The 72,089-nt window shown below is 41.1% G+C and overlaps 1 protein-coding gene across 1 annotated transcript; it reads left to right on the top strand.

The window, feature by feature from the left end:
* Positions 1-24,734: 24,734 nt before the first annotated feature.
* LOC126086297 (cytochrome P450 2B11-like) lies at positions 24,735-62,827 on the top strand. Its single transcript, XM_049902449.1, is given in 10 exon segments — positions 24,735-24,834; positions 24,837-24,904; positions 37,726-37,888; positions 38,030-38,179; positions 39,361-39,521; positions 50,829-51,005; positions 51,445-51,583; positions 52,753-52,940; positions 53,115-53,256; positions 62,646-62,827. Coding segments are annotated over 10 exon segments (1,470 nt in total).
* The last annotated feature ends 9,262 nt before the right edge of the window (positions 62,828-72,089 follow it).

Genomic DNA, 72,089 nt, shown 5'->3' with positions numbered 1-72,089 from the left:
GCATTGCACTCAGCATTTTACTTTGATTACCTTATTTAACACTCACATTGTCTTCTGAGGCAGATATCCCCATTCTCCAGATGAGGAAACAGGCTCAGAGGGAGGTGGTTATAATCTTGTTTGAGAATGGGTCATCTTTGTAACGTTAATGATACAGGCTTAATGTAGGGTGTACATTGAGCCAATCTCTTTTGAGATATAAAAGAGATTAAGTTCAACAATGCCTGTCAAACATCTAGGCAGTACTGACACATAGCAAGCTCTGTGATGAGAGCATTCTTGTTGTAGTTATGACCGTTGTTGTTAAACGTGTTAATGCTAGTGTTAGGAAGGTTTATTGTGTAAGGGTTTTGGAGTTAAGAACCCCTGGGGTCACATCTATCTCCGCCACATTATAACCACAGGAATAGATGTTAAAATTTAAAACAGAGGAGGCAGAGCCAACATGGCACTATAGACAGAAGCACCATGCCATCCTTCTACAGCAAGGACCCAAAAACTAAATAAAATAGATACAACGTCAATCCCGGAGCCCTACGAGTCAAATGAAGGGATAAAGAACTCAACCAAGCACCAAATGGAATAAGAAACTGACAGAGAACAGAGAATGAGGAGAACTCTGGAACGGAGGTCCCCTAACAGCTAACGTGGCATGTATTAGCCATCTTGGACCCCTCAGCCATCAAGAACAGCAGACATGGGGTACAGGAAGGCAACTTCACGGAGCTTCCAACAGGAAACAGAACACCCGGTAACCAGGGATACACACTTTCCTACCCCTACCCTTCTTTCCTCTGCCCAGCCTCTGCTGCTTTCCTGCAGGCTGTGGTCACTTGGCCAGAGAAACATTGGCTTCTTGCCACTTGGATTTGCTCTGACCCCACTGGCTGGCTCCTTCAATGGCATTTTGTTGTTGTTTTGGCTTCTTTTTGTTTCTTCTCTCTCTCTCCTCCTTCGTTTCATTTCTCCCACCCAGGTGGTGCCATGTGCCATCTCTACTCCTTCTTGGCAGACTGTGCCATACCCTCAGCTGGGGAGCTGCTTCCCTGGTCTGCACCACCACACCGGTGGGCTCCCTTGGGACTTTTTTTTTCTTGGCTTCTTGTCTCTATCTTCCTTGTTTTCCTTTCTCCCAACCACCTGGCCACTTGTGCCATCTGTGTCACTTTTTGACAGGCTGTGCCATGCTGCTTAGCTGGGGAGCCACCAGCACATGCCTTCACCAGTTTGCAGTGCCACACTAGTAGGCTCCCTTGGGACATTTCTTTTTTCTCTTGGTTTCTTGTCTCTCTCTACCTTCTTTCTTTTCCTTTCTTCCATCCACCAAGCTGCATGTGCCATCTCAGCCCCTTCTTGACAGACTGTGCCATGCCACCTGGATAGAAAGCTGCCAGAGCAGAGATTCCTGGGGTCCATGCCACTCCACTGGCAGGCTCCCTCAGCACAATTTTTTTTCTTTTTTTGGCTTCTGTTTCTCTTCTTTCCCATACCCACTTAGCTCTACACATCACATCCTATCCCTTCCCTCCTGCCTACCTGCACCATGCACTGAGCACTGCACACTGAGTGGCATAGGTGCAGACCATTGGACCCCACCCTGCACTGTCCCCGGCCCCACCCTGTCAACCCCAGTACATGGCACAAATGACCCATCCCCACCACTCCCCTTTCACTGGACCTGCCCTGCTGCACCATAGCTGAACAACTGGCCCGGCTCACCTAGACAAGGTGGTGAGAAGTGCCCACAGAGGAGCAAACAACAAAGAATGCCCAGTCCACCTGCCCAGATATAAACAAACAAAACAAAAAAGCAGACAAAACAAACAAATCTACAATCAATAAATGAAGAAAATAATTCCTGAATGTCCCAAAGACAGCAGATAATATCGAAACATATTTAAAAAAAAAAAAAAAAAAAAACAGGAAATGAAGGCTCCAGAAAGTGTCCAAAATAAAATACCAGATGACCTGCTGGTAGAAGAAAAGGCACTGAAACTACTTGATAGGGAATTCAAAACTCATATTCCAGGTTCTCCATGAGATGGAGGAAAATGCAGACCAAAAAAAAGAAAAATACAGAAAAACCATGGAAAAGACAGACAAAACAGTGGAATAATTCAGGAAAACAATACAGGAACAAAATGTCAAAATAAATTCATAAGTAGAAATCATACAGAAACAGCAATTAGAAATCCAAAAGATAACAAGATTTCAGAAATGGACAGTGCCATAGATTTTTAGAGCAAATTTGAACCAATGGAAGACAGGATCAGAAACATTGAAGACAAATACTTGGATAGCATTTTGTTTGAGGAAAAATCAGAGAAAAGAATGAGGAAAACTTGAGAATGACGTGGGATACAATCAAAAGCAAAAACTTGCGTGTGATTGGTGTTCCAGAACAGGGGGAAAACATAGAAAACACAGAGAGGATCACTGAAGATTTGCTGACAGAAAACTTCCCTAATCATGAAAGATAAAAAGCCAACCAACCAAGAAGCTCAATGAACCCCACATAGGATAGATCCCAAAAGCAAATCATGATACAATTCATAATGACACTCACTAAAACCAAAGACAAAGAATCCTAAGAGCAGCTCAAGAAAAATCACATACAAAGGGGAAACAATAAGACTAAGCTCTGATTACTCAGCAGAAACCATGCAGGTAAGAAGGCAATAGGATGACATATATAAAACCTTGAAAGAAAAAAATTGCCAACTGAGAATGATATATCCTGCAAAACTCTTGCTAAAATATGATGACAAAGTTAGGGCATTTCTAGATGAACAGAAATTAAGGGACTATGTAAAAACCAAGCCAAACTTACAAGAATCAATAAAGGGAGTCTTTTGGCTAGATGACCAAAAACAGACAATAGCCTGAGTCTAGGACACAAGACTGCATCACCCAAATACCAACCTAGATAATGAACTATCAAGGATAAAACAAAACCAAAAAATTTACAACAGGGAACCAGAGAGGTCAATCTATAATTGACAATAACATCAGAAAAATAAAAGAGGGAATAAACAGTGTAGGTATAGAACTTTCAAATGGAGAGGATTCAAAGTGATATCAAGTAATAAAAGACTGGTTCAAACACAGGAACACAGGGGTAAATTTCAAGGTAACCACAAAAAAAGTCAACAAATCTACATCAAAATAAGGAAGAAAAACATAAAGCCTCAGTAAATAAAAATCCACAATTAAAAAAAAAAAAACCCACAAACAAAAGAAATTCAGCACAGAGGAGTGAGAGGAACAAAGAAAAAAAAAAAGCATACAAAATTACAGCAGTAAACTCACGCCTATCAATAATCTTACTGAAAGTAAACTGCTCAAATATACCCATAAAGAGACAGAGTGACAGAATAGATAAAAAAACAGGACCCATCAATATGCTGTCTATAAGAGACACACCTTAGAAACAAAGACAGAAATATATTAAAAATCAAAGGATGGAAAAAAATATATATCAAGCAAACAGCAACTGAAAAAGAGTAGGAGTAGCAATAGTCATCTCAGATAAAATAGACTTTAAAACAAAATCCACCATAAAAGACAAAAGGACATTATATAATGATTAAAGGGACAATCCACCATGAAGACATAGCCATAATAAACATCTACGCACCTAATGATAGGGCTGCAAAATACATTAAAAAAAAAAAAAACTCTGACAGAACTAAGAAGAGAAATGGAGAGTTCTACAATACTAGTAGGAGACTTCAGTACACCACTCTCGGTAAAGTACAGAATATCTAGAAAGATACGGAAGATCTAAAGGCCACGATCAACCAACTTGAACTCACGGACATATACAGGACATGCCCAACAGCAACAAAGTACAATTTCTTTTCCGATGCACACGTAACATTTTCCAAAATAGACCTCATCTTAGGTCACAAACCAAAAACCAAACCCAGTGCCGTTGAGTCAATTCCGACTCATAGTGACCCTATAGGACAGGGTAGAACTACCCCATAGAGTTTGCAAGGAGCACCTGGCAGATTCAAACTGCTGACCCTTTGGTTAGCAGCCATAGCACTTAACCACTACACCACCAGGGTTTCCAAGCAACCCTCAAAAAAATCCAAATCATTGAGATAATACAAAGTATCTTCTCTGATCACAATGCCATAAATGTAGAAATTAGTAACAAGAAGAGGAAGGAAAAAATCAATTACATGAAAACAGAATACGCCCTGCTTAAAAACCACTTGGTAATAGAAGAAACCAAAAATGGAATTTAAAAATTCCTAGACTCATACAACAACAGATACATGGACCAATGGAACAGAGTTGAGAATCCAAACATAAATCCATCCACATATGAGCAGTTGATATTTGACAAAGGCCTCAAAACAGTTAAATGGGGGAAAGACAGTTTTTTTAACAAATGGTGCTGGCATAACTGGATATCCATCTGCAAAAAAAATGAAACAAGACCCATACCTCACTCCATGCACAAAAACTAACTCAAAATGGATCAAAGACCTAAATATAAAATCTAAAATGATAAACATTATGGAAGAAAAAATAGGGACAACATTAGGAGCCCTAATACATGGCATAAACAGTATACAAAACATTATAAAGAATGTAGAAGAAAAGCTCCTAAAAATCAAACACCTATGCTCATCCAAAGACTTCACCAAAAGAGTAAAAAGACTACCTACAGACTGGGAAAAAGTTTTTAGCTATGACACTTCTGATCAGCGTCTGATCTCTAAAATCTACATGATACTGCAAAAACTCAACTACAAAAAGACAAATAACTCAATTAAAAAATGGGCAAAAGATATGAATAGACACTTCACTAAAGAAGACATTCAGGTAGCTAAAAGATATATGAGGAAATGTTCACGATCATCAGCCATTAGAGAAATGCAGATCAAAACTACAATGAGATTTCATCTCACTCCAACAAGGCTGGCATTAATCCAAAAAACACAAAATAATAAATGTTGGAGAGGCTGTGGAGAGATTGGAACACTTCTACACTGCTGGTGGGAATGTAAAATGGCACAACCACTTTGGAAATTGATTTGGCACTTCCTTAAAAAGCTGGAAATAGAACTACCATACAATCCGGCAATCCCACTCCTTGGAATACATGCTAGAGAAATAAGAGCCTTTACACAAGCAGATATATGCACACCCATGCTTATTGCAGCACTGTTTACAATAGCGAAAAGATGGTAGCAACCAAGGTGCCCATCAACGGATGAATGGATAAATAAATTATGGCATATTCACACAATGGAATACTATGCATCGATAAAGATCAGTGAGGAATCTGGGAACCATTTCATAACATGGAGGAAACTGGAAGGCATTATGCTGAGTGAAATTAGTCAGTCACAAAAGGACAAATATTGTATAAGACCACTATTATAAGAACTTGAGAAATAGTTTAAACTGAGAAGGAAACATTCTTTTGTGGTTACGAGGCGGGGAGGAAGGGAGGGTGGGAAAGGGGTATTCACTAATTATATAGTAGATAAGAACTACCTTAGGTGAAGGGAAAGACAGCACACAATACAGGGGAGGTCAGCACAACTGGACTAAACCAAAAGCAAAGAAGTTTCCTGAATAAACCAAATGCTTTGAAAGCCAGCATAGCAGGGGCAGGGGTCTGGGGACCATGGTTTCAGGGGACATCTAAGTCAATTGGCATAATAAAATCTATTAACAAAACATTCTGCATCCCACTTTTGAAGAGTGGCGTCTGGGGTCTTAAACGCTAGCAAGCAGCCATCTAAGATGCATCAATTGGTCTCGACCCACCTGGATTGAAGAAGAATGAAGAACACCAAGGACACAAGGTGATTACGAGCCCAAGAGACAGAAAGGGCCACATCAACCAGTAACTACATCATCCTGAGACCAGAAGAACTAGATGTTGCCTGGCTACAACAAGTGACTGCCCTGAAAGGGAACACAACAGAGAACCCCTGAGGGAGCAGTGGGATGCAGACCCCAAATTCTCATCAAAAGACCAGACTTAATGGCCTGACTGAGACTAGAAGGACCCCAGTGGTCATGGCCCCCAGACCTTCTGTTGCCCCAGGACAGGAACCGTTCCCAAAGCCAACTCTTCAAACATGGATTGCACTGGACAATGGGTTGGAGAGGGATGCTGGTGAGGAGTGAGCTTTTTGGATCAGGTGGACACTTGAGACTAGGTTGGCATCTCCTGCCTGGAGAGCAGATGAGAGGGTGGAGGGGGTTAGATGCTGGCGAAACGGACACGAAAAGAGAGAGTGGAGGGAGAGAGGGGGCGGACTTATTAGGGAGAGAGTAATTGGGAGTGTGTAGCAAGGTGTATACGAGTTTTTGTGTGAGAGACTGACTTGATTTGTAAACTTTCACTTAAAGCACAATAAAAATTATTAAAAAAAAATTCCTAGAATCAAAAGAGAATGAAAACACATCATACTAAAATCTTTGAGGCACAGCAAAGGCAGTGCTCACAGGCCAATTTATAGCAATAGATGCACACATCAAAAAAGAAGAAAGGGACAAAATCAAAACATCAGCTACACAACTCGAACAAATAGGAAGAGAACAGCAGAAGAAGCTTACAGACACCAGAAGGACGGAAATAATAAAGATCAGAGCAGAAATAGATGAAATAGAGAACAGGAAAACAATAGAATGAATCAACAAAACCAAAAGTTCGTTCTCTGAAAGGATCAACAAAATCGACAAACTGCTGGCCAAACCAACAAAAGAAAAACTGGAGAGGATGCAAGTAACCCAAATAAGAAGTGAAATGGGGACATTACAACAGACCCAACTGAAATAAAAAGGATCATAACAGAGTATTATGAAAAACTATACTCCAAAAAATCCAAAAACCTAGAGGAAATAGACAAATTTCTAGAAACACACTACCTACTCAAACTAACACAAACTGAAGTTGAAAACGTGAACAGACCCATAACAAGAGAAGAGATTGAAAAGGTAATTTAAAAACTCCCAACAACAAAAAAATCCTGGCCCAGATGACTTCACTGGAGAATTCTTCTAAACATTCAGAGAAGTGCTTACTCTAGTACTACTCAAACTGGAAAAGGAATGGATGCTTGCGAATTCATTCTATGAAGCCAGCATAACCCCAATAACAAAACCAGGCAAAGACACTACAAAAAAAATGAAATTACCGACCAATATCTCTCATGAATATAGATGCAAAAATTCTCAACAAAATTTTAGCCAACAGAATTTAGCATCAAATCAAAAAAATAACATACCATGACCAAGTGGAATTCCTACCAGCTATGCAAGGATAGTTTAACATTAGAAAATCAATCAACATAATCCACCACATAAATAAAGTAAAATAAAATAAAAGAGTCACATGATCATCTCAATTGATGCAGAGAAGGCATTCAACAAAGCCCAACCCTCATTCCTGATTAAAAAAAAAAAAAAAGACTCAATAAAATAAGTATAGAAGGACAATTCCTGAACATAATAAAGGGTATATATACAAAACCAACAGCCAACATCATTCTTAATGGAGAAAGGCTGAAAACATTGCCCTTGAGAACAGAAACAAGGATGCCCTTTATCACCACTCCTATTTCACATTGTGCTGGAATTCCTAGCTAGCACAATAAGGCAAGAAAAAGAAATAAATGGCGTCCAAGTTGGTAAGAAAGATGTAGAAACAGTCCCTATTTGCCCATGATATGATACTATACATAGAAAACCCAAAAGATTCCAGAAGATTCAACACAGTAGCAGGATACAAGATAAAGGTAAAAAAATCAGTTGGATTCCTATACGCCAATAAAGAGAACGATGAATAGGAAATCAGGAAAACAGTACCATTTATAATAGCCCCTAAAAATATAAAATACTCAGGAATAAACCTAACCGGGGATGTAAAATACCTGTACAAAGAAAACTACAAAACACTACTGCAAGAAACCAAAAAAGACTTACTTACATAAATGGAAAAACATAACAAGTTAATGGAGAGGTAGACCCAACATTGTGTAAAATGCCAATCTACAAATACAATGCAATCCACATCCAAATACCAACAGCATTCTTTAAAGAGATGGAAAAACTAACCATTAACTTTATACAGAAAGGGAAGGGGCCCAGATAAGTAAAGCACTTGAAGAAGAAGAATAAAGAAGGAGGGCTCACACTACCTGAACTCAGAACCTACGATACACCTATGGTAGTCAAAACAGTCTGGTACTGGTACAACAGTAGACATGTTGACCAATAGACAGACTAAGAACTCTGATGTAAATCCATCCACCTACAGGCATCTGATCTTCACAAAGGCCAAAAGTCCCTCAAATGGGTAAAAGACAGTCTTCTTAACAAATGGTGCTGGCAAAACTGGATGTCCATCTATAAAAAAAAAATGGAACAGGACCCATACCTCATACCATACACAAAAACTAATTCAAAATGGATTAAAGTCCTAAATATAAAACCAAAAACCATAAAGATCATAGAAGAAAAAGTAGAGTCAAGCTGGAGGCCCCCATACACGGTATAAACAGGATACAAACCATAACCAACAGTGAACAGACACCAGAAGATAAGCTAAATAACTGGGATATTCTAAAAATTAAACATGCTCATCAAAAGACTTCACCAAAAGAATAAAAAGAGAACCTACAGGCTGGAATAAAATTTTGGGCTATGACATATGGGATAAAGTTCTAATATCTAAAATCTACAGGAAAATCCAACACCACTACAACAAAAAAGACAAATAATCTAATTTAAAAATGGGTAAATGATATGAACAGACACTTCGCACAGAAGACATTCAGGTGGCTGACAGACACATAAGGAAATGCTCCCAAACTCTAGCCATTAAAAAAAAAACAAAAAACAGCCGTTAGAGAAAAGCAAATCAAAACCACAATGAGATGCCATCTTACTCCAACATTACTGGCACTAATCAAAAGACAGAAAATGACAAATGTTAGAGAGGCTGTGAGGAGATTGGAACTCTTATGCATTGCTGGTGGGAATGCACAATGGTACAGCCATTTTGGAAAATGATATGGTGCTTCCTTAAAAAGCTAGAAATAGAAATACCATCTGACATCGCCCATGATATCCCTGGTTTCATGCCCTCTTCTGATTCCGGCTTGAATTTCTAGCAGTTCCTTGTTGATGTACTGCTGCAACTGCTTTCGAATGATCCTCAGCTAAATTTTACTTGCATGTGATATTAATGATATTGCTGTATAATTTCTGCATTCTGTTGGATCACCTTTCTCGGGAATAGGCATAAATATGGATCTCTTCCAGTCAGGTGGCCAGGAACCTGTCTTCCATATTTGTTGGCATAGACAAGTGAGCACTTCCAGCACTGCATCTGTTTCTTGAAACATCTATATTGGTATACCACCAATTCCAGGAGCCTTGTTTTTTGTTAATGCCTTCAGTGCATCTTGGACTTCTTCCTTCACTACCATCAGTTCATTATATGCTACCTCCTGAAATGGTTGAACGTCAACCAATTCTTTTTGGTATAGTGACTCTGTATTCCTTTCATCTTCTTTTGATGCTTCCTGCTTTGTTTAATATTTTTCCTGTAGAATCATTCAGTATTGCACTCAAGGCTTGAATTTTCTCTTCAGCTCTTTCAGCTTGGGAAATGCCAAGTGTGTTCTTTCCTTTCGGTTTTCTATCTCCAGGTCTTTGCACATGTCATTATAATATTTTACTTTGTCTCCTGGAGCTGTCCTTTGAAATTGTCTGTTCAGCTCTTTTACTTCATCATTTCTTCCATTTGCTTTAGTTACTAGATGTTCAAAAACAAGTTTCAAAATCTCTTCTGACATCCATTCTGGTCTTCTTTCTTTCCTGTCTTTTTAATGACCTTTTACTTTCTTCATGGTTGATGTCCTTGATGTCATTCCACAACTTGTCTGATCTCCAGACGTTAGTATTCAATGCATCAAATCTATTCTTGAGATGGCCTCTAAATTCAGGTGGGATATACTCAAGATCATACTTTGGCTGTCATGGACTTGTTCTAATTTTCATCAACTTCAACTTGAACTTGCATATGAGCAATGGATGGTCTGCTCTGCAGTTAACCCCTGGCCCTCTGACTGATGATATTGAGATTTTCCATCATTTCTTTCCATGGATGTCAATGTGATTCCTGTGTTTTTCATCCGGTGAGGTACACATGTATAGTCGCTGTTTATGTTGTTGAAAAAAGGTATATGCAACAAAGAAGTCATTAGTCTTGCAAAATTTTTTCATGCAATCTCCACCATCATTTCTATCACCAAGGACATGTTTTCTAATTACTGATTCTTCTTTGTTTCCAACTTTCACATTCCAATCACTGGTAATTATCAATGTATCTTTTTTTTATTGTTGTACTTTAGATGAAGGTTTACAGACAGACTAGTTTCTCATTAAACAATTAGTACTCATGTTGTTTTGTGACACTGGTTAACAACCCCGACATGCCAACACTCTCCCTTCTCAATCTTGGCTTCCCAATCACCAGCTTTCTTGTTCCCTCCTGCCTTCTCGTCCTTGTTGCTGGGCTGATGTGTCCCTTTAGTCTCATTTTGTCTTATAAGCCTGTCTGATCTTTGGATTAAGGGTGACCTCAAGAATGACTTCATTACTGAGCTAAAAGGGTGTCCAGGGGCTATACTCTTGGGGTTTTTCCCGTCTCTGTCAGACCAGTATGTCTGGTCTTTTTTTGTGAGTTAGAATTTTGTTCTACATTTTTCTCCAGCTCTGTCTAGGATGCTCTATCGTGATCCCTGTCAAAGCAGTCAGTGGTGTTGGCGAGCATCATCTATTTGTGCTGGACTCAATCTTCTGGAGGCTTTGGTAGTTGTGGTCCATTAGTTCTTTGGACTAATCTTCCCCTTGTATCTTTGGTTTTCTTCATTCTCCCTTGCTCCCGAAGGGGTGAGACCAGTGGAGTATCTTAGATGGCCCCTCACAAGCTTTTAAGACCCCCAACGCTACTCACCAAAGTAGAATATAGAACATTTTCTTTCTACACTATCATGCCAGTTGAACTGGATGTTCCCTGAGACCATGGTACCCACAGCCCTCAGCCCAGTAATTCAGTCCCTCAGGGAGTTTGGATGTGTCTATGGAGCTTCCATAACCTTGCCTTTGACAAGTTGTCCTGGCTTACCCTTCACCAAAGTTACCACTTTTCTATTGTCTAGTTAGTGGTTTTCCCTCTTTACCCCTCCCCACCCTCATAGCCATCAAAGATTGTTTCATTTTGTGTGTAGACCTTTTTGAGTTTTTATAATAGTGGTCTCATACAATATTTGTCCTTTTGTGATTGACTTATTTCACTCAGGATAATGCCCTCCAGATTCACCGATGTTGTGAGATGCTTCACAGATTCATCATTGTTCTTTATTGTTGCATAGTACTCCATCATGTGTACATACCATAGTTTGTTTATTCATTCATCTGTTAATGGGCATCTAGGCTGTTTCCATCTTTTTGGTATTGTGAACAATGCTGCAATGAACATGGGTGTGCATATGTCTCTTCACGTGGCAACTCTTATTTCTCTAGGATATGTTCCTAGGCGTGGGATTTCTGGGTTATATGGTATTTCTAATTCTACCTTTCTGTGGGAGTGCCATAGCATTTTCCAAAATGATTGTACCATTGTGCATTCCCACCAGCAGTGCATAAGAGTTCCAATCTCCCCACAGACTCTCCAACATTTGTTATTCTCTGGTTTTTTGATTTGTGCCAGTAATGCCAAGGTGAGATGGTATCTCACTGTGGTTTGGATTTGCATTTCTCTAATTTTAATGACTAGTGATCATGAGTATTTCCTCATGTATCTGTTATTTGCTTGAATATTTTCTTTGGTGAAGTGTCTGTTCATTTCCTTTGCCCATTTTTAAATTGGATTATTTTTCTTTTTTTTTGTAGAGGTGTTGGGTTTTCCTATAGATTTTAGAGCTTAGAACTTTGCCTGATTGGTCATAGCCCAAAAATTTTCCCAGTCTGTAGGTTTCCTTTTTACTCTTTTGGTAAAGTCTTTTGATGAGCATAAGTATTCAGTTTTTAGAAGATCCCAGTAACCTACCTTATCTTCTGGAGTAGCAATGCATCTCGATTGCATGTTTGATCAATTTCAGACTGCAGAAATTGGTTTTAAAAAAAAAAACCTTCAATTTCTTCAACTTTGGCCTTATTGGTTGGTGTATAAATTTGAATAATAGTCATATTCACTGTTCTTCCTTGTAGGTGTATGAATATTATCCTATCACTGGCAGCATTGTACTTTAGGGCAGATCTTGAACTATTCTTTTTGACCATGAATGCAATACCATTCCACTTCAAGTTGTAATTGCTGGCTTAGTAGACCATATGATTGTTGTATTCAAAATGGCCAATACCAGTCCATTTCAACTCACTAATGCCTAGGATATTAATGTTTATGCATTCCATTTCATTTTTGATGATTTCCAATTTTCCTAGATTCACGCTTTGTACATTCCATGTTCCAATTATTGATAGAAGATTACAGCCATTTTTTTCTCATTTTGAGTCATGCCACATCAGGAAATGAAGGTCCCTAAAGCTTGACTCCATCCACATCATTAAGATTGACCCTAATTTGCAGAGGCAGCTCTTCCCCAATGGTATTTTGAGTGCCTTCCAACCTGAAGGGCTCACCTTCCAGCATTATATTAGACAATGTTCTACTGCTATTCATAAGGTTTTCACTGGCTAATTTTTTTCAGTAGACAGCCAGGTCCTTCTTCCTAGTCTGTCTTAGTCTGGAAGCTCAGCTGAAACCTAGGGTGCCTAATATACGGCATAAGTAGGATACAAACCACAACTGACAGTACTCAAACACCAGAAGATAATCCAGATTACAGGGATCTCCCAAAAACTGAACTCATATGATCATCAAAAGACTTCAACAAAAGAGTAAAAAGAGAGCTTACAGACTGGGAAAAAAAAATTTGGCTATGACATATTGGGCAAAGGTTTAATCTCTTAAAATCTGTAGGAAAGCCCAACTCCTCTACAACAAAAAGACAAATAATCCCATTTAAAAATGGGCAGAAGATATGAACAGACACTTCACCAAAGAAGACATTCATGCAGCTAACAGATATGTGAGGAAGTGCTTGAGATCACTAGCCATTAACAAATGCAAATCAAAACTACACTGAGATATATCTCACCCCTGACAATACTAGCGCTAATCAAAAAAACAGAAAATAACAAATTTTGGAGAGGCTGCAGGGAGATTGAAACTCTTGTGCATTGCTGGTGGGAATGAAAAATGGTACAACAAATTTGGAAAACTACATGGCACTTCCTTAGAAAGCTAGAAATAGAAATACCTACCACAGAATCCAACAATCCCACTCCTAGGAATATATCCTAGAGAAATAAAAACCATCACACAAATAGACATATGCACACCCATGTTTATTGCAGCATAATTCACTATAGCAAAAAGATGGAAACAACCTAAGTGCCCATCAACAGTTGAATGGATAAACTATGGCACATATACACAATGGAATACTAAAACCCACCAAAACCAAACCCACTACCATCGAGTCGATTTCAACCGATAGCAACCCTATAGGACAGAGTAGAACTGCCCCATAGAGTTTCCGAGGAGTGCCTGGCAGATTTGAACTGCTGACCTCTTGATTAGCACCACCAGGGTTTCCAATGGAATACTAGGAAACAATAAAGAACAGTGATGAATCTGGGAAATATCTTACAACATGGGTGAATCTGTAGGGCATTATGCTGAGTGAAATAAGTCAATCACAAAAAGGACAAATATTGCATTAGACTGCTTTACTCTTGAAAAGGTTTACACACAAAAAGAAACAATCTTTGATGGCTATGAGGCAGGAGACAGGTAAGGAGGGAAAACCACTAACTAGACAATAGATAATTGATAACTTTGGTGAAGGGTAAGACAGTACACAATATTGGGGAAGTCAGCACAACTTGACCAAGGCAAAGTCACACAAGATTACTAGACACAACCAAACTCCCTGAGGGACAGAACTACTGGGCTGAGGCCTGGGGACCATGGTCTTAAAGGACATCTAGCTCAATTGGCATAACATAGTTTATAAAGAAAATGTTCTACATCTTACTTTGGTGAGTAGTGTCTGGGGTCTTCAAAGCTTGTGAGGGGCCATCTAAGGTAAGTCTACTGGTCCCACTGGGTCTGGAGCAAGGGAGAATGAAGAAAACCATAGACATAAGGGATAGATTAGTTCAAAAGACTAATGGACCACAACTACCACAGCTTCCACCAAATTGAGTCCAGCACAACTAGATGAGGCCCTGCTACCATCACCGACTGCTCTGACAAAGATCACAGTAGAGGGTCCCGGACAGAGCTGGAACAAAATGTAGAACAAGATTCAAACTCCCCTCCAAAAAAAAAAAAATGACCAGACTTATTGATCAGACAGAGACTGGAGAAACCCCAAGAGTATGGCTCCTGGACACCTTTTAACTCAGTACTGAAATCATTCCTGAGGCTCAACAGTCAGCCAAAGATTAGACAGGCCCATAAAACAAACAACAGTACACTTAGCTCAACCATGAATACAAGATCAAATGGGCACACCAGCCCAAGGACAAGGACGAGAAGGCAGGAGGGGATGAATGAAAATGGGGAACTCAAGATAGAGAAGAGGAAAGTGTTGACACGTCATGGGGTTGGCAACCAATGTCACAAAATAATATATGCATTAATTGCTTAATGAGAACTAATCTGCTCTGTAAATTTTCACCAAAAGCAAAATTAGAAAAAAGAAAGTAAAGACCGAAATGGATGTCAGAAGAGGCTCTGAAACTTGCTCTTGAATGCAGAGTAGCTAAAGTGAAAGGTAGAAATGATGAAATAAAAAGAGCTGAACAGAATATTTCAAAGGGTGGACCCAGAAGTCATAGTAAAGTATTATAATGAAATGTGCAAAGACCACATTAATGGAACAAAGGGAACAAAGCACATCATCATCTCTATCATGCAGAATAGGCATTTGAGGAAATGCAACACCCTTTTATGACAAAAACACTTACCAAACTAGGGATAGAAAGAATCTTCCTCAATATGACTAAGACCATACATGAAAAATTAACAGCTATTGTATAAACGGCATGGGGGCAGAGTCTGACCTCTCACTTCACAAGGGAGAAGAAGAATCAAAATCAACATTCCAAGGCTGATTCCCATGAGGCAGAGCTCACACATGCCTCCTCTCTCTGCCATCTTTACCAATTCAGACACCGACCGTCCCTCCCATGGGCACGCTCTACTTCTTTACTGGGTTCAGTAATTCATTGCAATGGCCACACAGAACTCACAGACAATACTCATGAGTATGGGGTTTATTAGGGAAGTTACAGGTTACAATTCAGATTCAGGAATGCTCAGAATACAGTTCTTCCATCAGGACAGCCTCTTTTCAGCAGTGCTCACAGGCACACCTCTCTGCCCTGCTCAGGCAAGTGTCATAAAACTCTTTTGTTGTCGTTAAGTGCAGCCAAGTCAGTTCCAACACATAGCAACCCTATATACAACAGAAGGAAATGCTGCCCCTTCCTGTGCCATCCTCACAATCGTTATGCTTGAGCCCATTGTTGCAGCCACTGTGCCAATCCACCTTTTGGGGGGTCTTCCTCTTTTTCACTGGCCCTCTGCTTTACAAAGCATGATGTCCTTCTCCAGGGACTGATCCCTCCTGATAACATTTCCAAAGTATGTGAGAAGTAGTCTCACCACTCTAGCTTTTCAAGCAAAGCTCTTTTAGCCCATGCCAGTAAGTCCCCAGAAGCACCCCCAGGCACTCAGCTTTCTCGCTCCATGGGCTATGAAGTCCACTGCATGGTCTCCTGTCTGTCTCTCTTGCCATCACTTCTCCACGTCTTCAGGATTACAGCTCGTTCCCTCTCTCAGTCTCCTGGTTCCAGGAGATTCTCAGCCCAGGGATCCAGGATATACAGGATGTACTGTCTGCTCCTGGCTGCTCTTCCTTCATAGTGGTAGGATCCTCTCTTTCTCGCCTCTGGGGTAGCTTATTTCAAGCCCAACTGCATGGCAAAACAGATCAATCCTCTTGATGGGACAGAATCACCTTATCTGCATAGTCCCACCCAATCACCTGGGTGGGAGTTACAAGACCATTGTGAGAAAGTCCACAAGAGAGTGGTCCATCACACCACAGCTATCATTATCCTCAACGGTGACAGACTGAATGCTTTTCCCCCAAGTTCAGAAACAAGACAGGGAGGCCTACTTTCATCATTCCTGTTCAACTAGTAATAGAAGTTCTAGTCAGAGAAATTGGAGGGGGAGGGAAGGAATAAGAAGCTTCCAAATTGGAAAGGAAGAAGTAAAATTATCTCTGTTTGCAGAAGACATGATCTAATATGTAAAAAACTCTAAGCCACACACACACATAAAAAAAAATCCTATTAGTGCTAATAAATTTATCAAAATTGCAGGATATAAAATCAACATGCAAAACTCAGTTACATTTCTACACACTAGCAATGAACAATTGGAAAAGAAAATTGAGAAAACAATTCCATTGACAATAACATCAAAAAGAATAAAATACTTAGGAATAAATTTAACCAATGAGGCACTGATGGCTCAGTGGTAGGATTCCCACTGTCCATGCAAGAGACCCATGTATAATTCCCAGCCAATTTGCCTCATGCACGGCTATCACCGTCTGTCAGTGGTGGCTTACCTGCTGCTATGATGCTGAACAGGTTTCAGCGGAGCTTCCAGACTAAGATGGACAAGGAAGAAAGGCCTGTCAAACTACTTTTGAAAATCAGTCAGTGAAAACCCTGTGGATCACAACTATCCAATCTGCAACTGATTATCGGGATGGTGCAGCATTGTGTTCCTCTGTGCACCGGGTTGCCATGAGTCGGGGGCTGACTTGACACAGCTGGTAGCAACAACAACTTTAATGAAAGAGGCAAAAGACCGGCACACTGAAAATTACAAAACATTGCTGAAAGAAATCAAAGACCTATATAAATGGAAAGACATCCTCTGTTTATGAAGTGTAATACTTAATATTGTCAAGGTAATGTTGTTGTTGTTATTGTTAGGTGCCCTTGAGTTGGTTCCAACTCATAGCCACTCTATGCACAACAGAACAAAATACTGCCCGGTCCTACGCCATCTTCACAGTTTACTATTCTTGAGCCCGTTGTTGCAGCCACTGTGTTCAATCCATCTCCTTAAGGGTCTTCCTCTTTTTCACTTATCCTCTACCAAGCATGAAGTCCTTCTCCAGGGACTGATCCCTCCTGATAACATGTCCAAAGTACGTGAGACATAGTCTTGCCATCCTTGCTTTTAAGGAGCATTCTGGTTGTACTTCTTTCAAGATCTTTTGGCAATCCATGGTATATTCAATATTCTTTGCCAACACCACACACAATTCAAAGGCGTCAATTCTTTGTGGGTCTTCCTTATTCATTGTCCAGCTTTCCCATGCATATGAGGTGATTGAAAACACCATGGCTTGGGTCAGGCGTGCCTTCATCCTCAAGGTGACGTCTTTGCTTTTCAACATTTTAAAGAGGTCTTTTGCAGCCAATTTGCCCAATGCAACCTGTCTTTTGATTTCTTGACTGCTGATTCCATGAGTGTTGATTGTGGATCCAAGTAAAATGAAATCCTTGACAACCTCAATCTTTTCTCTGATTTTCATGATCCTGCTTATTGGTCCAGTTGTGAGGATTTTTGTTTTCTTTGTATTGAAGTGCAATCCATACTGACAGCTGTGGTCTTTAATCTTCATTTAGTAAGTGCTCCAAGTTCTCATCACTTTCAGCAAGCAAGGTTGTGTCATCTGCATAACGCAGGTTGTTAATGAGTCTTCCTCCATTCCTGATGCCCCATTCTTCTTCATATAGTCCAGCTTCTCCGATTATTTGCCCAACATGCAGATTGAATAGATATGGTGAAAGGATACAACCCAGACACACACCTTTCTTGACTCGAAACCATGCAGTATTCCCTCATTCTGTTTGAACGACTGCCTCTTGATCCATGTACAGATTCCTCATGAGCACAATTAAGTGTTCTGGAATTCTGATTTTTTGCAACGTTATCCATAATTTGTTGTGATTCACATAGTCAAATACCTTTGCATAGTAAATAAAACATATGTAAAGATCTTTCTGGTATTCTCTGCTTTCAGCCAGGATCCATCTGACATCAGCAATGATATCCTTGGTTCCATGTCCTCTTCTAAATCCAGCTTGAATTTCTGGCAGTTCCCTGTTGATATACCGTTGCAGCCACATTTGAATGTTCTTCAGCAAAATTTACTTGCATGTGACATTAACGATATTGTTCAATAATTTCTGCATTCGGTTGGATCACCTTCCTTGGGAATAGGCAAAAGTATGGATCTTTTCCAGTTGGTCGACCAGGTAGCTATCTTCCAAATTTCTTGGCATAGACAAAGGAACACTTCCAGCACTGCAACTGTTTGTTGAATCATCGAAACTGGTATTCGGTTGATTCCAGGAGCCTAGTTTTTTGCCAATGCCTTCAGTGCATCTTGGACTTGTTCCTTCAGTACCATTGGTTCCTGATCATGTTACCTCCTGAAATGGTTGAACATCGGCCGATTCTTTTTGGAATAGTGACTCTGTGTGCTCTGTGCATCTTCTTTTGGTGCTTCCTGCATTGTTTAATATTTTCCCTGTAGAATCCTTCACTATTGCAACTCAAGGCTTGAATTTTTTCTTCAGTTCTTTCAGCTTGAGAAATGCTGAGCTTGTCCTCCTTTTTGGTTTTCTATCTCCACCTCTTTGCACATATATCATAATACTTTACCTTGTCTTCTGGAGCTGTCCTTTGACATTTTCCGTTCAGCTCTTTGACGTCATCATTTTTTCCTTTTGCTTTAGCTACTCGATGTTCAAGATCAAGTTTCAGAGTCTCTTTTGACATCCATTTAGGTCTTTTCTTTCTCTCTTGTCTTTTTAATGACCCCTTGCTTTCTTCATATATGATGTCATTCCACAACCTGTCTGGTCTTCGATCATTAGTGTTCAATGCATGAAATCTATTCCTGAGATGGTGTTTAAATTCAGGTGTGATATACTCAAGGGCATACTTCGACTCTCATGAACTTGTTCTAATTTTCTTCAGTTTCACTTGAACTTGCATATGAGTAATTGATGGTCTGATCCACAGTCTGCCCCGGCCTTGTTCTGACTGATGACATTGAGCTTTTCTATTGTCTCTTTCCAGAGATGTTGTCGTTTTGATTCCTGCGTATTCCATCTGGCAAGGTCCATGTGTACAGTCACCATTTATGTTGGTGAAAAAAGGTATTTGCAATGAAGAAGTCATTGGTCTTGCAAAATTGGATCATGTGATCTCCAGCATCGTTTCTATCACCAAAGCCATATTTTCCAACTACTCATCCTTCTTCTTTGTTTCCAACTTTCTAATTCCAATCACCAGTAATTATCATTGCATCCTGGTTGCATGTTTGATCAATTCCATACTGCAGAAGTTGGTAAAAATCTTCAGTTTCTTCATCCTTGGCCTTAGTGGTTGGTTCGTAAATTTGCACAACAGTTGTATTAACTGGTCTTCTTTGTAGGTGTAGGGATATCATCCTACCACTAACAGTGCTGTACTTCAGGATAGATCTTGAAATGTTCTTTTTGACAAGAATGCAATGCCATTCCTCTTCCAGTTGTAGTTCCTGGCATAGACCGTATGATTGTCTGATTCAAAATGACCAATACCAGTCCATTTCGGCTCACTGATGCCTAGGATATCTATCTTTATGTGTTCCATTTGATTTTTGATGATTTCCAATTTTCCTAGATTCATACTTTGTGCATTCCATATTTCAATTATTAATGGTTGTTTGCAGCTGTTTCTTCTCATTGAGTCATGCCACATCAGCAAATGAAGGTCCCGAAAGCTTGACGCCATCCATGTCATTAAGGTCAATTTTACTTTGAGAAGGCAGCTCTTCTTCAGTCATATTTTGAGGGCCTTCCAATCTGAGGGGTTCACCTTCCATCACTATATCAGACAATGTTCCACTGCTATTCAAAAGGTTTTCCCCAGCTAAATTTTTCCAAAATAGACCACAAGGTCCTTCTTCCTACTTTGTCTTAGTCTGGAAGCTCAGCTGAAACATGTCCACCAAGGGTGACCCTACTGGTATTTGAAATACTGGTGGCATAGCTTCCAGCATCACAGCAACACTCAAGCCACCACAATACAACAAACTGACAGACACGGGGGTCGGGATGGTAACACTACTTAAAGTGACAGATTCAATGTAACGCATTTTTTGAGGAAATAGAAAAACTCATTCAAAAAATTATATGGTAATTCAAGGGATTCAAAATAATTTTGAAAAAGAACAAAGTTGGGATATTTGAAATCTTTCTGATCTTAAAAGTTGCTACAAAGCTACGGTAATCAAAACAGTGTTGCACTGGCATAAAAACAGACATATAATCCAACGAAATGGAATGAAGAGTCTCATTCACTTTTTTTTTCATTGTTCTTATCTATAGTTTTTTTTTTTTTTTTAATGAAAAAATACCCAGGAAAACCCACTCCCATTCCATAATTTCCAGACATAATGATCAATGACATTAATTTCTTAGCATTGTGAACATTCTCATTATTTCTGTTTTAGTTGTTTCATTCCATTTACTTAATCTCCCTGCCCCTCAACCTTCTTATCTATGCTTTAAAATAGCTCTTGACCCTTGGGACTTATATAATTTTGTTGTTGTTATTAAGTAACACAATACTCAAGGGGAACAATTTTACTTTTTTGACTAAACTCTTACTTAATTTAAAGGTGACTTTACAGGACAGTTTCAATTTGAAGTTTGAGAAGCAACTCAGGGCCATAGTCTCAGGACTCCTCCAGACTCAATAGGTCCAGTAGTCAGGATTCTTTATGAATTTGAAGTTTTCTTCCACATTTTCTCCCTTTTAATTAGGATTCCTCTGTCATGCTCCTGATCAAACATTCAGTAGTGGTAGCCACACACTATCTAGACCTTCTGGTCTCAACATGGAGGAGACAGTGGTTCATGTAGAAAATTAGTCCTGTAGTTCACTTCTTTCTTAGGTTTCCTTCTTTCCTTTTTGTTCCAGATGAATAAAGACCAATAGTTGTATCTTAGATGGCTGCTCAAAAGCATTTTTTTTATTTTTTGTTGTGCATTAGGCAAAAGTTCACAGAGCAATTAGATTCCCACTGGATAGTTTGTACATAAAGTATTTTATGGCTTGGCTTCATTTCCCACCATGTGTCAGCACTCTCCCATTTCTTCCCCGGTCCCCCATTTCCTTTTGTCCTCATTTTCTACCACTTCCTACCTTCTCATCTTTCCTTTTGGGCTCATTCACTTTTCATGGATATTTTCAATGAATACAGAAATCTAGATTGGTGGAGTTTTTTTCTTTCAGCATTTAAATATTTTACTCTACTCCTCTAAAGAAAAGTTTTATAAATTCTTATCCTTTTTCCTCTATACATAAGGCGTTTTATTCCTCTGTCTCCTTTTAAGATTTCTTCTTGTCTTTGGCTTCCTGAAGTTTGAATAGGATATGCCCAGGTTTTTTTTTTTTTTTTAATGCTTCATGTTCTGTGGGCTTCCCGGATCTGTGGTTTGGTATCCGTCATTAATTTTGGAAAACTCTCAGTCATTATTACTTCAGATATTTCCTCTGTTCCTATCTCTGTTTCTTCCCCTTCTGATATTTCAATTACGCACATGATATGCCTTTAGTAAGTGTCCCACAGTTTTTGGATACTCCATTTCATTTTTTCCCCTTTCTTTTTCCTCTTAGCTTTTCAGTTTTGGGTTGTTTCTATCGATATATCTTCAAGCTCAGAGATCCTTTCCTCATCCGTTTTCAGTCTACTGATGAGCCCATCAAAAGCATTCTTCATTTCTGTTTCAGTGCTTTCAATTTCTAGCAGTAGCTTTTGATTTCTTAGAGTTTTCATCTCTCTGTTTATGCTACTCCTCTTTTCTTGCATGTTGTCCACTTTTCCCATTAGAGCCCTGAGTACACTAATTATGTGATTTGTTGTTGTTAAACCAAAAAACAAACCCACTGCCGTCAAGTTGATCCCGACTCTTAACGACCCTATGTACAACAGAACAAAATACTGCCCTGTCCTGAGCCATCCTCATGATCCTTGCCATGCATGAGCCCATTGTTGCAGCAACTCTGTCAATTCATCTCGCTGAGGGACTTCCTCTTTTTCACTGATCCTCCACTTTACCTAACATGATATCCTTTTCCAGGGACTGGTCCCTCCTGATAACATGTCCAAATTATATGAGACAAAGTCTTGCCATCCTCCTTCTAAGAAGCATTCTGGCTGCACCTCTTCCAAGACAGATTTGTTGTTCTTTTGACAGTCCACGGTATATTCAATATTCATTGCCAACACCACAACTCAAAGGTGTCAATTCTTCTTCAGTCTTCTTTATTCATTGTCCAGCTTTTGCATGTATATGAGGTGATTTAAAACACCATGGCTTGTGTCAGGGGCACCTTAGTTCTTAAGGTGACGTCTTTGCTTTTTAACACTTTAAAGAGGTCTTTTGCAGCAGACTTGCCCATTGTAATGCATTATTTGATTTCTTGACGGATGCTTCCATGGGCGTTGATTGTGGATGCAAGTAAAATGAAATCCTTCACAATTTCAATTTTTTCTGTTTATGATGATATTGCTTATTGGGCCAGTTATGAGGATTTTTGTTTTCTTTACATTGAGGTGTAATCATACTGAAGGTTGTAGTCTTTGATCTTCATCAGTAAGTGCTTACGTCCTCTTCACTTTCAGCAAGGCAAGGTTGTGTCATCTGTATACCGCATGTTGTTAAAGAGTCGCCCTCCAGCCCTGATGCCCCATTCTTTTTCTTATAGTCCAGTTTCTCAGATTATTTGCTCAGCACAGAAATTGAATAAGTATGGTGAAAGGATATAACCCTGATGCACACCTTTTCTGACTTTAAACCATGTAGTATCCCCTGTTCTGTTTGAATAACTGCCTCTTGATCTGTGCACAGGTTCTTCATAAGCACAACTAAGTGTTCTGGAATTCCCATTCTTCACAATGTTATGCATAGTTTGTTATGATCAACGCAGTCGAATGCCTTTACATAGTCAATAAAACACTGGTAAACATCTTTCTGGTATTCTCTGCTTTCAATTCAGCCAAGATCCATCTGACACCAGCAATGATATTCTTCATTCCATGTCCACTTCTGAATCTGGCTTGAATTTCTGGCAGTTCCATGTTGATGTCCTGCTGCAGCCACTTTTGAATGATGTTCAGCAAAATTTGACTTGTGTGTGATATTAATGATATTATTTGATAATTTCTGCATCCTGTTGGATCACCTTTCTTTGGAATGGGTGCAAATACGGAAAGCCAGGCCCAGACCAAGACATATTGGGCAAGTATGGAGTGGACTGACCCCTGCCAGGGTCTGGGTGGGCAAAAGGTCACAGTGATGATGGAAACAGACACAAGCCCAGTGGACAATCAAGCAAAGTGGACCCAGTCTCTGCACTCCTGCTGCTCAGACACTGAGACAGCTAGAGATAGCAGGAGAGAGACACACACACAGATGGTGAACGAGGGTCAGAGAAATGGTCCAGCACTGTGAAGACAGAACTAGAGGCAGCGAGGAAACTGTCAAATCCTGGCCCCAGCGATCAAAGACAGAAGTACCTGATCACTCGACCTGCCAGGTCTCTGTCTCTCTCCACCTGGGCCCTCCATTTCTTTGTTTCACCACTTCAGTGTCCCTCACCCCTCCCTCAGTTTCTTCCATCACTTTGGCTGTGGCTGTCAGAGGGGAGACTGGAGAGACAGACCCTAAGCATCTGCAGGCTGTACGAAGACAGGGGCCTGAGATGCACACACACACACGCACACACACAAGAAGCACACATAGACTCACACACAGGGACATACACCACCACCACCACGCAAATACATACCTTCCCGTATGAAACCATGCAGGCACATACAAACATGCACACAGATGCAAGCAGACACACACAACACAAACACACGCAAGTGCCCCTGGACTCACCCTCAGGAAGCCACACTGCCACTACCACCCAAATGCAAGCACACCTTTTCATCTAAAATCATATAAATGTATATGAGTCCATAGACATGCAAAATCATACACACAAGCACACCCAGACTCATACACAGAAAAACACACTTTTACTTGTGTGTAAATACTGACACAATTCACACAATTTCACAAAAATTGTGAAAGCACACACAGAGAGGCAAATAAGAATGGAAAAGTGCATGCAGGCATAACTATGTAAACACAGGCACAACCAAGTTGACTAGTGCATGCTCACCCAACCCTCCCCCAAAATAAACACACCCATGTTTTCATGTGGACCTTGGTCTCTCGGCCACAGGGCTCCTGCCACCTAGAGAAGGGGTAAAGGAGGAGGGAGTGGGCAAATCACCAGTCTGCCCAAGCAGGAAGTGTGGATCACCTAGCACCTCTTCTCAGTTGGCACTCCTGGACAATGATGCAAGGGGAGACTGGAACGAACAGCATTACATAACTGTGTGTGGAAGCAGATTCAGATAAAGTCCCAGCTCAAGACTGCAGTGAGGGTGGAAGACACTCAGACTAGGGCCATGGAGCTCAGCATCCTCCTCCTCCTGGCTCTTTTCACAGGCCTCTTACTTCTCCTGGCCAGGGGTCAACCAAGGACGCAAGGCCACCTCCCACCAGGCCCGATCCTCTGCCTTTCTTGGGGAATCTTCTGCAGATGGACAGAAAAAATCTACTCAAATCCTTCCTGAAGGTGAGATCCAGATGGATGGGGTCAGAGGGTGGGCCTCAGTACTTGGGGATCACTTTAGGATCCTTAAGTAAGAGTGGGATATCCTCCCAGGCTAAGGGGTGGAGTGTGTGAAGGTTGATACGTAAGGTACATGAAGCTGAAGCATGGTGGATGGTGATCATTTTGTCAGAAGGCCTTTCTGCTCAATTGAAAGTGCATAGGCATTGCCCTTGGAGTAGGTAAATGGTTATGAAGGTGTCTGGGTGAGAGCCACAGGTGTAGCATATCACTCCTCCCCTCCTCCCTCTGTAGAGTTCCTGGGTGACTGCCTGCCACTTGTAGAGAGAGAAAAAGAGGAGAAGGCACCAAAGGCTGGCTCATGTCAGTGCTAGGGCAATGGGGAAGAGGGGTGGAGAGCAGAATGGGAAGGGAAGGACTACTGAGAGGCTGGGTATAGAGTGCTTATCAATAAAGAACATAATGCACTATAATAGCAGCTGGCACTTGTGCAGGATTTAGTAGGTTCCCAATCACTACTTTCTACACATGATTTCATTTTTAATTACATATTTATTGATTGATAATGCAATTAACATCCATGAACCCGTCACTCCACAAGAGAACTACAATACTGACAGTAACTTCAGCTACCCTGTATTCCTCTGTCCCCTTCCACTTTGGCTACCACATTACTGAATCTTGGGTTTATCATCCCTTTAGTTTTTTTTTTTTTTTTTCCTGTAAATGTTTGGTAGAATTCCCCAGTGAAGTGATCTTGTCCTGGTTTTTCTTTGTGGGAAGTTTTTGATTACTGGTTCAATCTCTTCACTTGATATAGGCCTATTAAGAGTTTCTGTTTCTTCTTGAGTCAATTTAGGTAATTTGTGTTTCTAGGAGTTTGTCCATTTCATCTTGATTACCTAGTTGGATGGTATACACTTGTTCACAGTATTCTCCTATAAACCCTTTTTATTTCTCTTTGATCAGCAGTGATATCCCCACATTTCTGATTTTAGTTATTTGTCTTCTCTTTTTTTTTCTTTGTTAGTCTAGCTGAAGGTTTGTCCATTTTATTGATCTTTTCAGAGACTAAAGTTTGGTTTCGATGGTTCTATTTTTTTTTCTATTTTTTATTTCATTTATTCTACTCTACCCTTTATTATTTTCTTCCTTCCTTTGCTTTTTAGAGAGAAATTTTTACCACATTTGTGGATGCCTCATGTGCATACTATTTAGCTTTAGTTGTTTTCAATGTATCACAAGAGTGTTCTGCTGTTATATGATCTCATGGACTTAGTTTTTCACTCAGAATTATGTGGCTAGGATTCATCTGTATTTGGGCAGGAGTTCGTCATCAGACCTCCTTTACAACAACCCTGTGGCCTAGGTGAAGAGCTAACCCCATGTTAGAGATAAGGACTGTGAAAGGAAGACACCTGTCCACAGTTGCCTAGTTGGTAGGAGGTGAAGCAGCTGGGATCCGGTGGGAAGATATGCTTATCTCCAGTGTTCTCATAAACTAAAGCTGTTTAATAATTTTGGGATCAATAAATCCTTTGAGAATTTGGCTAAATCTATGACTCCTCCCCAAATATGCACTCACATTTGTGTATATAATTTTGAGGGTTCACAGGCCCCCTGAAGCTCTTCCAAGGACCCTCTAGGTTCCCCCCAACAGTCCTCCATTATCTTTGCATCTTTAAGAAGAGGGAAAGAGAGATAAATGATGGAATAAGATGGGGAAGTGGAACTGCCTCTCCACTATTCCCTGGTAAGTTCCCAAATCCTTTTAGAGCCAGACAGGTATGGATTCCAGTCTCAGATTCAACTCTTACCCACTGAGTCTCAGTTTTCTCTTTTGTAACCTGGGATGATGATATTACAAGCGAGTGCCTCACAAGGTTGCTGTGAGCGTTAGATAGGCTATTGCATTGAGCATGGTGTATGGTAAGTGCTCATTAAATGGAACCTACTTTGATATACTTATTCACTCATTCAGTACTAATTAACTGAGCACCTTCTATGTGCCAGGATATATTGTTGGCATTGAGTACATGCCATCCTCATGTTGGAATTGGGTTGCTGTGGTTTTCCATCGACTTTAATCACAGGGCATTAAAGTACTAAGAGGCACCTTAAGGGATCTCCTGCATTCCAGACATACTGCTCTTTGCCTCCGTTATTTAATATCAGTCTGATTTCCTCTTGGTAATCAGGATCAATCACACAAGCCAATATGGTAACTCTTTTCTCTGCCTGTTGATCCAGAGGCATAAGGAGCCCAAGTGGCCAAGTGGCATTCTTAAGTTTCAGTTCAATAGAATTAGTGATGTGTCTCCAGGTGAGATCATTCCTCCCTTTGGAACTAAGACCTCTAGACATGCAGAACATAGGGTCAAGGGGACAGGAAGAAAGAAATTTGCAAGTGGGTCACTAGGGGTAATGTGGGTGGTGCCACTCCCATTTCCACCCCTTGATTCCTGGACCCATGAATCCTGGCTATGGGAGAAAGAGCTCCTCATACTGCATGCTGGTTTAGAGCATATACAGCTGCCTAGAAAACATAACCCAACGCTGGAAGTTATTGCTATATCACTGGTGCCATAATTGTGTCTTTAGAAGGCCATTCCATCATTCTATCAAACCACCTGTTTCAGGATGATGGGGAATATGGTAAGACCAGTAAATTCCATGTGCATGTGTCTGTTGCCATACTTCATTTGCTGTGAAGTGAGTCTCTTGTTCCAAGGCAATGCTGTGTGGGATACCATGACAGTGGATGAGGCATTCTGTAAGTCATCAGATGGTAGTTTGTCAGAAGCATTGCATGCAGGCAAGGTTAATTCATACCCAGAGCAAGTGTCTATTCCAATAAGAACATAATGCTGCCTTTTCATGATGGAAGCAGTCCAGTGTAATCAACTTGCCTCCAGAGTGCTGGCTGATCACTTCAAGAGATGGTGCCATATTGGGGACTCATTGTTGATCTCAGCTGCTGGCCAATTGGGCACTCAGCAGTAGTTGTAGCCAAGTCAGCCTTGATGAGTGGAAATCCGTGTTGCTGAGCCCATGCATAACTTCCTTCCCTGCCACTATGACCACTTTGTTCATGAGCCCATTGAGCAATGACTAGAGTGGCTAGGGAAAGAGGATGACTGGTTTCTACAGAACATGTCATCCTGTCCACTTGATTGTTAAAATTCTCCTCTGCTGAGGTCACCCTTCAGTGAACATTCACATGAGACACAAATATCTTCACTTCTTTGGCCCATTCAGAGAAGCCTATCAACATACCTCTTCCCTATACCTCCTTGTCTCCAATTTTCCAATCATGTTCCTTCCAAGTTGCTGACTGTATAGCCAAACCACTGGCCGCAGCCAATGAATCAGTATAAAATCACACATGTAGCCATTTCTCTTTCCAAGCAAAGTGAACAACCAGGTGCACTGTTTGAAGTCTGCCCCTTGGGAGAATTTCCCTTCACCACTGTCCTTCAGGGAGATCCCAGAAATAGACTGTAGTGCTGCTGCTGTTCACTTTCCAGTGGTGCCTGCGTATCACACAGAACCATCTGTAAACCAAGCACATCTCTTCCTCAGCCAGCTGATCACAAGGAACTCCCCATGAGACCACAGGTGCAGACAGGGAGATGCAAGGTAATGTGACAGAAGTGGAGACCATGCGAATTTGGGCCAGTTGCTCATGCAATTTACTTTTGCCTTCAGGTCCTGATTGGGCTCAATCTCATATATACCACTTCCATTTAATGATGGAGCACTTGCTGTGCACGTCCAACTTTACGGTTTTGTGGGTCAGACAACGGTCAGTTCATGATGGGCAACTCAGGCCACATGGTGACCTGGTGGCCCATGGTTAAGCATTCAGTCTTTACTAAGGCCCAGTAACAAGCAATATGCTGTTTCTCAAAAGGAGAATAGTTATCTGCAGGCGATAGTAACGATTTGATTCAAAATCTTAAGCATCTCTGCTGTGACTCACCAATAAGGGCCTATCAAAGACTCCAAACAGCATCTCTATCTGCCACTGACACTTCACGCACCATTGGATCAGCCAGATCATATGGCCCAAATGGCAGAGTTGCTTGCACAGCAACCTGAACCTGTTGCAGAGAATTCTCTTGTTCTGGGCCCCACTCAAAACTAGAAGCTTTTTGAGTCCCTTCATAAATAGGCTGGAGTAACACACCCAAATGAGGAATTCGTTGCCTCCAAAATCCAAAGAGACCAACTAGTCATTGTCTTCTTTTCAGTTGTGTGAGGGACCAGATGCAATAACTTACCTTTCACTTTAGAAGGAATATCTCACATGCCTGACACCACTGGACCCCTAGAATTTTCAATGAGATAGAAAACACTGTAATTATTATTAGGTTAATTTCCAAGCCTCCAGCACTCAGATCCACCACATACCTGTCAGTTTGTCATACTGTGGTGTCTTGTGTGTTGCTGTGGTACTGGAAGATTTGTTACCGATATTTCAAATACCAGTAGGGTCACCCTCGGTGGATAGGTTTCAGCTGAGCATCCAGATAAGACAGACTAGGAAGAAGGACCTGACAGTCTACTTCTGAAAAAACTGGCCGGTGAGAACCTTACAGATACCAGCAGCACATTGTCTGATATAGTGCCAGAAGATGATCCCCCCTCAGGTTGGAAAGGGCTCAAAACACAACTGGTTAAGAGCTGCCTCCTCAAAGTAGATGTGGATGTAATGATATGGATGGAGTCAAGCTTTCTGGGCCTTCATTTGCTGATGAGGCAACTCAAAATGAGAACAGCTGCAAACATCCATTAGTAACTGAAATACAGAATGTATAAAGTATGAATCTAGCAAAATTAGAAGTTGTCAAAAATGAAACGGGATGCATAAAGATCAATATCCTAGGCCTTAGTGAGCTGAAAATGACTGGTATTGGTCATTTTTAATCTGACATTCATATGGTCTACTATGCTGGGAATCACAAACTGAAGAGGAATGGTATTGCATTCAGCGTCAAAAAGAACATTTCAAGATCTGTCACTGATAGGATAATATACATATTTTTTACAAGGAAGACCAATTAATACAAATATTATTCAAATTTACACACCAACCACTAAGTCCAAAGATGAAGAAATTGAAGATTTTTACCAACCGCAGCAGTCTGAAATTGATTGAACATACAATCAGGATGCATTGATAATTACTGGTGATTGTAACACGAAAGTTGGAAACAAACAAGAAGGGTTGATAGTTGGAAAACCTGGCGTTGGTGATAGAAATGATGCTGGAGATTTCATGACAGAATTTTGCAAGACCAAAGACTTCTTCATTGCAAATACCTTTTCTCAACTACATAAATGGCGACTACACTTGTGGACCTCACCAGATGGAATACATAGGAATCAAATCCGCTACAACTGTGGAAAGAGACAATGGAAATGCTCAATATCGTCAGTCAGAAAAAGATCAGGGGCTGACTGCAGAACAGACCATCAATTGCTCATATGCAAGTTCAAGTTGAAGGTGAACAAAATTAGAACAAGTCCACGAAAGCCAAAGCACAACCTTGACTATGTTCCACCTGAATTTAGAGACATCCCAAGAATAGATTTGATCAAAGACGAGACGAGTTGTGGAATGACATCAAGGACATTAAGGACACGAAGAAAGCAAGGGACCATTAAAAAAGACAGGAAAGAAAGAAAAGACCAAAATGAATGTCAGAAGAGACTCTGAAACTTGTTCTTGAACATAGAGTATCAAAAGCAAAAGGAAGAAAGGACGAAGTAAAGGAATAGACGATTTCAAAGAGCAGCTAGAGAAAACAAAGTATTACAATGAAATGTGCAAAGACTTAGAGATAAAAAACCAAAAGGGAAGAACACACTCAGCATTTCTCAAGCTGAAAGAACTGAAGAGAACATTCAAGCCTTGAGTTGCAATATTGAGGAATTCTACAGGGAAAATATTAAATGACGAAGGAAGCATCAAAAGAAGATGGAAGAAAGGCACGGAGTCAGTATACCAAAAAGAATTTGTCAATGTCCAACCACGTCAGGAGGTATTACATGATTAAGAACCAGTGGTACTGAAGGAAGAGGTCCAAGCTGCACTGAAAGCATTGGTGAAAAACAAGGCTTCAGGAACTATAGAATACCAATTGAGATGCTTCCGCAAATGGACGCAGCACTGAAAGCACTCACGCATCTATGCCAAGTAATTTGGAAGACAGTTTCCTGGCCAATGGACTGGAAGAGATCCATATTTGTACCCATCACAGAGAAAAGTGATTCAACAGAATGCAGAAATTATGGAGCAATATCAGTAATATCACATGCAAGTAAAATTTTGCTGAAGATCATTCAAAAGCCGTTGAAGCCATACATCAACAGGGAATAGCCAGAAATTCAAGTCGGTTCAGAAGAGGATGAGTTAAAAGGATATCACTGCTGATGTCAGATGAATCTTGGCTGAAAGCAAGGCATTTATTTGTGTTTTATTTTCTATGTAACAGCTTCCGACTGTATGGATCATAAAAAATTATGGATAAATTGCGAAGAATGTGAATTCCAGAATGCTTAATTGTGCTCATGAGGAACCTCTACTTAAACCAAGACACAGTCATTTGAACAGAACAAGAGGATACTGCATGATTTAAAGTCAACAAAGGTGTGTGTCAGGGTGGTATCCTTTCACCATACTTATTCAATCTGTACACTGAGCAAACAATCCAAGAAACTGGACTATATGAAGAAGAACACAGCATCAGTACTGAAGAAAGACTCGTTAACAACCTATGATATGCAGATGATACTACCCTCCTTGCTGAAAGTGAAGAGGACTTCAAGCACTTAATGATGAAGATAAAGGACCACAGCCTTCAGTATGAATTACACCTCAACATAAAGAAAACAAAACTCCTCACAACTTGACCAATAAGCAGAATCATAATAAAGATAGAAAAGATTGAAGTTGTCAAGAATTTCATTTTACTTGGATCCACAATCAACACCCATGGAAACAGCAGTCAAGAAATCAAATGACGCATTGCATTGGGCAAATCTGCCCCAAAAGACCTCTTTAAAGTGTTGAAAAACAAAGATGTCACTTTAAGGAATAAAGTGCACCTGATCCAAGCCGTCGTGTTTTCAATCACCTCATATGCATGTGAAAGCTGGACAATGAATAAGGAAGACCCAAGAAGAATTGATGCCTTTGAGTTATGGTATTGGCGAAGAATACTGAATACACCACGGACTGCCAGAAGAACGAACAAATCTGTCTTGGAAGAAGTATAGCCAGAATTCTCCTTAGACGCAAGGATGGGAGTCTTCGTCTCACATGCCTTGGACCTATTATCAGGAGGGACCAGCCCCTGGAGAAGGACATCATATTTGGCAAAGTAGAGGGTCAATGAATAAGAGGAAGACCCTCAACGAGATAGATTGACACAATAACTGAAATGGTGGGCTCAAGCATAACAATGATTGTGAGGGTGGCCCAGGACCAGGCAGAGTTTTGTTCTGTTGTATACAGGGTCACTGTGGGTTGGAACCAACACGATGGCACCCAACAACAAGAAGCACAAAAATGTTTCACCAATAAGTTCAGAGTCAATTACACTTCTTCCTTACCAGGTCCAATCAGCATAACATCATCAATGCAATGGACCAGTGTAATGGATCTTCTTGTGTAAGGGAAAGGTGACAAAGTCCCTGTGGACCAAATTATGACATTGGACTGAAAAGTTGATGTAGCCCTGAGGTAAGCAAGTGAAAATGTATTTCTGGCTTTACCAACGAAGGCAAACAGCTTCTGGTCATCCTTCAAAACAGATATGGAGAAAAAGGCCTTATGCAGATCAATAGCTGCATAACAGGTATCAGGAGATGTTTTAATTTGCTGAAGCAATGAAACCACATCTGGAACAGCAGCTACAATTGGGGTTACCACCTGGTTATGTTTTCGATAATTCACTGTCATTCTCCAAAATCCACCTGCTTTTTGCACAGGCCAAATAAGTGAGTCAAATTGAGGTTATGGTGGGAATCACCACCCCTGCATCCTTCAAGTCCTTGATGGTGGCAGTAATCTCTGCAATCCCTCCAGGAATGCACCATTGCTTTTGGTTTACTATTTTCCTAGGTAGGGGCAGTTCTAATGGCTTCCACTGGCTTTTCTTACCATAATAGCCCTCACTCCACTTCTCAGGAATCCAATATGGGCATTCTGCCAGTTGCTGAGTATATTCCAATTATGCGTTCTGGAACTGGGGAAATCACTACAGGATGGGTTCAGGGAAACACTGGACCAACTGTGAGACAGACGTGAGCTAAGATTCTGTTAATAACCTGACCCCCATATGCCCCTACTCTGACTGGTGGGCCCCAGTGATGTTTTGGGTCTCCTGGAATTAGTGTCAGTTCAGAGCCAGTAACCAGTAATCCCTGAAAAGTGTGATTATTTCCTTTTCCCCAATGAACAGTCACTCTAGTAAAAGGCCATAAATGCCTTTGGGGAAGTCTGGGAGAAAGATTAATAGTATAAATTTTTGGAAGAGTATTAGAGTCCTTCTTCAAGGGGACCCAGCCTCCCCTTCATCCAAGGGGTCCTGGGTCTACAAATTGCTCAAGTCTAGGAACTGGTTGAGGGGCCATGACTCTTTACTCTGGTATTTGAGTCAGACTGCTGTTCACTTGACCTAGAATCCACCCACTTGTACAGATCAAGTAAATATTTAGCAGATTTTCCTATCTATTAACTCCTTGGTACACCATGACTAAGTAGCCAACGGCATAAGTCCGTACAAGTCAAAATATTCTGATTACTGCTTTGTCCTTGCTGTCCACTGTGGTAACCAAGCTCACTGTGTCTTTGTCATTTGAGTACTGCCACTTAGCCCCTACTACCATGGGGTCCAATCAAACCCATTGTATTAGGTGTCTTAGTTAGGGCAGTTCCCACTGTCAAATCTGACTTACTTAAAATAGTAATCACAGCAGTCTTCAAGGATGCTGGGGCTCCCTTCACAAATTTTTTCCTCACAGTTGTGGTAAAAGGCGTGTCTTCTGGGCACTCCATGTGTGGGTCTGTGGGTCTAACCTGATAAATCCACTCTAACATGCCAATTTCCCTAAATCTTTGGATGCCTTCTTCTACAGAATACCAAAGTAAGTCTAGTACTTCAACTTGATTTAGTGCAGGCCACCATGTAATCCATGCTTCAGTGACCCAAACAAAGACACTATTAGATTCTTTCCTAACCTCTCAAGCTGAAACACTGAGTGAAGAATCTGTGCTTAGTGGGTCCGTATTAATAAACTAAGACTGATCCATCTTTATGTTCCTTGCACCATTATCCCACACCCTTAAGAGCCATTCCCACACTTATTCCCTAGGTTTTTGTTTGTACATACATATAAATATTTGTACATATTTGAAAACTCATTCATTTGGAGTACAACGTATCTCTTCCTGTATCACACTTTGTACTTCACCTTTTGGGGCTCAATGGGACTTAAGTCTACTTCTAGGTCTAGAAGACAAAATTGGTGATGAAGATGTGTTTTTAGAACATTCATTTTTGTCTTGTAAGGCATCTGCCTCAGCCAGTGCCCCAGGTAATGACTAAGAGAAAGCCTCCTCAGACACAGATGGGGGTGGAGGGCTAATGGTTTTACTAATGGTTTTACTGGGGAAAGTGGCTTTGGAAACAAAGATGGAGTAATCTCTTCAGATGGGAGTGAGAGGACTGGTTCTGTTGGCAGGAGTGATTCGACAGAATTTAGGAGCTCAGTGTCCCCAACTTCCTGATTATTTACCCATATGTCCCCATAACAAGCTTTGGGATCCCATTTCTTCCCAGTCAATGCCCTCAATTTAACTCCAGACACCACTTGAGGTTGGAAATTGAGTTAGCGTTGTAATTCAGCCACTCTTATGATAAGACTCTGCATTTGATTTTTGGCAATATCAGCTCCGTTACCACAAGAAATAAGGCTTTTTTTTCAAGGCACAAGTAGAAACTTTGAGGTTGTTTATGTGGCACTTGAGCTTTGACTCTGAAGCCCTGAGCTCATCTCTCTTTCACCAGTTTGCCTAGCGAAAGCGGGACCAACCAACGAGCTTCCTGATACTTCTTGTCATGACAAATTTGTAGAAAGGTAATCAAACATGCAAGCACCCAGAGCCTCACCTCTCATCAATACCTGTTCTATTGGTTATTGGTGGTGATATTTTGCATATTTGTATTGTTACCTCATGCCTTAGATTAGCAGTGGCTTCTTTACTACTGTGAGCAGAATCATCAGTATCTTTAAGACTAACCAGGTTTGAGAACCAATTTAGAAAACTCATGCTTACAATTGTGTTTCTCTAGAGCCATACTTTCTATCAAATGTCTTAGGCTGGTTGCTCCAGAGAAGCAAAACCAGTACAGCATATAAGTATTTATACAGAGATTTATATCAAGGAAATGCCTCATGCGGTTGTAGAGGCTGGAACATCACACCTCCATGGGTCAGGCTGGAGGCTTCTCCTGATGCTTGGCGAAACCAATATCAGCAGGTCAGACAGCAGGGCTCTTTCACACAGGCTGGGAAGAACGACAAATCCCAAGATAGGCAGGCAAGACAGCAAGTAAGCTCCTAGCTCAAGGCCCAAGAACCACAGGCCAAAGAACAGGAGCAAGCTGCAGGATTCAAAGTGAGCAAAAGCCCACGAGTCTTGCCAGAATGGCCACTTACATTCAAAGCAGACTGCACCCCCTAGGAAACTCCCTTTTAACTGATTGGTTACTCACAGCAAATCCCATCATGGAAGTGATCACATTATATCAAATCTCATCATGGAAGTGATCACATCATCATATGACTGCCAAACCACTGAGAATCATGGCCCAGCCAAGTTGACACACCACCTTAATCATCACAGTTGTTACAATCATGAGCATTCTACTGAGAGAGACAGATAAACAAAAAAAGAAGTAAGGGAATACTAAGCGGGTAAGAGTTATGATTAAAATAAAGCAGATTATCTTTTAGAAAGTAGTGGGAGCTACTTTAGATTGAGTTATCAAGGAACAACTCAGTCTTGCTGAGACCTTGAATGGTGCAGATGAAGTCTATTTCTGAGACCTTGAATGGTACAGATGAAGGGCACTAGATAGAGACAGGTGTCCTTGCAAAAACTCTGAAACCAAAGCAAGCTCAGCATTTTGGAGCAACAACGGGGGCTGGATTTGAGACTGAGGAAATGAGCAGGAAAGGAACTCAGAGAGGTAATGGGGCCAGGTCACACAGGGCCATGTGGCCCAGGGTAGAGACCTCAGATTTTATTTTAGTGCATGGCAGCAATGGAGCATGTGGAGCAGGTTAGGGATATTGAGTAACTTATATTTTAAGTTAGGATGGTGAAGGACTGGGCAGTGTTTCATTCTGTTGTGCATGGGGTCGCTATGAGTTGGAGACAACTTGACAGCACCTAACAACAATGACATCTTAATAAGATTACTCTGGCTTCAGGGAATGAAATGATTGTAAACAAGAATGGAAGCAGGGAGACCAATGAGAAAGCTATGCAGAAATCAATGCGAGATATTTTTAAGTAAATGTAAAAATTTTTATAAGTATATTTTTATAGAAGTTTAACATCTCCTAAAAATTATACAACTCATATGTGCACAACTCAATGAATAGTCACAAACTGAACACAGCCATGTGATTGACACATACAGCAATAAAGAGAACACGGTGCACTCACAACCCCTTCTAGTCACTATCCTGACACTATAGTTTTGCCTCTTTTTGAACTTCATAGAAATAGAATTAGAAAGTATGGACTCTTTTGTGTCTCACTGCCTTCACTCAACATTATGTCCATGAGGCTCATCCGTGTTGTTGTATATAGCAGTTTATTCTTTTTCTATGCTGTATAGTATTCCCTTGGGTGAGTATATCACTTTATGCATTGATTCCACATCTATGCTGATGGGCATTTTAATAATAAGGCTTCTATAACTATCCTTGCTCCTTTTTTTGGCGACCATATGTACATGTTTCCATTGGGCATGCATCTAGGAATGAAATTGCTGGATCATTGAGTATGCATATATCTATTCAGCTTTGGTAAATACCATCAAGCACTTTCCCAATCAGATGTACTGATAGGATTTTTCATATTTCATGATCACCCCCAGAAGACTGTACGTTCCCTCCTTTTCTACAAAGTGGGTGGTTCAGGGCCGTTTTCTGCAGGATTTGTCAGCAGGCAGATAGCAGGTTGGGTCACAAGAAAGATGGTTTTTTAGTTGTGATGCTAGGGAGATACAGTCAGCCTCAAGGATATGGGCAGGAGTGATCTTAGAAATACTTAACCAACTGTATTACTTCAGGCATCAACCAATCACAGCAGACCCTGGCTGCTCAAAGGTTAACCCTTTAGTTGCTGGGTCCTAAGGAGGTCTCGTGGGTCCTGAGAAGGGGGAAGAGCCTCCAAGGGAGGAGCGTCGTGGGGCAGTGACTCATTATCAACTTATATAAGTGTTTTCATGGTTTAGGGGTCCCTGGGTGGTGCAAATGGTTCACACTCTTGGCTGCTAACTGAAACGTTGGAGGTTCAAATCCACCCAGAGGCACCTTAGAAGAAAGGCCTGTTGATGTAATTCCAAAAAATCAGCCATTGAAAACCCTGTGGAGCACAGTTCTACTCTGACACACATTGGGTCACTGTGAGTCAGAACTGACTCTATAGCAACTGTTTTTGTTTTGTTTTGTTTTGTTTATGGCTATAGAGGTGCATACTGACTAATCAGCAAAGCTGGTGTGGATATGCTTGGCAGCTCCAAGAGAAATACGGAGATGTGTTCACGGTGTACCTGGGGCAGAGGACTGTGGTCATTCTGTGTGGGACAGAGGCCATTCGCAAGGCCCTGGTGGACCAGGCTGATGCCTTCTCTGGCCGGGCGAAAATTGCATCCCTTGAGCAATCCTTCCAGGGATATGGTGAGGGCCTCAAGGGCACTGAGGGGAGGAGGGGGGAATGAGAATCGGGAAAGATGAGTCTGGGAAGGGAAGACAAGGGATGAAGAGGGGCTCAGCTTCTTCCAAATTCCTCTGCAACCCAAGCCTCTCCCACATCCCCAGGTGTCATCTTTGCCAATGGGAATCGCTGGAAGACCCTACAACAATTCTCCCTGGCCACCATGAGGGATTTCGGGATGGGAAAGCGGAGTGTGGAGGAGCGGATCCAGGAGGAGGCTCAGTGTCTCGTGGAGGAGCTACAGAAATCCCAGGGTGAGCCCTGGAGAAAGAGACGGGTAGGGAAGAAAGACAGAGAAACAGAGAGAGTTGTGAAGTGCATAGCAATAGAAAGAGATGTTTGCCTGGGCAGATAAAAAGAGGTAGAGATAAAGAAAGATGGAGACCAAGAGACTATCAGATAGAGAGACAGAGAGAAAGGAATAGAGTGTAAAGGGGTAAAAGTGGTAGGAGAACTATTGTATAATCCCACTTACATGAAATATCTAGAATAAACAAGTGTATATAAACAAAGTTTATTAGTGGTCACCAGGGGCAGGCAGAGGGAGGGGAAAGGAGAACTCAATGCTTAGAGGACACTGAGGTTTGTTTAGTGTGATGGAAAAATTTGAGAAGAGATGTGGGTGATAGTTGAACAACATGATGAGCACAAATTAATGTCACTCAACTGTACATGTGAAGAATGTTAAAATGGCAACTGTTTTGTTACCAAAATAAAAAAAAAAAAATACTTGACAGAAAAAGCTCAAGAAAAGGTCTACAGAAAGAAATAAGGGAAGACAGATAAGGTGAGACCCAGACAGAGAGAGGCTGCACCAACTGGATGTTCTTGGGCTCCCAGCCCACAACCATGCACTTCAACCAGGAACAGGGCAGAACCTGGCCAATAGAGGCATCAACAGACAAGTGAAGACTGGAGCACCCTAGAGGTGGGAAAAAGAAGATGAAGGTAGAGTGACAGACAGGGATAGAGCGGTCAGGTCTTTTTAATTTGTACAAGCAATCAACTGAACACCTACTTTGTGTCACCCTCTGGCCCTGAGACTCCACTATTCACAGAGCTGGGAAGAGGTTCACAGAGCTGAGATCTCCAAGGAGGTGAAGGGTAAGGACCAACAGCAAAGATTCTGTCACCAGGTTGTGTAGGTCTGAATGCTGGCCCCAGCAATTAGTAACTGAGCAACCTTGGTCAAATGTCTTACCCTGTCTGCCCATTTATAAAATGGAGATATTTGTAGAACTGAGTCTTTGCCACAGGTTGTAGTGAGAATTAAGCAGTTAGAATAGGGCCGGGCACAAGATAAGACCTAGTGTTAGATGTTATTGTTATCATTCCTGAGTGGTGGAGGACAGTTACACAGAGATAGGGCAGCAACAAAATGCCCGCCCCTCATCCCTGAATTCCTGTCCCCTGACTTGCCCTCTCCTCCTCCTAGGAACCCTCATGGACCCCACCTTCTTCTTCCATGCCATCACCGCCAACATCATCTGCTCCATTGCCTTTGGAGAACGCTTTGCCTACAAAGATCCCGAGTTTCTGCGGCTGCTGGATTTGTTCTACCATACCTTTGGGCTTATCAGCTCCACCTACAGCCGGGTCAGGGATCTGTTGAGGGAGGGTGGGGATGGGGAGATCATCCAGGGCAGGGAGAGGAGTGATCTCCTTTTAGGGCCCAGAAATGTAGTGTAGGGCTGGGAGATGGGCTGAGATAACACAGACAGAGAGACATCATGGCCTAGAGAGAGGGAGAGACTATAGGGCAGGGAATGAGAGGTTAAGAGGAAGAAAGGGGAGATATGGAGGAGGTAGAAACAGAGAGAGGTAGAATCAGAGAGAAAAAAACAATTGCAGTGGAGTCAACACCAACTCGCGTCGACCCCCTATGTGTCAGAGTAAAAATGTGCACCATTTCGGTGTACGATTTTTCAGAAGTAGATCACTAGGACTTTTTTTTGAGGCACCTCTGGGTGGACTTATACTTCCAACTTTTTGGATAGCCGTCATGGTTAACATGTGTACAAGTACAGTAGAGTAGAGGGTCAGCAAAAAAGAGGAAGACCTTCAACAAGATGAATTGACACAGTAGCTGAAACAATGGGTTCAAGCTTAAGAGTTATGAGGATGTTGCAGGACCAGGAGTGTTTCGTTCTGTTGTACATAGATAGGGTCGCTGAGTCTGAACTGACTAGAAGGCACCTAATAACAACAACCACCACCCAAGGACTCCTAAAACAGTTGCAGTTTGAGTCAGTTCTAACTCATGGTGACCTCTTGTGTGTCAGCACATAATTGTGCTCCACTTAGTGTTCAGTGGCGGATTTTTCAGAAGTAGATTGCCAGATTTTTCTTCTGAGGTACCTCTGGGTGGACTTGAACCACCAATCTTTTGGTTAGTAGCTAAGCAGAGGTAGAGAGAGAGATACTAAAAACTAAGAGGGCTTGGAAGAGAGAGAAGAGAAAATGAGAGAAGACAGAAAGCAAGACAAAGAAGGGCAGAGATTAAGAGATTCTGAGAGACAGAGTTGAAAAGAATGAGAGAGAGAATGAATCAGATTTTCAGAGTCTCTACTCATCTGACCTCCCTCTTACTCTGAATCTTTGCCTCTCTGTCTTTGGCAAAGCCTTTCCCTTACCTGAAGAAAGTTAAGGATACATGAAAATAAGGAAACCCATTTCTTCATTTGCTTCCCATTACTTTCTCCCTCTTTCTGTTGTTGCTTTTTTTTTTAAATCTCCCCTACCCCCAGTTTATAAAGTGGTATGCTCCTCATTTAGAACAATATACCAAAATTTCTCTTTATTGACTAACCTGGAAATACATCCATTGTGTATTAAAAAAATTAAATTGTGTTTAGCTAGCACTGAGTTTATGTTTATAGGGATGGAAAACAGGGGAAATGATATTGGTGATGGTTGCACAACGTGATCGGTGCAGTTGGTTTTATTGAACTGTATAAGTGACAAATGTTGAATTGGCAAATGCGTTATCTTTATTTTCTACAATAATAAAAAAAATTAAACTGCACAGCATGCAGAGCTATAGTTCTTAACCAGGAGTGTATATCAGGTTCATGTATGGAACTGTCACAAATACAGACTTCCACGACCTCCTACTGGGGACCCCCACACATCTGTCAGTTTGTCCTACTGAATATTGAATATACCATGAACTGCCAAAAGAACGAACAAATGTGTCTTGGAGGAAGGATGACCAGAACGCTCCTTAGAAACAAGGATGGCGAGACTACGTCTCACATACTTCAGACATGTTATCGGGGGGGATCAGTCCCTGGAGAAGGATTTCATGCTTGGTAAAGTAGATGGTCCACAAAAAAGAGGAAAACCCTCAACAAGATGGACTGACACAGTGGCTGCAACAATGGGCTTAAGCATAACAACGATTGTGAGGATGGTGTGGGACTGGGCAATGTTTAGTTCTGTTGTACATAGGGTTGCTATCAGTCAGAACCAACTCAACAGCACCTAATAATAACATACCTACTGGGGGCTCTGATCCAGCAAGTCTGGGATGAGGTCCAGGTTGAGTACCTAAGACAAGCACAATAGGTGATTCCAATGGGCTCCTCCCACTGAGAACATAAAGAGAAAGACAGAAAAGTCTGGAAGGTGACCTATCAAATGGTTAAAAATGATTATCTCTAAAAGGACATATTATGGACGAATTTTACACCTTACTGTATACATTTCCACATTTTTGAGCAATTATTAGCAATTACATTTGTCATCAGGTAAAGCAGTAGAAATATGCTCCAAAATAAATAAATAGTTCTGGATGCAGAGCCAACATGGCACTATAGACAGAAACACCACACTGTCCCTCCACCACAAAGACTCAAAAAACTAAGTAAAGCAGAGACAAACTTCAATCTTGGAACCCTAAGTGTCAAATGAAGAGATAAAAAAACTCAACCAAGCACCAAATGGAATAAGAAACTGACAGAACAGAGTAAGGAAAGATACAAGTGGAGATCACCTATCACCTAATGCAGAACAGATTCACCATCTTGGACTCCTGTTGATCGGCGGGCAGGGAGTATGGGAAAGCAGCTTCACGGAGCCCCCAGCAGGAGACGGAGCACCTGGTAAACAGTGATATGTGCTTTCCATTCCCCACCCCCCTTCTTCCCCATGTCCAGTATCCACAGCTTCCCAGCCGTCCTAGGGACTGAGTCCCAGGAAGCACTGGCTCTTTGCCACTTGGATTCACCTTGCCCACACAGGCTGGGTCCTTCAGTGCCATTTCAATGTTGCTGATGTCGCTTTTTTTGGCTTCTTTTGGTTTCTTCCCTGCCTCTCATTCCTCTGCTTCCTTTCTCTTGAACACCTGGTTCCATGTGCCACCTTTACTTCTTGACAGGCTGTGAAGCACCACTCAGCTGGGGAGCTGCTTCCTTGGTCCACGCCACCATGCTGGTGAGATCCCCTTGGCCTTTTGTTTATTTGTTTTTTTGTTTTGTTTTGTTTTTTTGTTTGTTTTCTTTTTTCTTTTGCAGCTTGGGAGCCCCTTCTAGCCGGGCTGAACTGCACAGCATGGGAGTTACTGGCCCTGTCTGTGCAGCCATGCCAGTGGGATCCCTGGGGGCATTTCATCTTCTATTTATTTTTTTCTTTTTGTCTTTCTTCATTTCTCAGTTCCTCATCTCTCTCTACTTACCTTCTTTTCCTGCCTCCTGAATAATTGGTGTTGTGTGACACCTCTGCCCCTTATAGCCAGACTATAGTGTGTGGTTTGGGAGTCACTTGCCCAGTCTGTGCAGCCAAGCCACTGGGATCACTGGAGGCCTTTCTTTTTTATTTATGTTTTCTTTTATCTTTTCCTTTTTGTTTTTCTTGTTTTCTCAGTTTCTCATCTCTCTCTGCTTTCCATCTTTTCCTGTCTCCTGAATACCTGGCACTCTGTGCCATCTCCACCTCTTCTAGATATGCTGTGCCCCGAGGCCTGGGAGCCACTTCCCTGGCCTTCGGTGGGGTCCCTGGGGTCTTTTAATTAATTAATTAATCTACCTTTTTCTTTTTTCCTTTTTGTTTTTCTTCATTTCTCAGTTTTTCTCATCTCTCCACTCCAACAGCAAGCTCCCTCAGCACTTTTTTTGTTTGTTTTTTGGCTCCTGTTTCTCTCTCCCCCTCTCTTCTTTCCCATACCTATTTTAGCTCCACACATCACAACCTCCCCCTTCCCTCCCACCTATCTGCACCATGTGCTGAACATCACACCCCCGGGCAGCACAGGCATGGCCTATGAGAACCTGCCCTGCACTGACTCCCAGTCCATCTTGTCGGCCCCAGTACATGCCACAAACAATGGATCCAAACCCCTTACCTTCAGCTGCACCTGCCCTGCTGCACCATAGCTGACTGGCCCTGTCCATTGGACAAGGAGATGAAAAGTATCGTTCCCAGAGATGAGCAAACAACAAAGAATACACAGCCCACCTGCCCAGACATAACCAAATAAAACAAAAAAAAACAGGATGAAACAAAAAAAAATCTACAAACAATAAATGAAGAAAATAACTACTGAATGTCCCAAAGACAGTAGACAATATCAAAACATATTTAAAAAAAAAAAAACAGGACAGGATGGTTCCAGTAGGTGTTCAAAATAAAACACCAGATGACTTTCCAATAGGAGAAAAGGCACTAGAACTACCGGATAGGGAATTCAAATCTCTAACATTCAGAGCTATCCAAGAGTTGAAGCACAAAGCAGACAAAAATGAGGAAAAATAGACAAATTCATGGAAAAGGCAAAGTCATGGAAAATACAGACCAAAAAATGGAATAATTCAGGAAAATAATACAGGAACAAAATATCACAATAAATTCACAACTAGAAATCATACAAAAACAACAATTACAAATTCAAAAAATAACAACAAGATTTCAGAAACAGTTTCATAGAAGGTCTGAGGAGCAGGTTTGAAATAATGGAAAACAGGATCAGTGAAATTAAAGACAAATCCTTGAATACAACTGTTTGAGGAAAAATCAGAAAAAAAAGAATGAAGAAACCCTGAGAATTACGTGAGATATAATCAAAAGCAAAAATTTGCGAGTGATCAGAGTTCCGGAACAGGGGGAGAAAACAGAAAATACAGAAAGGATCATTGAAGAATTGCTGACAGAAAACTTCCCTAATATCATGAAAGATGAAAAGCTGACCATCCAAGTTCAATGAACCCCATATAAGATAGACCCCGAAAGAAAATCACCAAGATATATCATAACTACACTCGCTAAAACCAAAGACAAAGAAAGGAGCCTAAGAGCAGCTTGAGAAAAACAAAAAGTCACATACAAAGGGGAAACAATAAGACTAAGCTCTGATAACTTGGCAGAAACCATGCAGGCAAGAAGGCAATGGGATGACATATATAAAACCTTGAAAGAAAACAATTTCCAATGAAGAATAATATATTCTGCAAAACTATAATTCAAATATGATGATGAAATTAGGCCATTTCCAGATAAACAGAAATTAAGGGAATATGTAAAAAATCAAAGGAAATCTACAAAAATTATTAAAGGGAGCCCTTCAGTTTGAGAACAAACAACATCAGACCACAGCCTGAACCCAGGACACAAGATCACACTAGCCAGATACTACCCTAGGAAATGAACTCTCAAGGACTATTCAAAACAAAACAAAACAAAAATTAAAATAGGGAACCAGAGAGGTTAATCTGTAAATAACAACATCAGAACAATAAAAGAGGAAATAAATGGTGTAGGTACAGCACTTTCTAGTGGAAAGAAAGGCAAGGCAATACCAAGTAATAAATAGACTGGTTCAAACCTACAAAGATAAGAATAAATTTCAAAGTAACCACAAAGAAAGTTAACAAACATACTAATCAAAATAAAGAAGAAAAACAATGAAGTCTCAGTAAAACAAAATCTACAAAAACAAAAGAAATGGAAAAAAAATCCACAAAAACAATTCACCACAGAGGAGTAAGAGGAACAAAGAAAACGTCTACATCACAAAAAAAAATCACTACAAAACGACAGCATTAAACTCATACCTATCAATAATTACACTGAATATAAATGGCCTAAATGCACCCATAAAGAGACAGAGTGACGGAATGGATAAAAAACATGATCCATCAATATGCTGTCTACAAGACACTCACCTTAGAAACAAAGATGTAAATTTATTAAAAATCAAAGGATGGAAAAAATATATCAAGCAAACAGCTACCAAAAAAGAGCAGGAGTGAGAATACTCATCTCAGATAAAATAGGCTTTAAAACAAAATCCACCATAAAAGACAAAGAAAGGTACTATATAATGATTAAAGGGATGATCCATCATGAAGCCACAATCATAATAAATATCTAGTCACCCAAAACAGAGCTCCAAAATACGTAAAACAAACTCTAACAGCACTGAAAAGAGAAACTGACAGTTCTGCAATAATAGTAGGAGACTTCAACACACCACTCTCAGTAAAGGACAGAACATCTAGAAAGAAACTCAACAAAGATACAGAAGATCTAAAGGACACAATCAGTCAACTTGACCTCACAGACATATATAGAACACTCTACCCAATAGATGCAAAGTACACATTCTTTTCCAACACACATGGAACATTGTCCAGAGACCACAACTTAGGCCACAGAGCAACCCTCAACAAAACCCAAAGCATTGAGATAATACAAAGTATCTTCTCTGATCACAATGCCATAAAAGTAGAAATTAGTAACAAGAAGAGCAAGGAAAAACATCAATTACATGAAAACTGAACACACCCTGCTTAAAAACTACTTGGTAATAGAAGAAACCAAAAATGGAATTAAAAAATTCCTAGAATCAAACAAGAATGAAAACACATCATACCAAAACCTTTGGGACACAGCAAAGGCAGCGCTCAGAGGTCAATTTATAGCAATAAATGCATACATCAAAAAAGAAGAAAGGGGCAAAATCAAAACATTAGCTACACAACTTGAACAAATAGAAAGAACAGCAGAAGAAGCTTATAAACACCAGAAGGAAGGAAATAATAAAGATCAGAGCAGAAATAAACGAAACAGAGACTAGAAAAACAATAGAAAGAATCAACAAAACCAAAAGTTGGTTCTTTGAAAGGATCAACAAAATCGACAAACCACTGGCCAAACTGACAAAAGAAAAACAGGAGAGGATGTAAATAACCCAAATAAGAAATGAAATGGTGGACAGTACAACAGACCCAACTGAAATAAAAAGGATCATAACTGAGTATTATGAAAAACTATACTCCAACAAATTTGAAAACCTAGAGGAACTAGACAAATTTCTAGGAACACACTAACTACCCAAACTAACACAAACTGAAGTTGAAAATCTGAATAGACCTATAACAAGAGGAGAGATTGAAAAGGTAATTTTAAAAAACTCCCAACAAAAAAAGCCCTGGCCCAGATGGCTTTACTGGAGAATTCTACTAAACATTCAGAGAAGTGCTTACACCAGTACTACTCAAACTATTTCAGAACACAGAAAAGGAAGGGATATTTCTGAATTCGTTCCATGAGGCCGGCATAAACCTGATAACAAAATGAAGCAAAGACACTACAAAAAAATAAAATTACAGACCAATATCTCTCATGAATTTAGATGCAAAAATTCTCAACAAAATTCTAGCCAACAGAATTCTGAATCATATCAAAAAAATAATACACCATGATCAAATAGGATTCATACCAGGTATGCAAGGATGGTTCAACATTAGAAAATCAATCAACATAATCCACCACATAAATAAAAAGAAGAGAATCACATGATCATCTCAATCAACACAGAAAAGACATTGGATAAGGTCCAACGCTCATTCCTGATAAAAAGTCTCAATAAAATAGGTACAGAAGGGAAATTCTTCAACATAATAAAGGGCATCTATACAAAAGGAAGGAACAGCCAACATCATTCATAATGAAGAGAGGCTGAAAACATTGGCCTTGAGAACAGGAACAAGACAAGGATGTCCTTTATCACCATTCCTATTCAACATTGTGCTGGAAGTCCTAGCTAGAGCAATAAGGCAAGAAAAGAAATAAAGGGCATCCAAATTGGTAAGGAAGAAGTAAAACTGTCCTTATTTGCAGGTGCAGATGATGTGATACTATACACAGAAAACCCAAAAGACTCCACAGGAAAACTACTAGAACTGATAGAAAGATTCAGCAGAGTAGCAGGATACAAGATAAACATACAAAAATGAGCTGGATTCCTATACGCCAATAAAGAGAAAGATGAAAAGGAAATCAGGAAAACAATATCATTTATAATATCCCCTAAAAAAAAAAAAAAAAAAACTTAGGAATAAATCTAACCAGGGATGTAAAAGACCTATACAAAGAAAACTACAAAACACTGCTGCAAGAAACCAGAACAGATCTACATAAATGGAAAAGCATACTGTACTCATGAATAGGTAGACTCAACTTTGTGAAAATGTCAATTCTAACAAAAGCAATCTACAAATACAATGCAATCTCGATCCAAATACCAACAACATTCTTTAAAGACATGGAAAACCTAATCATTAACTTTATATAGAGAGGGAAGAAGCTCTAGATAAGTAAAGCACCATTGAAGAAGAATAAAATAGGAAGTTCACACTATCTGACCTCAGAACCTACTGTACAGGTATGGTAGTCAAAACAGCCTGGTACTGGTACAATGACAGATATATTGACCAATGAAACAGAATTGAGAACCCAGATGTAAATTCATGCACCTACAGTTACCTGATCCTCGACAAGGGCCCAAAATCCATCAAATGGGGAAAAGACAGTCTTTTTAACAAATGGTGCTGGCAAAACTGGATGTTGATCTGCAAAAAAAAATGAAACAGGACCCATACCTCACATCGTACACAAAAACTAATTCAAAATGGATCAAAGACATAAATATAAAGCCCAAAACTATAAAGATCATAGAAAAAAAATAGAATCAATGCTAGAGGCCCTAATACATGGCATTAATAGGACACAAACCATAACTAACAACACACAAACTCCAGAAAATAAGCTAGATAACTGGAATTTTCTAAAAATTAAACATTTATACTTATCAAAAGACTTCAAAACATCATCCTGAGACCAGAAGAACTAGATGGTGCCCGACCACAACCGATGACTGCCCTGACAGGGAGCACAACAGAGAACCCCTGAGGGAGCAGGAGATCAGTGGGATGCAGACCCCAAATTCTCATAAAAAGACCAGACTTAATGGTCTGACTGAGACTAGAAGAATCCCGGCGGTCATGGTCCCCAAACCTTCTGTTGGCCTAGGACAAGAACCATTCCCGAAGACAACTCATCAGACATGGAATGGACTGGACAATAGGTTGGAGAGAGATGCTGATGAAGGGTGAGCTACTTGTATCAGGTGGACACTTGAGACTGTGTTGGCATCTCCTGTCTGCAGGGGAGATGGGAGGGTAGAGAGGGCTAGAAACTGGCAAAATGGTCACGAAAGGGGAGACTGGAAGGAGGAAGCGGGCTGACTCATTAGGGGGAGAGTAAATGGGAGTATGTAGTAAGGTGTATATAAGCTTATATGTGACAGACTGACTTGATTTGTAAACTTTCACTTAAAGCACAATAAAAATTATTTTTTAAAAAAAGACTTCAAAACAGTAAAGAGAGAATCTACAGATTGGAAAAAAATTTTGGCTATTACAAATCAAAGTTCTAATGTTTAAAATCTACATGAAAATCCAACACCTCTACAACAAAAAGACAATTCAATTTAAAAATGGGTAAAGGAAATGAACAGACACTTCACCAAAGAAGACAATCAAGCAACTAACAGACACATGTGGCAATATTTGCCGTCACTAGCCATTAGAGAAATGCAAATCAAAACCACATTACCGGCATGAATCCAAAAAACAGAAAATAACAAATGTTGGGGAGGCTGTGGGGAAATTGGAACTCTTATGCACTTCTAGTAGGAATGCAAAATGTTACACCCATTTTGGAAAACGATATGGCACTTCCTTAAAAAGCTAGAAATAGAAATACCGTATGATCCTGCAATCCCCCTCGTAGGAATATAGCCTAGAGAAATGAGTCGTCACACAAATAGACACATGCACACCCATGTTCATTGCAGCATTGTTCACAATAACAAAAAGATGGAAACAACCCAAGTGCCCATCAACAGGTGAATGGATAAACAAACTATGGTACATACGCATTGGAGTAACTATGCAACGATAAAGAACAATGATGAATATGCAAAGCATCTCACAACAGGATAAATCTAGAGGGCATCATGCTGAGTGAAATAAGTCAACGGCAAAAGGACAAATATTGTATGAGACCACTACTATAAAAACTCAGGAAAAGGTTTACACACAAAAAGAAACAATCTCTGATGGTTACGAGGGTGGGTGGGGATGGAAAAATACTAAATGGGCAATAGATAAGTGGTAACTTTGGTGAAGGGCAAGATAGTACATAATACTGGGGAAGCCAGCACAACTTGTACAAGGCAAGGTCATGGAAGCTCCATAGACACATTCATACTCTCTGAGAGACCAAATTGCTGGGCTGAGGGGTGTGGGGACCATGGTCTTGGAGAACATCTAGCTCAATTGGCATAACGTAGTAGTTTGTAAAGAAAATGTTCTCTGTTCTACTATAGTGAATAGCTTCTGGGGTCTTAAAAGCCTGTGAGTGGCCATCTAAGACAACTCCACTGGTCTCACCCCTTCGGGAGCAAGGGAGAATGAAGAAAACTAAAGATACGATAGAAAGATTAGTCCAAAGGACTAGTGAACCACAACTACCAAGGCCTCCATCAGAATAAGTCCAGTAGAACTAGATGGTGCCTGGCTACCACCACTGACTGCTCTGATAGGGATCACAAGAGAGGGTCCCAGGCAGAGCCGGAGAAAAATGTAGAACAAAATTCTAAGTCACAAAAAAAGACCAGACTTACTGGCCTGACAGAGACTGGAGAAACCCTGAGAGTATGGCCCCCGGACACCCCTTTAGCTCAGTAATGAAGTCATGCCTGTTTTATAGGCAGGCCCATAAAACAAAATGAGACAAAGGGACACACCAGCCCAGCAGCAAGGACTAGAAGGCAAGAGGAAGCAGGAAAACTGGTGATTCGGAAGCCAAGGTGGAGAAGGGAGAGTGTTGGCGTGTCCTGGGGCTGTTAGACAATGTCACAAAACAATATGTGTACTATTTAATAAGAAGCTAGTTCGTTTGTTTTTCATAAAATAATAATAATAAAAAAAAATAGTTCCAAGTAGTCAGCCGGCTCATTTGTGCAAGCACCAGTTCATCAATGCAGGACCCAGTGAGAGAGATGCAGAGTGGAAAGAGGCAGGGAGAAGTCTGAAAAAAGCAGTTAAACAGGCTGAGGTAGACAATGAGACACACGGAAAGCTGGAACCAAGACACGGAGGGAGAAAGAAAGGTGGAAAAGGGGAGGGATAGGGAGGTGGGGCAAACAAAAAGAAACGTGGATGAGGTAGGAGGACGCAGAAAGAGAAAAATGTAAGGATAATGGATCAATGGAGACATAAAATCAGAGTGAGGGGCTCAAGTCAATGGATTTATCAATTGACCAATAATAGATAAAAGAACACACATTGTCCGGAAGAGAGAAAACCGGAAAGAGAGAGATGGAAAACAAAGAAAGATGTAGAAGGACATAAACAGAAGAGACAGACCCCAGATGCAAAGAGCTGGAGTCAAAAGATAAAGATGACAAAGAGATCTATCTCTGCATCTCTGTATCATCATCTATTTCTAGAGAGAGATTCCTCGCGGAGGTACTAGGACTCAGGAGGGCCGCCCTCTCCCTGTGACCCCACTAGCTCAGCCCCAGGTGGACCTCACATCACAGTCCCCCCTTTTTCTCAGGTGCTGGAGCTCTCCAGGGACTTCCTGCAGTATTTTCCCGGCCCACACTGGCAAATCTACAAAAACGTGCAGGAAGTCAGCGCCTTCATTTGCCGCAGCGTGGAAAAACACCGGCAAACGCTGAACCCGAGCGCCCCCCGGGCCTTCATTGATACCTACCTGCTCCGCATGGACAAAGTGGGGTCCAGGGCAGGGGAGGGAGGGAAGGGAAGGGAAGGAGAAGAAGCTGGGAGCGGAGAAGAAGGGAGGGGAAAGGAAAAGAAAGGGAGAGTGGGGAGGAGGCGTCAAGAACAGAGGTTGCGGAGGGGAGAACAGCAAAGGGGAGAAAAGATGAGGAAGGGAAAGAGAATGGAGGTGAAAGGAAGAAAGCAGGCAAGAGATCAAAATGGCGGTAGCGGGGGCGGCGGGACGGCCGGTTGGGAGACAAACTCACCAAAAGGCTGGAAAGATAGAAATAGAGCAAGACGGAAAAGAAATAGAGATGGTTGGACACACAGCGCAAAGCCAAAGGGTGCATACGGTGGCAGAGGCCCAGAAACAGGAGAAAAGCGCCAAGAGACTTGCGTGCTGCAAGGCACCAGCCTTCCCTGACGCGAGCCCTGCCTTTCTGACCCAGAAGTCAGACCCCGACACCGAGTTCCACCACAGGAACCTCATTCTCACCGCACTGTCTCTCTTCTTCGCTGGCACTGAGACCACCAGCACCACTCTCCGCTACGGATTCCTGCTCATGCTCAAATACCCCCACATCGCAGGTGGCTGAAGCGGGGAAAGACAATCCCAGAGGGACCTTCCGACCCATCTTTGGGCTGCAGAAGTGGAACTACGGACCCTGTGTGAATAAGAGAGGCAACAATGGTTTCTGACCTCGGAGGCACTGCAGGCTTTGGATTTAGTTTCCAACTAAATCGGCCGTGTTAATGGATGGATAATCTGTCCATCTCTCCTCTCAATGGCTTCATCCTCACTCCCTCATGGATTGACTCATCCATCCATCCATGAATTATGTTTTATTCCTTAGTCCTTCCATCATTCATTTTTTCAATTCATCCTCCATCCATCCGTTATTTCATTTACCCACTTAATAAGTCACTCGTTTGTTTACTCATGTAATCATTAATTTATTAATCTATCATTCAATACACTCATTCACTTATTTTTTTATATTTCCATTCATTCGCCAATTTATTCATTAATTTATTCCTCCATCAATCAAGCCATCCATTCATTCATCTGAATTTTTCATTCATTGGGTTCATTGATTTGACTGTGGATGATTTATTAACCTATGACTCATTAATTGGTCTATTTATTGATCAGTAGGTGAATACATAATCCATTCATTGATTTGTTCACTCATCAGTCTTTCCAATCATGAATAAATCCACCCATGGATTGATGGATTGATGTATTTATTCACTTATTTATTTAGCTGTGCAAGAATTAATCTATTCATCTAACACACTGTTATATTCCTGAGGACTTCGCACAGTGCCTCGCATATAACACAGACAATAAATATTAGTTAGTTTTCTAGTAATCTTAGAGGGAGAATTTTGACAAAAAGCTCTTCTACAGATAACATTGAATCCACAAAAATATTTACCCACAAGGGAAGGTCAAAAGTGATTTCCCTTTAGATTGAAGACATGCATATGTGTGTGCACGTGTGTATGTATGTGTGTATACTTGTGCATGTAAGGAGAGAATCCATAACATTTCAAAGGGTTAGAATCCTTGTTGCTTCCCTCCTCCACTCCCTCTCCAGCTGATTACTCTGAGGGGTGTCAATATTCCAACCCTTTACTGTAGATTTTCCCTGGCATATTGACCCTAGAAAGCAGTGTCCCCACTGAAATGCCTCTTTGAAATGCCTGCTTCAATGAAGTGAATCAGAGATTCATCAGTCCCTTGTTCTGTGCAGAAAAAGTCCAAAAGGAAATTGATGAGATAATTGGCTCACATCGCCCTCCAGCTCTCGAGGACCGAGCCAAAATGCCGTACACCGATGCAGTCATCCACGAGATTCAGAGATTCGGGGACCTTCTCCCTGTTAGCTTGCCCCACTTGGTCACCAAAGACACTCACTTCCGAGGGTACATCATCCCCAAGGTGAGGACCGCTGGGCTCCTGCATCTCTCCTGTGTGGGCATCCTGGTTTCTCTTAATCTCAACACTTGACCACTTCTATGACTAGGGTTCCCTTGTTGTTTTTCTTGAGGGGGGGAGGGTGCAGGTAGAGAGGTAGTGAAATCTTTTGATCGGTTCCTTCTATCCTTCCCTCAGGACACTGAAGTAGTTCCCATCCTGAGCACTGCTCTCCATGACCCACGTTACTTTGAAAAACCAGATGAATTCAACCCTGACCACTTTCTGGATGACAAGGGGGCACTGAAGAAGAATGATGCTTTTATGCCCTTCTCCATAGGTAAGCTGGACACATGCTCCTTTCCCCAAACACCAGAGTGCAGGTTCCATCCCCTCTTCTAGACAAACAATGATAGGCCATTTATTGAACACTTACTAGATGCCAGTTACGTATGTTATCCCATTCCATTTTCACTACAACCTTAGAGGGGGCTTGAGACATGAGATTGTGTCCCAAAGACACATCTTGGTAAGCAGAACACTGAGCAAGTATTTTAACCTCTCCCTGGGTGGTAAAAATGGTTAGCACTTGGCTGCTAACAAAAGGTTGGAGGTTTGAGTCCACCCAAAGCACCTCAGAAGAAAGGCCTGAAGATCCACTTCTGAAAAAAATACTCCATTGAAAACCCTATGCAGCACAGTTTTACTCTGACACGTATGAGGTCACCATGAATTGGAATCTATCTGATGGCAACTGATTTTTTTAAACTTCAGTGTATAAATTTGCTTCCAAAAAAACCTGTTGAGCACTATTCTGAACCCAATGCTCTATTAGGGACTGAATATAATACATGAGACAAGTCACATAGACACAGTCCTCACCCCAGGTAATTCACAGTCCAGCTGGGGGCTTTGAGGGACCATAAGGAGAAGCTTATCTAAGGAACTGGCATCTAAACTAAGACCTCATAGGTGAATATTAGTCAACCACTGAAAGAATATTCCAGGGAAAGAGAACAGCAAGGGCCTGAAGGTGGAGACAGCATGGTATGTTTGAGAAACTATAAGAAATCCAGTGGGTCTAGTGTCTAGTTTATGGGATGGGATATAGGTGAAGAGCTCAGCTGGGCAGCATCTTGAAGGCTGGAGGAGGAATAAGAATTTATTCTGTGGGCACTGAGGAGCCTGGAAAGGAGATTGACATGCTCTGACTTGTCTCTAACCCCGTCCTCCACTCTTTGCCTCCATCCAGAGAAAATCCCAACACCCAGGGTCCTCATCCTTTGGGAGAAAGGAAGAGCCCAGAAACAAGTCTCCAGTCTTGAGTTTCATCAGAGACTTCAGTGATCCAGACCCTGGCCCTGCCTAGTGCCAATGGCCTACTCTCTCATTTCATCTTGAATGAGAACATATGGGGAGGTGGGATGGGGGTCAATCTCCCTATCCAATAGTCCTATCCAAAGTTTACAGAGAAACAGAGATGTAGAGAAATAAAGATAAAGACTGATTGGGGATGGAGCAATAATGAGAGTGAGAAACAGAGAGGGACAAAGAGACCCAATTTGAGAGAGACAGACAGAGACAAGGAAAGAGAGTGGCAGAAAGAGACAGAGATAGAAAAATTCAAAGAATGAATGTGAGGCTATAGACTTTGAGGCTGAGGAAGAAGAGAGAGAGAAGGAGGAAGGGGAGGAGGGAAGAGAAGAAAGAGGTGAAAGAAGAGTAAGAGAAACAGATTAAGAGAGAAAAAAGAATGACATAGTGGAGAGAGAAAGGTGTGAGTCAGGGTTGTATCCTTTCACCATATATTCAATCTGTACACTGAGAAAATAACCAGAGAACCTGGACTACATGAAGAAGAATGGGCATCAGGATTGGTGGAAGACCCATAAACTGCGTTATGGAGATGACGGAGCCTTGCTTGCTGAAAGTGAAGAGAACTTGAAGCACTTACTAATGAAGATCAAAGACTAAAGCCTTCAGTATGGATTATACCTCAACATAAAGAAAATAAAAATCCTCACACCTGGACCCATAAGCAATATTGTGATAAACAGCGAAAAGATTAAAGTTGTCAAGGATTTTATTTTATTAGTATCCACACTCAACACCCATGGAAGCAGCAGTCAAGAAATCAAATGATGTATTGCATTGGGCAAATCTGCTGCAAAAGACCTCTTTACACTGTTGAAAGGCAAAGATGTCACCTTGAAGACTAAGGTGCACCTGTCCCAGGCCATGGTGTTTTTGATCACTTCATATGAATGTGAAAGCTGGACAATGAATAAGGAAGACCGAAGAAGAATTGTGGTGTTGGAGAAGAGTATTGAATATTCCATGGACTGCCAAAAGAATGAACAAATCTGTCTTGGAAGAAGTACAACCAGAATGCTTCTTAGAGGCAAGGATGGTGAGACTATGTCTCACATACTTCGGACATGTTGTCAAGAGGGATTAGTCCTTGGAGAAGGACATCATACTTGATAAAGTAGAGGGTCAGCGAAAAAGTAGAAGACCCTCAACAAGATGGACTGACACAGTTGGCTGCAACAATGGGCTCAAGCATAACAAGGATTGTGAGGATGGCATAGGACTTGGCTGTGTTTCGTGCTGTTGTACATAGGGTTGCTAATAGAATCGACACAACTGCACCAAAGACAACAAAAAATGCTGTTGGCATTTGTATCCGGATTGCATTGTATTTGTAGATTGGGTACAATTCACATTTTCACAAATGTTGAGTCTACCTATCCATGAGCTTGGCATGTTTTTCCATTTACATAGGTATCTTTTGGTTTCTTGCAGTAGTGTTTTGTAGTTTTCTTTGTGTAGGTCTTTTACGTCCCTGGTTAGATCTATTCCTAAGTATTTTATTTTTTTAGGGGCTATTATAAATGGTATTGCTTTCTTGATTTCCTTTTCATCATTCTCTTTATTGGTGTATAGGAATCCAACTGATTTTTGTATGTTTATCTTGTATCCTGCTATTCTGTTGAACGTGTCTTTCAGTTCCAGTAGCTTTTTTGTGGAGTCTTTTGGGTTCTTTATGTGTAGTATCATGTCACCCACAACAGGGACAGTTTTACTTCTTCATTACCAATTTGAATGCCCTTTATTTATTTGTCTTGCCTATTGCTCTAACTAGGACTGCCAGCACAATGTGAAACAGGAGTGGTGATAAACGGCATCCTTGTCTTGTTCCTGTTCTCAGGGGGAAAGTTTACAGCTTCTTTCCATTAACAATGATGTTTGGGGAGCCAAGATGGCTGACTAGGTCGAAGCTACCTCAGATCCCTCTTGCAACAAAGACTCGGAAAAACAAGTGAATCGATCACATACATGACAATCTGTGAACCCTGACCATCAAACACAGATCTAAAGAGTTGACCTGAGTGACAGGGGAGTGAAAAGCTATGCCCAGAAGCAGCGACCGCTTCTGGAACCGGCGTCCAGCTCCACAGTCTTGAGCCTTCGTGGTTTCCGGGTGCCGAGTGGCGGGGCTGATTGTGGCTTGCTGGGGAGGGGCAGGCCCGGGACACAGCCCTAACCCCTAGCTCCCTGGGGTAACCTCGGTAGAGACTCAGCCAGCGCAAGCAGGCTGCACACTGATGAGGCTAACGAAAGAATGAGCAACCACGGGGAAGGAGCAACTGTTTTCGGAGCCTGGAGCCAGCTTCCCAGTCAGAAAACCTTGGTGCTGGGCTTTGGACTAGGCGCAGGGGAGCTGAGTAGGGCTTCCTGAGGCAGCGCAAAAATGGGAGGCAGCCCTAGCCCCCTGAAGTGAACTCGGGGGAAGTCCAGCCAGCGTATAAAGGCAGCGCAAGGAAGTGGCTGACAGGAGAAGTCACCAGGAGGTGGCAACTGGTTTTGGAGCCTGGAGTGCAGCGTCCTAGCCAGGGAACCTTGTTGCTGAGCTTTGAACTGAGAGCGGAGGAGCTGACCACGCCTTCTGAGACAGCACAAGCACAGGACTCAGGTCTGACCCTCGGGGGCAATCTCGACCCAGCTAGCAACACACAGGAATCTCAGATAAAACAGTCATCACCAAGCAAGATAAGTAACTTTGTCTATATTGCTGGGTGCCACTCTCTTCTATCTATCTGATCCCTCTCCTCCCTGCCCCAGGTGGCTTCCTTAACATTGGAATTTCCTGGGCCAGGGAGTGAACTGCTCTGGGGTTATTTGTTCTTTGGTTTTCTTTTTTCTTTTCCTGGCCCATTCTCCTGGCCTGAGAGAAGCTGGAATAACAATACAGAACTAGCTCCAGCCAAGCATATGAGATCCACAGTCTTTGGCTTTCATCCCTACAGGGAACAAGGTGGTGGCTATTATAATGCAAAGGCAATTCTGACTGTAATTGTTTTAGCGGAGCACTGGAAAGACAAGTTTTGCAGGTCTGATATCTGTACCTATTAAACAGAGCCCTCACTGATCCACAACGGGGAACTGAGGGCTGAAGCTCCACCCAAACCACCTAGCCACCTGCCAAAGGGGTCTGAGAATACTGACACCTACCAGTATTTAGAGGTACATGCATTGGGTGCCTAAGGTACAGCTGTAGAGCCCACCCACCAAAGTGCTTTAGGAATAGAGACACACCTACCTCACTGGCACATGGGGGAAGGCTGTCAGCACCCTGCCCCCCCCCAGAGTGTGACTCCCTGCTGCTACTAGAATCTGGTGCACACAACTATCACCATTACTCCTCTAAGTAAATAGATGACAGTCTACACCACACACTTGGTGACCCAAAATCAGAACACCTAAGCTCATTCTATTCAAGAATAGTGAATGGACTCTTAGGCTTATGTATCCAGTAACAGCCCAAACCAGCTGGTAATAGGACATAAGTGATTCAAAGGCTACAATAATCAAGACAGTACAATCTAGTAGCCTATCTGTGAATATTGAAAGAAAACAAAACAAGACTCAGTGAGCAAATATAAAATAAATCATTACAATATGTTATAGGTGGCTCGGAGACAGCAGTCAATATCAAACCACATAAAGAAGCAGACCATGATTGCTTCTACAATTCCCCAAATTAAAGAATCAAAATCTTTCCCAAATGAAGACACAATCCTGGAATTGCCAGATGCAGAATATAAAAAACTAATATACAGAATGCTTCAAGACATCAGGGATGACCTCAGAAATGAAATAAGGCAATCTACAGAAAAAGCCAAGGAACACACTGATAAAGCAGCTGAAGAAATCAAAAAGATTATTCAAGAACATAGTGGAAAAATTAATAAGCTGCAAGAATCCATAGAGAGAGAGCACTCAGAAATCCAAAAGATTAACAGCAAAATTACAGAATTAGACAACTCAGTAGGAAGTCAGAGGAGCAGAATCGAGCAGTTGGAATGCAGAGTGGGGGAGCTGGAGGGTAAGGCAATTGACACCAATATAGTTGAAGAAAAATCAGATAAAAGAATTAAAAAAAATGAAGAAACCCTAAGAATCATGTGGGACTCTATCAAGAAGAATAACTTGCGTGTGATTGGAGTTCCAGAACAAGGAGGGATAACAGAATACACAGAGAGAGAATAGTTGAAGATCTGTTGGCAGAAAACTTCCCTGGCATCATGAAAGACGAAAGGATATCGATCCAAGATGCTCATCGAACCCCACATAAGACTGATCCAAAAAGAAAATCACCAAGGCATATTATCATCAAACTTGCCAAAACCAAAGATAAAGAGAAAATTTTAAAAGCAGCTAGGGATAAAAGAAAAGTCTCCTACAAAGGAGAATCAATAAGAATAAGTTCAGACTACTCACAGAAACCGTGCAGTCAAGAAGGCAACGGGATGACATATATAGGGCACTGAAGGAGAAAAACTGCCAGCCAAGGATCATATATCCAGCAAAACTCTCTCTCAAATATGAAGGTGAAATTAAAACATTTACAGATAAACACAAGCTTAGAGAATTTGCAAAAACCAAACCAAAGCTACAAGAATTACTAAAGGAAATTGTTTGGTCAGAAAATCAATAATATCAGATTTTACTGGGCTGGTTACCAACACAACACAAGGTCACAGAACAGAACACTCTGATATCAACTCAAATAGGGAAATCACAAAACAAATTAAGATTAATTTTAAAAAGAAAAAAATGCTCAAAACAGGGAATCATTGAAGTCATTATGTAAAAGATCACAATAATCAAAAAGAGGGACTAAATGCAGGAGGCATAGATCTTCCATATGGAGAGGAAAGCAAAGCGATATAGGACGATACAAGTTAGGTTTTTACTTAGAAAAATAGGGGTAAATATTAAGGTAACCACAAAGAGGTCTAACAATTCCATAATTCAAAATAAAAACCAAGAAAAACATAACGACTCAGCAAACATAAATTCAACTACTATGAAAATGAGGAACACACAATTTACAAAGAAAAGCGTCTCAGCACAAAAAAGTGGAAAAATGAAATTGTCAACAACACATACAAAAAGGCATCAAAATGACAGCACTAAACTCATACTTAACTATAATTACGCTGAATGTAAATGGACTAAATGCACCAATAAAGAGACAGAGAGTCTCACACTGGATAAAGAAACATGATCCGTCTATATGCTGCCTACAAGAAACACACCTTAGACTTAGAGACACAAACTAAAACTCAAAGGATGGAAAAAAATATATCAAGCAAACAACAATCAAAAAAGAGCAGGAGTGGCAATATTAATTTCTGACGAAATAGACTTTAAAGTTAAATCCACCACAAAGGATAAAGAAGGACACTACATAATGCTTAAAGGGAAAATTTACCAGGAAGATATAACCATATTAAATATTTATGCACCCAATGACAGGGCTGCAAGATACATAAAACAAACTTTAACAGAACTGAAAAGTGAGATAGACACTCCACAATTATAGTAGGAGACTTCAACACACCACTTCCAGAGAAGGATAGGACATCCAGTAAGAAGCTCAATAAAGACACAGAAGACCTAATTGCTACAATCAACCAACTTGACCTCATAGACTTATACAGAACACTCCATCCAACAGCTGCAAAGTATACTTTTTTTTCTAGTGCACATGGAACATTCTCTAGAATAGGTCACATATTAGGTCATAAAAAAAAACCTTTGCAGAATCCAAAACATTGAAATATTACAAAGCATCTTCTCCTACCACAAGGCCATAAAAGTAGAAATCAATCAGAGAAAAATCAGGGAAAAGAAATCAAATACTTGGAAACTGAACAATACCCTGCTCAAAAAAGACTGAGTTATAGAAGACATTAAGGAGGAAACAAAGGAATTCATAGAATGCAACAAGAATGAAAACACTTCCTATCAAAACCTCTGGGACACAGCAAAAGCAGTGCTCAGAGGTCAATTTATATCAATAAATGCACACATACAAAAAGAAGAAAGAGCTAAAATCAGAGAACTGTCCCTTCAACTTGAACAAATAGAAAGTGAGCAACAAAAGAATCCATCAGGCACCAGAAGAAAACAAATAATAAAAATTAGAGCTGAACTAAATGAATTCGAGAACAGAAAAACAATTGAAAGAATTAACAAAGCCAAAAGCTGGTTCTTTGAAAAAATTAACAAAATTGATAAACCATTGGCCAGACTGACTAAAGAAATACAGGAAAGGAAACAAGTAACCCGATTAAGAAATGAGATGGGCCATATCACAACAGACCGAACGGAAATTAAAAGAATCATATCGGATTATTACAAAAAATTGTACTCTAACAAATTTGCAAACCTAGAAGAAATAGATGAATTCCTAGAAAAACACTACCTACCTAAACTAACACAATCAGAAGTAGAACGACAAAATAGACCCATAACAAAAAAAGAGATTGAAAAGGTAATCAAAAAACTCCCAACAAAAAAAAGCCCTGGCCCGGACGGCTTTACTGCAGAGTTCTATCAAACTTTCAGAAAAGAGTTAACACCACTACTACTAAAGGTATTTCAAAGCATAGAAAATGACGGAATACTACCTAACTCATTCTATGAAGCCACCATATCAGTTCAGAAGTACCCCTTTCTTTTCTAGGTTCTGAAATTGTTTGAATAGTACTGGTGCAAGCTCTTCTCTGAGTGTTTGGTAGAATTCTCCAGTGAAGCCATCTGGGCCAGGGTTTTCGTTGTTGTTGTTGTTGTTGGGATTTTTTTTTATTACCTTTAAAATCCCTTCTCTTGTTATGGGTCTGTTCAGATTTTTGACGTCAGTTTATGTTGATTTAGACAGGTAGTGTATTTCTAGAAATTTGTCCGTTCCCCCTAGGTTTTCAAGTTTGTTAGAGTATAATTTCTCATAGTACTTAGGTATGATCTTTTTTATTTCAGTTGGGTCTGTTGTACTGGCCACCATTTCATTTCTTATTTGGATTATTTGCATCCTCTCCTGTTTTTCTTTTGTCAGTTTGGCCAGTGGTTTGTCAATTTTGTTGATCCTTTCAAAGAACCAACTTCTGGTTTTGTTGATTCTTTCTATTATTTCTCTATTCTCTATTTCATTTATCTCTTCTATGATCTTTATTATTTCCTTTCTTCTGGTGTCTGTGGGCTTCTTTTGCTCTTCTTCTATTTGTTCAAGCTGTATAGCTAATGTTTTGATTTTGTTCTTTTCTTCTTATTTGTCGTGTGTGTCTATTGGTGTAAAATGACATCTGAGCACTGCTTTTGCTGTGTCCCAAAGATTTTGATGTGATGTGTTTTCATTCTCATTTGATAATAGGAATTTTTTATTCCATCTTTGATTTCTTCTATTACCCAGTAGTTTTTAAGGAATGTTTTATTCAGTTTAAATGTATATGATATTTTTTCCTTGCTGGAAACTCATGCTTTATATGACCTTTTAAAGATGATCAGTTTGCAAATTAAGAATCCCTTAAATAAAGGGAGAGAGCCACTCTCTGTCCCTGCCTTCATTTTCTGGCTTCCTTTGTTCTCATTTCTCTGCAAGTCCATGGTTTATACAATCTAATGGACTTTCCTTACCCCTCTAAGAATCTGAGGTAAGCCATGGACCTCATCTTCATGTGCATCATCCCTGTTCACCCTGAAATTTTATATACAATTTGGGGTTTTTCAGAATTCTTGAAGTCCATGAGCCTCGGGATGATACAAGAAGACAGACGTAGGTGCACCCACAATACCAGAGACACCCACAACAAACAATACACTCTGCCCCCACACACCCAGAGGCACACACAAAGTGATAGTTACACCTATAGGGTCCTGGATATGGGCCAGGTGCTAGTCTAAGTAATTTTACAAAAATTAATTCCTTCCTTTTCCTCATGACAGCCCTGTGAGGTAGGTAACATTATCCCCATATCAGAAATGAAGATTATTGAAAACGTTACATCAGAAGTACACACATATCTGCATATGTGGAGGCACCCCCCCCCACACACACACACAGACACACACAGTGCCAGAACTCGGTTCTCGCCCTCCCTGGGACCACTGATCTCTTTGGGAATCTAATAGAAGCTACAAATTCTCTCCTGGAAAGATGCACATGTCATACCCACTCAAAGATTTGCCCCCTGTTTCAAAAGGCTCAGGAACCCTCAAAAGTCCACCCTGAACCGCAGATGAAAGGCCAACCCCATGCAAATCTCTGGCAATGGACACAGGTGTCTGGGCTTTGGGATGTGACAAGACAAAGGGTTCCCCATGGAATGTACACCTGCCGCATGCCCACATTGGTAATCTCTCCCTCCTCTGTACCCACAGGGAAGCGCATTTGTCTTGGTGAAGGCATTGCCCGGGCTGAATTGTTCCTCTTCTTCACCACTATCCTCCAGAACTTCTCTGTGGCCAGCCCTGTGGCCCCCAAGGACATCAACATTACACCCCAGGAGAGTGGTGTGATCAAACTGCCCCCCGTGTATCAGATCCGCTTCCTGCCCTGCTGAGGGGGCACGGAAAGAGGTCAAAAGATTCCAGGGTCATCCAGTATCCCCACCTCTACAGAGGTGACTCCCTCCAAGTCTTCTTGCCTCTGAGAGACCTGCTACAAGCCAGTACCCTTCCCCCTCCTTAGTTGCCATTTCCATTGGAAAGTTCTTTCTGCGGTCTCACCTCCTTCCATCACACTTCAATTTTTCTAAAGACTCAAGGAGATTTTTTCTTTTCCCCTGAAATAGAACTCCAGAAATTGAAAGCAGCCTCAAAGATAGTCCAACCCCTTCCTTGGTGTAGATGAGGAAACAGGAGGCTCAAGGAGGAAAGTTGGCTCAGGATCTCTTTGCAGTTGTGCCTTCTGGACCACCACTCATGCTGAGTGACTTCTCCCTTTGCACAGGACAGCCGCAGCCTCCATTTGTCAATTTCTGTGCTCCATGAACTGTGCTAAAGGGCTCTGCATACATGAGCTCACTCCAATCCTCCTCCCAATTGTCCCATGTGGTGGGTGCAATGAACATGCCCATTTTACAGATGAGTAAACAGAGGCCAGGGGATGGCGTCAGTTGTCCGAGGGCACATCACTAGTGATCAGAGGAGCAAGATTCACAGGCTGCCTGTCTGGCTGTAGAACCCAAACTCTTCCTCGCAGGGTCTTCAACTGTGAATAGTCTCCCCATGCCCTCATTCTTAGGTGCCTCTGCCTATTTGTTCCCTCCATGAAAGGGCCTCCTCAGCCCATGCCCTCTCTGTTGTATGATTCTGGTACCCTGTCCTCTCTGATGTTTCCTTTAAATCCCCTGAGATTCAAATAAACATCCAAAGCCCGACATGCCAGAGCCAGGTGGCAATCTGTGTCATTTTGGGTGTGACTATTTTTTGTCAGATCCACAGGAACCTAAGACAACCTTTCCCTCACCTCAGTTCTGTTGTCTTGTTCATCCCTGTACTCTCAACACCTGGAGCAATGCATGACATAAGACAGTGTTCAAAATATTTGCTGAGGAATGAATCAATGAATCAGTGAATGAATGAATGAATGGCTAAATCAGTCACCTACAAGCCCAAAACGGACCTAGAAATCCCATCAGAGCTTGTCTCCATTTCCATATCTCACTCTCTTCCGATGCACAAAATAAATCCCTGTTTCCCAGTCGGTACATGTTACCCCTTATTCAGCCTAACATTTAAGCTTGATCCTTCACGTCGCCCTGCCACCCTCTGACAAAATTGGCTGTGCACACATGTGTGTCTAACTCTCCCCAGTCCTCCGGCTCTCAGCACACATCTTCTCCAACTCCTCCTTCAGGCAGCCCACCTCCTACTGGACCCAATCTTCCAGGCTCCCCCTACCCAAGCCCAGGTCTCCAAGAGTGGACAGGGCAAACCTCCTCAGAGTTCTACATCACTCACCCAGGCTGAAGGCAATGCCTGCAGGGAGAGGCCTGGGTTTAAAGTAGGGCTGTCTGGCTGCCAGAGGACATCACACTAACAAGGAACTAAAATCATAGGAGAAGTGAGGTGGAAGTGGGCAAGAAAGGCATGTCTGTGGACCCTGAGATAGAATCAGGGGAGCACAGTGTAGAGGAGGGGGGAGGAGTGGGAAATGGTGGTCTCAGTCAGCAGTGGTCAGCAGGGGCCAGGCTTTGAGGATCCGGGGAGCCAGGACCATGTCCTGAGAGCAATGGGAGGCCCTGAAGGACATTTTAGAAATGCAAGGACATGACTGGGTGTGCATCTCAGAGACATATTCAGGTCAATGTCTTTCCCAATTCACCTTCTTTTGAGCAGTTGGAGGATATGTTATCCAATTTCTCTTAAATGCTCAGAGTTCTAATAAGTTCTGAGGAGTCCTGGGGTGCTGCAAACAGTTAGTATGCTCAGCTGCTAACTGAAAGATAGGAGGCTCAAGTTCACCCAGAGGCACCTAGAAAAAAAGTCCTGGTTACCTGCTTCTGAAAAATCAGCCATTGAAAACCGTGCAGAACACAGCTCTACTCTGACATACATGAGGTTGCCATAAGTCAGAGTAAACTCCGGTGCAACTGTTTTTTTTTTTTTATATAATGGACCTATAAATAGATCTTGTTATATAATGTGCTTATCAGGAAGAACATATATTACTATATCACGAGTTTAGCTTGTTGTTGTTGTTAGGTGTCTTCGAGTAGGTTCCAACTCATAGTGACAATAGACAAAACACTGCCCAGTCCTGCGCCATCCTCACAATCTTTATTATGCTTCAGTCCATTGTTGCAGCCACTGTGTGAATACATCTCGTTGAAGGTCTTCTTTTTCACTGACCCTCTACTTCACCAAGCATGATGTTCTTCTCCAGGGACTGGTCCCTCCTAATAACGTATCCAAAGTATGTGAGACGTAGTCTCCTCATCCTTGCTTCTAAGGAGCATTCTGGTTGTACTTCTTCCAAGACATATTTATTTGTTCTTTTGTTCTTTTGGCAGTCCACGGTATATTTAGTATTCTTCAAAAACACCACAATTCAAAGGCGTCAATTCTTCTTCGGTCTTCCTTATTCATCGTACAGCTTTCACCTGTGTATGAGGCAATGGAAAACGCCATGGTTTGGTTCAGGTACACCTTAGTCTTCGATGTGACGTCTTTGCTTTAAAACACTTTGAAGAGGTCTGTTGCCGCAGATTTGCCCAATGCAATGCATCTTTTGATTTCCTGACTGTTGCTTCCATGGGTGTTTGATTGTGGATTCTAGTAAAATGAAATCCTTGACAACTTCGATCTTTTTTCCTTTTTCATGATGTTGCTCATTGGTCCAGTTGTGAGGATTTTTGTTTTCTTTATGTTGAGGTGTAATCCATACTGAAGGCTGTGGTCTTTGATCTTCATTAGTAAGTGCTTCAGGTCCTCTTCACTTTCAGCAAGCAAGATTCTTTCATCTCCGTAACGCAGGGTGTTAATGCGACTTCCTGCAATCTTGATGCCACATTCTTTTTCATACAGTCCAGCTTTTCAGATTATTTGCTCAGCATACAGATTGAATAGGTATGGTGAAAGGATACAACCCTGACGCACACATTTCCTGACTTTAAACCACGGAGTATCCCCTCGTTCTGTTTGAATGACTGCCTCTTGATCTATGTACAGTTCCTCATGAGCAAAATTAAGTGTTCCGGAATTTCCATTCTTCCCAATTGTTGGTTATGATCCACACAGTCAAGTGCCTTTGCACAGTCAATAAAACATGGGTAAACAACTTTCTGGTATTCTCTGCTTTCAGCCAGGATCCATCTGACATTAGAAATGATATTCCTAGTTCAATGTCCTCTTCTGAATCTGGCCTGAATTTCTGGTATTTCCTTGTCCATGTACTGCTGCAACCACTTTTGAATGATCTTCAGCATTCAGTGGCTGCTTCCATGGGTATTGATCAGTAATTGCTGGGGCTGGAATAAGGACCCAAGGTCAGTCCCAGATCACACAGCACAGCCAGAGCCAGATCCTGGTGTGAGCAAAGTCCATGGTGGCACCTCTCCATGGTTGGGAAAGTGCAGGTTCCACCCCTTAAAGATATCAGAATTGTCAAGCATCTCCTGGGTCAGAGGAGTACGGAGTGAGGCTGGGCCTGACAACTTTGACTTTCAGACATTTGCCTTACCCCTCCTCATATGGAAACACTCAGCCACTCCTATCCCCTAGGTCAGAGTCTTTGGTGATAGAAAGTGGTTTGCTTAGTTTTGCAAGCAAGACATTGGCCTCCTGTTTAAAGGAAAGAGAAAGGGAGAGACTGGTAGCCAGGAAGAGAGAGGCAAACATGAATAAACTCATTCACATATTTGGCAAATATGGGCTGACCCCTGCCAGGGGCTGAGTGGGTGCATGTCACAGCGATGATGGGACAGACCTGAGCCCAGTGAACATCAAGCAAACTGAACCCAGTCCCTGCATTCCTGGAGGTCAGAATCTAGAGAAAAAAAAAACGGAGACACCCAGAAAGAAAGAGATAGTGGGTGAGAGAGTTAAACACAGAGATCATGAAGGTCATAGAAAGATGTTCGCACAGTGAGAGATAGAGAGAAAGACAGGGAGAGAACAGCTCAGCTCAATTCGATGCCAAAGAGTCCAAGAGAGGCAGGCTGCCTACGTCTTGGTGCCCCAGGTCTCAGTTTCTCTGCTTTTCTCCTGTTTTACCTCTGCCTCTGGGTTACACCAATTTTGTCTTTCTCACCCCCTCAGTCTTTCTGTCTTCCCCTCTCATGATCTCTGTCTCCGTGGCTGTCACAGAAAGGAAGAGGTGAAAGAGGAGGCCTAGAGAGAGATGACACTGAGCATCATACAAAGGGCAAGGATGAGGATATGCACACGCACATACAAGCGCATGCAGACTTATTCACAGGAACGTACACCAACACCACCCCGCAAATACAAATACACAACTTCCACTGATGGCCAAGGTGAAGTAACATGGACCAGATCAACACCTCCCCCCGCCTTGGAAACGACCACAAAATGGAGAATGTATATGAAAAAACAGTTTTCAAGCCATGGGACATAAGGCAATGAAGGACAGTGATTCCTGAGAGATGGGAAACAAAAGAGGAGCGCTCTATAACTCCCCTAGGTTATGGGCTTGTGAGATTTCCATGCTGCAGTGCAGGACGAGGAGCCCTGACAGAGCCCAGTGGTCACCCTGAATTGAGGAGAGGGGACTGAGAGTCTACCAGGACCAGATAGAATTTGCAGATGGAGTGCAGGCTAGGAGAGAGTACACAGAGAGGGAATACTGGAGATCTTCAGAAGGTCCCTCTTGAGTATTCAGCAGAGCACTGATCAAGTGCATGCATGTAGGAAACCACCTGAGGATGGGGAAAGACCATTTAAAAATATTAGAAGAAACAGTACAGTCACTCATACAGGGCCAGAAATAGTCTCAGTTTGCAACAGTCAGACTAAAGAAAATTCATAATTCCTGGGCATTGGGACTCAGGAAGGTCTTGCCTCAGTAATTGGAATAATTAGCTCTAGAATGAGCACTGCTCTGGAGCCTCTGAACAAAGCTTAAAAACAAGACCTGAAAGGATAAAATGGTGTCCAGTTAATTATGTCCCACAACAAAACTCAAGAATATTTAGAGAAATACAAATATCCAACACCCAACATGGTGAAAATAACAATGTCTGGAATTACATGTAAAGAAGTAGGAAAATATGACCCATAATGAGGTGGGGGAAAAAATCGATCAATATAAACCAACCCAAAACTGACCCAGGTGTTAGAATTAGCAAATAAGGACTCTACAATTGTTATTATAACTATATTCCATATGTTCAAAAAGTTAAGATACGGAATACATAAAAAAGACCAAAATCAAACTTCTAGAGATAAAAACTACAAAATGTAGATGAAATATACACTGGATGGAATTAATGGCAGATAAGGCCTTGCAGAAGCAAATATTTGAAGTTATAGCAGTAGAAACTATTCGAAATGAAGCACACAAAAAAGGGAGTTAAAAAATGAACAGAGCAATAGTGAGCTGTGAGACAACATCAAGTGACCTAACACATGTGTAACAGGAGTCATTAAGAAAAGGAAAGAGAGGTGGGGCAGAAAAAAAAATTGAAGAAATAATGGTTGAAAAAAAAATGTATAAATTAGATAAAGCTATTAACTCATAAATCCAAGAATCTTAAGATACCACAAGCACAAGAAAAATCTGCACCAAGACATCATAATCAAATTGCTCAAAACCAGTATTAAAAAGAAAATCTAAAAGCAGAAGGAAAAAAAGACACATTATGTACAGAGAAATAAAGATGATAGCCAATTTCTCATAAGAAACAATACAAGTGAGAAGGTAGTGGACTAACATATTTGAAGTACTGAAATGTCAAATTTATCAACCTAGAATTTAATGCCAGAAAAAAAAATTTAAAAATCAAAGACAAAATATAGACATTTTCAGATATGCAAAAGTCTAAAGAATTCATCACTAGCAGACTGGTGACTATAAGAAATATTAAAGGAAATCCTTTAGGTGATCAAGAAAAATGATACCAGATGAAAACATAGACATACACAAAGGAATGAGGAGTGCCAGGAATTGTGCTAACTACATGGATAAGTAGGTTTTTCCCTATTACTTAAGTATTTTTAAAAAATAATTATTGACAGTTTAAACAAAATAATAACAATGTAGTGTGGGTTTATAGCATATTTAAAAATAAAACATATGGCAATAATAGTCCAAAGGTCAGGAATATACTATACTAAGGTTTTTATACTAGATGTAAAGTGGTATAATATCACTTGAAAGTAAACTATGGTAAGTGAAGGATGTGTACTATGAACCCTAAGGCAACCACAAAAATAACAAAGAGTAATTCGTTGTAATCTGGCAAAGGTGATAAAATGGAATTATAAAAAGTATTTCATTAATCCAAAAGAAGGAGGAAAAAGGGAATGAAGAACAGATGGGACAAAAGTTGCTAGACTTAAACCTAATAACACCAATAATCACATTAAATGTAAGTTGTCTACACAACCAAATTAAAACAGATTGGATTTAAAAACAAACAAACAAGACCCAACTATACGTTGCCTACAAGAAACACACTTTAAATACAAAGACACAAATGAGTTAAAAGTAAAAGCAAGGAAAAAGATACACCCTGGTGGCATAGTGATTGAGAGCTACAGCTGCTAGCCAAAAGTTCGGCAGCTCAAATCCACCAGGCACTCCTTCGAAACCCTATAGGGCAGTTCTACTCCGTCCTACAAGGTCACTATGAGTCGAAATTGACTCAATGGTAACAGGTTTTTTTGTTTGTTTGTTTACCTTAATATTAATCATACATAGCCTAGACTGGCTATGACTTCAGAGAAAAGAAAATTACCAGGGATAAAGAAGGTAATTTCATAATGAAAAAGGGTCACTTCGTCAAGAGAATTTAACAATTCCAAAAGTTTATGCACCTGATGAAAAAGCTTCAAAATATATTTTAGCAAAAACTGATGGAACTGCAAGAAGAAATATACAAATCTCAATTATACACAGAGATTTGAATGTCTTTCCCTCAATAGCTGATAGAAAAACAACAAAAAAAAAAACCATTGCCATCAAGTCAGTTCCAATTCATAGTGACCCTGTAGCACAGAGTAGAACTGTCCTGATAGGGTTTTCAGGAGTGGCAGTCATTCAAACAGAACAGATAATGGGCTTGAACTGCCAACTTTTGGTTAGCAGCTGAGCTTTTAACCACTGCACCAGAAGGAGTAGGTACAAAATCAGCAAGGATATAGTAGATGTGAACAACACGCTCAACCAGCTTGACCTGATTGACACTTATAGCACAATCTACCCAACAACAACAGAGCACACATTCTTTTCAAGTACTGAGAAAGCATTTACAAAGTTAGAGCATATTCTGATAAATTTTAAAGGATTCAAGTCATACAAAGGATATTTTCTGATTACAATGGAGTTACATTAGAAATCAAAAATGGAAGGATCTCTGGAAAATCCTCGAATATTTAGAAACTAAAGATCACAATTACATTAACAAACAATATCATTAATATCACACACAAGTTACACAAGTAAAATTTTGCTGAAGATCATTCAAAACCAGGTGCAGCAGTACATTGACATAGAACTGCCAGGAATTCAAGCTGGTTTCAGAAGAGGACATCGAACAAAGGATATTATTGCTGATGTCAGATGGATTCCGGCTGAAAGCAGAGAATACTAGAAAGATGTTTACCTATGGTTTATTGAGTATGCAAAGGCATTGGGCTGTGTGGATCATAACGAATTATGGACACCATGGCAAAGAACGGGAATTTCAGAGCACTTAATTGTGCTCATAAGGAACCTCTACATAGATCAAGAGGCAGTCGTTCAAACAGAACGAGGGGCTCCTGCGTGGTTTAAAGTCAGGAAATGTGTGCGTCAGGGTTGTATCCTTCACCACAGTTATTCCATCTGTATGCTGAGCAAATAATCTGAGAAGCTGGACTATATGAAGAAGAATGGGGCATCAAGATTGGAGGAAGGCTCATTAACAACCTGCGTTATGGAGATGACAGAACCTTGCTTGCGAAAGTGAAGAGGACCTGAAGCACTTACTGATGAAGATCTAAGACCGCAGCCCTCAGTATGGATTGCACTTCAACATAAAGAAAACAAAAATACTCACAACTGAACCAATAAGCAACGTCATGAGAAACATCATATCTTAGCCTGGAAGCTCAGCTGAAATCTGTCTGCCGTGGGTGACTCTGCTGGTATTTGAATACCAGTGGCCCAGCTTCCAGCATCACAGCAACACCCAAGCCCCCACAGTACAATAAACTGACAGACACATGGGGGATATATATATATTTTTTTTTGATTGCTATTTTTTATCTTCCTAGGTTTCTTTGCTCTCTGCTACAATGGTTTCTTTCTCCTGTTTCAAGGACCTGAATAGTGGAGACTCCTCCCCAGGTAGGAGGATTATACAAAAAAAGTTTCATGTCAGGGGAGGGAGGAATGGGCAGATATTGCATAAGAGGTGCAGAGTTCCTGTTTAGAGGAATGAAAAATATTTGAAAATGGATAGTTGTGATGGTTGTACATCATGGTAATTGTGATGAATGTCACTGGATTATACAGTTAATAATGGTTAAAATGGCCTATGTCTTGTTGTGTATATTTTATGACAATTTAAACAATCAAAACAAGAATAATGCAAGTGCACTTTCGCATATAAAAACCATCAGTTTCATGGATGCCAGCCCCATATGCATCTCTAGCATTTCCTTTTAGCAGCATCACAGGACTATGGGACTATGCCTTTACTGGTCACTCAACTGAAGGGAGAGGGTGCAGCTTGAGCCACTGCAGGCCCTTCTGTCTAGTATGTTTGTGTCTCTGCCTCACCCCCTTGCTCTCCTGTTCACTCCCTCTCTATGACTCTTGCCCCTTCCCTTCTCTGCCTCCCTCTCTACACTTTATCCCCTTATCTGTCTCTTGGTTTTTCTTCTCTCCTGGTTTTTTCATATTTCCTCCTCTGCCTCTCATCATTTCTTTTTTTCATTCTAAGTCTTTAAAATCTGGTGTGTATTTTACTCTCACACCAATTGAAAACCAGTTGCCATTGAGTCAATTTCAACTCAGGGCAACTCCATGTGTGTCAAACTAGAACTTTGCTCCACAGGGTTTTCAGCAGCTGGTTTTTCAGAAATAGGTTGCAGACCTTTCTTCTGAAGTGCCTCTGGGTGGACTGGAATCACAAACCTTTTGGTCAGTAGCTG

Source organism: Elephas maximus, chromosome 11 (genome assembly GCF_024166365.1).
Source record: "Elephas maximus indicus isolate mEleMax1 chromosome 11, mEleMax1 primary haplotype, whole genome shotgun sequence".
In the NCBI taxonomy this organism is placed as follows: domain Eukaryota; kingdom Metazoa; phylum Chordata; class Mammalia; order Proboscidea; family Elephantidae; genus Elephas; species Elephas maximus.
This window is presented reverse-complemented; position numbering and strand designations above follow the sequence as displayed.